Here is a 72,089-nt window from a genome sequence, read left to right on the forward strand (position 1 = left end):
CAACAATTATTTACATGAAGATACTAAGCATAATGATTTGAGATATTTTATTGAAAATTTTAATTCACGTATATCTATTATACTCTGCTTCTTGTGATATTGCACAAAAATTTGATAGTATTACTGGTTCAAAATTATTTGGAGTGGCTCTTCGGAACTTGTTTGCATCTCGAAATTGGAGATGGCTTTCGATTGATGTCGATCGGAGGTCAGTCGATTCTTTTCAGTGGCCAAGGATGTGCAGGACTCAATGGACATGCTGGTTAGTCTCAAAACCTTGCCTTAATTATGATTTATACTTTTCACTTGTTGTACCGCCAACTTTCCATGTTGTACCGCCAACTTTCCATTCAGAGTTTGGTTTGGCTGCATGCCCAATAGAGTGGAACCTGCACATTGATAATTCAATTGGATTACTGAGACTTCCAAAGATTTATGAGTCATGCTGGATGATATGTGGGTTTAGAGTGAGAAGACACCGTTAATCCCAACTTATTCGCGGTATCATTTTTGTCTATTTCTATCGAATTAAAATCTGACACGTGCAACAATTGAAACCTGACATGTTGGTGATCAATTCCAAATCCCATGAAATCTCCTCCCCACCTCTATCCTCGTCTCCATGCAAATATCACACACCTCTAATCGTATTTCATTTTTCACACACCTTTAATTGTATTTCATTTTCAATATATTTCGCTTGATTCTTTCCCTCTACATTCCCTACTCCTCCCAGCCAGAGTTCTCTGCACCTCTAGTTAATTGCTAGTTAATTGAAGATTCTAGAATCGATCTATTTTCGTCGTTTAAAGCATTAACCAGAGCATTGCATTTTCACCTCACCTTAAATGAGGTGTTGTTACCCTGGTGACATAGATAAAACTTACGTAGAGATAAAGCCATGTAGTATAAGATGTATTAATTAAATAAAAAGAAAATATAGTGATTGTCGAGGTAAGCTCCAAAGCAAATTTAAAGTTAAGTTTAACGATAAGTATTAAGACAAACAAATTAAATAAAATGAATTTCAGTGATCGTTTCAATAAGTTCCACAATGTATTTCCTTCGTTAAAAGGAAGCTTCATCGAGACTTCTTTGACCGACATGGCATGGAAGTTGTTTACCTTTTATATCTTGGAGAAGAGGATTCTTTTTGGTTAACAAGGAGGTGTCCTGCAATCTTTTACATGGGAAGATTCCAAAATTTTATAAACTATATAATTTATATATAATTTAACTATAAAATATATAAACTTTATTTATTAATACAAAGAGTGATCCATAATAGATTCCATTTAAGAAATATTAGCCATTTGTTTTTCCATACATACTATATGAATCACCAAGTTCTAATAATTTTTGAATTCAGGTTTTTGCGATCCACAATTTGCATCTACATCCGATGATGAACCACACTAGCTTATTCAAAGACGTCGGAAAAATTAGTGATTGGAAAGTAATAAAAATAGTGACTGGAAAGTAAGCGCTAAATAATATCTTGAAGAAGAGGATTCTTGTTGGTTAACAAGGAGGTGTCCTGCAATCTTTTACATAGGAAGATTCCGAAATTTTATAAACTATATAATTTATATATAATTTAACTATAAAATATATAAACTTTATGTATTAATACAAAGAGTGATCGATAATAGATTTCATTTAGGAAATATTAGCCATTTGTTTTTCCATACATACTATATGACTCACCAAGTTCTAATAATTTTTGAATTCAGGTTTTTGTGATCCACAATTTGCATCTACATCTCATGATGAACCACACTGCTTATTCAAACACGTCGGAAAAATTTTCTCCTTTGTGATTTCTAGCCAAAATATTTTTTTTAACCTATAATAAATTGGATATTAATTATATTTGTAATCTTTTGATATGTAAACCTTTAAAAGTTTTGGGGAACATTGAAATACAAAAGTGAACTTTTATGAAATTTGAATAAATGGATATTAATTTTTTTTATTATTATTATGATCAAAAGATTAGAATTTTGAAGAAACAATGAAATATATGAATAAGGTTTATGGGATTAAAGTCAAACATTATATTACAATTAGTGATGTTATTTTTTTTTTCATTGAGAATAAAGTTAATTATTATTATACTAAAGATAGTCTTTGTAATGATTATAGAGATATATTTTTTTTTGACATAGTTTTTAAATTGAAATTATCTTTGTAATGGTCCCTAAGTGCTATATTTATGCCTTAACAATGATATTTTTTTTAAGTTTAATTTCTATATACATAAGTTGTCTAGAACCTTTCATGGAAACATATTATTACAATTGTGTCTTTTGTGTCCTATATATACACCAAGGGGACCCCATTTTAGGATCACCATTTTTTTTCTTCTATATTGTATTTACTGTAAAATGATGTTTCTCTCCCTAGAATTGGAATGTAATTACGGGTTTCTTATCATTTTAAAGGAACAAGTCTCATACCATTTGGTATCAGAACAAACAAACATAGGGTTTTTCTACGTCAAATAATTCATCTTGGCATTTTTGTTAAAAAATATATTCTAGCAGGATTTAGATGTGGAACTTTGGACCATATTGGGAAGTAATCTCACTCAACATATGGTTAATTTCAAGATATCATTTCTTTATACTTTAGATATATGTTCTATGGATGTTTGTGTCCATGAATGCTCATGAAATTAGTTTAAAACATGTCAGTTTGTAATTTTCACTTAATTTTTTTTTTTGGAACTTTCAACATGTTGAAATTTGGACCATGTAAGGCTATATCTTGGGAAATTCCAACTTAAATTATAAGTGTTGGATTCACTATAATTTTTGAGATATACTCTTTCCAATTTAGGGTTTGCAATGGATCCTAAAATCATCTTCAAACAAGGGAACTTGACATTTTTTCTATAACCTATTTTTTATGTTACATCAAAATGTGAAATTTTTAGAGATATGAGGATATTTGAGGAATTGGAAATTTGGTAAGCTATACAAGATTTCTCTTGGTCATAATACAAAAATGAACAAGTCTTTGGAAAGTTACCATAATTTTAACTTGACATATCAAATTTTGATCAAACCTATGGAATCCCAAAGAAAAAGCAATAGAGTAGTACAAACAAAAATTTCGTATTTAGAAGGGCTCAAATATTGAATATATTTTAATAAAAACTTCAGCCATTTAGATATTCTACCAATTAAGGTTTTAAGGTACGTAACTTGCAGGTGACAAAATAATTGATTAGAAGATCAATTTTATTTTGGGTTATCCAAATTTTGGTAAAGAGGAGTACTATAATTATTATTATTACCCCACATTACCTCTGAGAAATATCCAAAATATACAACACCAGTTGAATCTCCTAAAGTTTCATTCATAACTCATGAAGAGATAAAAGATGTCAACTTTGGGGTAACCATGTTGGAAAGTCAGATGTCATAGTTGCAAGAAATAGATAAAAAATATGTTTATGAAAAAAGGAGGAAAATGAGGAAGAGGTGGATAAGAAGATGAAACAAATGGAAAAAATATTATAGAAAATGTAAATGGGAGGTTCCTTAAACTTGATAATGTCTATGAAGGAATTCATGAAAATAAAGTTAGTATTCAAGTTGAACAATTTGCCAATAACAATAATTTTGTCAATTGGATTCAACTATAATGGTGGAGCTACTGATGAATGGTTCCATGAAGGTGAAACCCTCCGAAGATTGAATTAAAGAAGTTTTATGAAACAAGTGCACCGAATAGAGAAATATTTTGAATTACATAATATTATCAATCACAAGAAAATGATTCAGATAGCAACTTTGAACTTTGAGATAAAGTCCTATTGATGTACAATGGCTGGTTAAAGGGAAACCACATTCTTCTCATTATACTTGAGACTTATTTATGTTAATTTTTACTAGGGCTATATTGTTTTTTCCTTACATAATTGCATTTCATCATTTACACATTGAATTCACCCCAAAACATTATAACATTATTCAAAAACATATGCAATTATATAGAAAGAAAAATATCATCATCAATGCAGTGAAACATAAAGGAATAATATAAGAAACACGTTCACACAGAGACGTTGAGATTGGTCGGAGACTAGGGAAAAACCCCATAAGGGGGAAACCCTTTCAAATTATTCTTATTATTACATAGTCATTGAATTCTTCAACAAATAGAGAGTAGAATTATCCATATCTTTAATCACTAAACTATCCAGCAAAATCAACTAAACAACATCGAAGAGATGAACCAAACAATGCAAATAATCAAAGCCTTGATTCATAAGCCCACAATCAACTATCATCAATTGTTAGAATTTGTGGTCAATTGTTCAAATCAAAACCTAGGTTCCAACCACAAGGGGAGAGAGATGTGTGTGCAGTTGGAACTCTCCTTTTTCACTCATAGGCTTATGTTTCTATGGCTGCAACCAAAAATATCTTATAGAATCCTTATGGCTGAGAACCAAAAACCCTAAACATCTGTGAGCTTCAAACCCTACTTTTTTAGACCAATACGAATTGATCTTTGTGAACTACTTCAAACCTATGCGAACTAAACCAAATAAATAAGAATGATGATGATTATTATGATCAACTGAGGGTAAATTATCTTTAATTTATATCCATCCATGGGTATCCAATTTCATTTTCGAACAACTTGTCCTTTTTGTGGACATGTTGGTTTCCATACTAAAATGTATTTTTCCTTAACCAAATTAAATTCTTCCAACGGCTACGAGGGGTATTTCTTGATTTGGAAGAATTTCTAAAGAGAGTAATTTATCCCTGAGTTACCAAAAATTAAAGATCTCCTAGTTAGAAAGAAATTACCGATTGCAACATATGTCCCATCAGAAATATCTTGTCAACATCAAATGTCATCTTTTCTCATCCCTTCTCTACTCATCTCTTCTCATATGATAGACACTCTTGAATCTAGAAGAAGAAGAATTTGACATTGGAAGGGAGCTTAATATACCACCCTCTCTCCATCGGGGAGCGACTGCTACCACGCATAATCACTTCCAGCGGGAAGCCAATGTTCGTATCGAGAATCTTTTCTAGCGATGAGCTAATGTTATGACACGAGAAAATCTTCCATCATGGAGCCAATGCTACAGAACTGATAAACTTTGTAAGTGAGGAGCTCAATTCCACCACCCGGAAAACCACAAAAAATAGGAGGAATGTTAGTTACCTTATGAGGGAAACATTGTGCCTTTCCAGTCCCTAGTGATAATAGGAGCGATGCTAATTACCATAAATTGTACAGATTGAGCCTATTCTATTATCTATTGATATTCCCAACTTGACCCTCAACAGCCAGTGGTAGAACACCTACATCTCTAACTCGAGAGGGATGTTACTTACCATAAATGGTAAGGACCACAACTAACTAAAGCATCCAACACCCATTGGCCATATGGGTGGGAAAGACAAATGATAACTAGCATATACTCTACATAAACTGAGATAAGGGAGTTACATCTTCCACCCTATGGGCAACATATGGGGTTGATTACCTATTGTCCCGAGATTCCTCAACCCTAGGAGTCCTACATCTCGATTTCATACTATAGGAGCTCAGATAAGGGTGCAGAGTCAGTTCAATGTCCTCGATCAGCCTAGACACTTACTCTGGAGGGTCAAATCCATTCATTCATGCTACTCTCTATAGATTAGAAACATATCAATGTGATCATATATAGTAATAGCTTAACCAACCCACCAAAGAATTCAATCACATTGCCTCATATATTACCAAGAGAAACCATACTCTGTTTTCTTGTTTATGTAGGAAATCAAATCAAATATTATGTTAGAACAAATATATGTCATTGAAGGATACCTTATTCATCGTTCCTCTCATGGAGGCAGTAACAAAAACACTGAGCTTGTCTCGTATAACAACATTGTCTCAGTCTATGAAGATATCTCTATCCCAACTATATACGATAATTTTTTCCAATCAGATCCCATCTTTTATTGTCACAAGAAAAACTTGCTCAAATCACTCTCCAAAGAGATTCTTCAATGAAATTTCCTCACAACTAATCATGCTAGTAACCTTGTACTCAACCTTAGTCATGCTTAAAGCTATGGAGTTATTTTTTTTTCTCATAAAAATTTCATGGTAGACCCCAAGCTAAAGAAACACGTAGATGTGCTAATTCTGTTAATAATTTTATCCATCCTAGTGAATATTGGTGTATCCGTGTAGACTCATATCTCAGGGAGGATCCTCATTTTCTTCATTGTCATAATCTTTAGTTTTTATTTGTTTTGGATTTTTGCATGCTTCATCAACCACAACATCTATACCTTCAATAATTTTCCCAAGTCTTTTATTATAATATTTATATCCTTTACTTCCAGAAGAGTAGCCAAGAAGAATACCTTCATCTGCTCTGCATTCAAGCTTACCAAGCTTTTCATCAGTCCTTTTGATGTAACATTTGCTTCCAAAAACTTTGAAGTATTTTACAGTAGGAGTCTTACCATACCAAAGTTCATGTGTAGTTTGAGTGTTATTTACTCGAACATTTTCTTGGTTGAGAATAGTGACAGTGGTGAATGCAGCTTCACCCCAAAAGGTTGTAGGAGTTCCAGATTCATCTAGCATAGTGTTGTGGCCAGCAACAACCCCCCTTCTTATTTAGTGTTATTCCTAATACTAAATAAGTGGGGACCCTTAGTTAAAAATTTAAGAAATCAAAGTAGTGCTTAAATTTCCTTTTCGAATAAAATAACGATCATAATCTTAGGAAACCCCCTTGAAAATCCAAAAAAATCTAAGTTTTATGATAAGGTAAAACACAAATCTTTCCTTAGGAAATATCACATTGCAAAACGATAATGGGATACCTCCTTATGAGCTGAATTTTAAACATTGTGAGATTGCGATGTGCGATAATGAAATATCGCATCGCATACAACAAAATTTACAACGAAACACTTTAATTTGCTGATATGCGATGACGCCAATCGCAAAATTGCATTTCAGAGAAAATAGGTTAACAAATATTGTCAAAGATAACAGTCCTGTGATCTGCGATATTGTGATCTCGCGATACAGCGACAGTGCGATAATGCAATATCACGAGTGACCAACTTTGTGTTGTTACAATTCTGTGATGTTATCATTTCACGATGCTGTGATCTACGATATTGCAAAACAAATCGCAAAATCACTTCATCGCAGATCTTTCAGGCACGTTATTCAAGAAAAGTATTTTCCATAAGCTGACACCCGGTTATGCGCTTTAATGATAATAAATGAATTAGTTCCCAGTTATTAATGGAATATGGGTTCGTGCTTATCAAAAAATCATCTCACGTGAGGTGGTATACTTGATGTGTCTGTGGCATTTAAAACTTTCGCATCACCCTTCCTTATCATTCATTTTCACTTCACTTGTGAATTGCAGGAACGGAGAACAGAGGCCAATACAAAGTAATACATAGGATAAAAAGGGAAATAAAAGCAAAGCCCCAAGCTCTAAAGAAAAGGAAATGGCGCCCTTGTATACAGACATGACCTGTATCAGAGATGCGGGAATTGCTACGTGGGAAGGCATGTATAATCTGCTTGAATAGGAGAATCCAAGAGTAATGGAAGTTGTTGCTACTACGGGCTCAAATAGTTCATCTGAGGCATCTATCACAGAGTTAACCTACTCATTCTTACACCGAATAGCAGCAAGACCCAAAATTCTCCCATACATGGACATGGTCAAGTGGATAATGGACAACGTTGATATAAGAAACAGACAGTTTAAGACTCAAACTCAAGAGTTAAAGGAAGTATTATTTTACAAATTTTGAACTTTATATCTACTGGAAAGAAAAAGTGCAAAAGGTTGAAAACGCATCAAGGAAATCGGGATCAAGAGACGGAGGCAGTTTCCGATGCGCAATTAGCGCCTAATGCTAATTACGCATCGCTGAGAAAGTTTTCTCGAAAAAGAAAGCTGCTAATTGCCCAATCACCTGCAAGCCCCGAAAATTGTAAGAAAGCAACGATACAGGCAGATTGGAATCATAAGGCCCAAGAAAAGGCAGAAGCAATCCAAGGGTTAACCAAGTTGAATTGGGATTATTACTGGGCATATTTGGTAAATCCACATAGCCAATGGATGACTCTTAAGTGTATCATCAATTCGGCCGAAAAGATGGCGCTAGTTCTTGTCGATTCTATTTTCTCAACTCAGCTAAAATCAGAAGTCGGCCAGCCGACTCTTTTCAAACAGATGCTGCATGCATGCGATTTCAAGGACCAAATACATAAGTAGTTTTAATTTTAGTTTTAATTTTGTTTTATTTTCCTAAAATGAGATTGGTCATTTAAACCGCATCCTACATTTTTTTAATAATTTATTTTTATAATTAGTTAGTAGTATTTAAATCCTTCTAATGCATTTAGAGAAGGGTCCTTAAATTTATCAAAAAACTTATCCCAAAAACATGCACTTCTGTACCCTCTGAGGAGGTTTTGATGAATGAATGGAACAAGATTTATTGATGTTTGCATTTGATATCTGCTACTAATGTCGCACTTTTGTACTCTTAGTGGATATTTGATCAAGAAGAGATAAATCATTATCACTTGAGGCTCATGAGTAGGACTAGTTATAAATGGTATTTCTATCTCTTAACTATTTCTGCCTTGTTTTAAAGTGATTTTCATGTTCAATTATTTATATATTGATGTATGAATGCCTGAGTTATCATTTGGCACTTTTGTACAGTGATAGCTATTTATTTATGCTTAGTGTATGAATAGCTTATTATGCAATATGTTTTTCGCAACTGTTTCGTCTAACTTTTTATATGAAGTGGTTCATCTTTATTGAATTCTTTTCTCATAGCAGCTGAATGATCTTTATTACCAGTTGTTATTTGAAATCATTTTATATCGCATGAAAGAAAGATTACACCCCGGGTTAGTGTAGATTTAGATATTTCTGCTTATTAGAATATAATTTCCATATTATTAGATTAGAATTAGAGTAGAAGTATTCCATTGAGAAACTGCTAGACCAGAAATATCAATCTTTCTTACACACACACTTAAATTGGGAAACTAGTCCCATATCCCCAGTCGGACCTACTATACCAAACGGAAAAGGAGCTGCTAACCAAGGTCCGGACTGGGCGGTTATCCCCCTTATTGTAGACCCGATTTTCGGGGCTTCAACAGATTTGGTGCTAGAAGGAGGGTTTGAACTGTGAATGGCAAGCAAATCTAAATCTAAATACCATTCTCAGAGTAAATCGCCCTCACCATCTCCCTTGACTTCTCCATTGCACTTAGAATCTTTAAATCTAGAGTCAGAAGTCATTGGAGCAACAGTTGCTGCTACAAACCCTGACATTTCAGAACAATCTACTATTGAACCTCCTGAAGTTGAATCTTTGATTCACAAACTTCCGTGATTTTCAATATCTCCTCAAAAATCTGATAAATCTCTAGGCAGCGTGACTTCGCAATATAACCCTGCTCATCCTCTTACCAGGTTAAAGAGCGAAAAGTTTGGTGTTCAGCCAATCGAATTACCTCTACCTACTAGGAAGAGAGCAAGGAAGTCTCCTAAAGGATCTAATAGCGGGAATTTTTCATCATCATCATCCATCTCAACCTCTTCACCACGAAGTCAACCATCCACTCCACTTTAGATCATCATCCATCAGCCTATTGCAACTTCCTCAACTCCTTCTCAACCATCTCGAGTTGTAGTATCCCCATCTTCTCAACCGTAGGGATCATCTTCTGCACTTTCCTCTGTTAGTAGTTTAGCAATGGCCCAAACTCCATGGAATAACCCAGGGGCAATCTTAATGCGTGCACCATTGAGTCAGTTAGTGGCCCTTCTTGAAGAATGGCTGCCTAAGTTTAATCCTGAGGTAGGCATGCTAGCGGAAGAACATATAGATAACTTTATGCTATCCATAAACCTCAATGGAGTTCTTAACAAAGGTGTTGCTGTTCGACTTTTTCCTTACTCTACAAGGAACAGCCGGATCATGGTATTTCTCATTACCATCTGGATCTATTACTAGTTGGGACATCTTCCAAGAACAAATTCTGACCAAGTTTGGTGATGACAGGTCTACAGCGACACTGATCAATGACTTGTCTAACCTTAGGGCCGAGTCAAGAGAACCTATCAAAGATTTCATTTTACATTTCAATAAAATCTTAAACAAAATACCTACTGCTTCTCAGCCTAGTGAAGAAGTGCAAAGTGAATGGTACATTACTGCTTTACCATCAAACTTAGCAATCCTTGTTCATATGGCTAACAAAAAAACCTTAGTTGAAAATATGAAAGAAGCAATAGTAGTAGAGAAACGTATTATGGCCCTAGAAAAGAAAAATGCGATAGAAGAATGAAAATCTAAGAAGGTCTCATTCAAAGAAGATCCCAAGAAAAAACAACTAAAAGATCCATTTGATTTAGAAGGATTACAAAAAGTTTTGAAGACCATGTCTAATGAGATGGTCGACATCAAGAAACAAGTGGCAGAAACTTCTTCTAAAAAGCCATACAGGCCTTTTAAAAGAAATCCTTCAACTGATTCCAGGCTCCCTAGCGCTATTTCAAATGCTGAATCAGAAGAAGAAGAAGAGGAAAATGCTACTGAAGAACAAACCAATGAAGGAGAAGTTGTAGAGTTACAAGGTATGTGGGATTTCATCCTCCCAAATGAAGAAGATCAAGAGGCATTCCTGGTTAGTACTCGCAACAGAAATCAACTTGATCCTCCTTTGCCTACACCTAAGCCAAAAATCACAAGCTCAATGACTAAGGATAAAGTCGTAGCCAAGAAAACATCACCTAAAGTGACCAAAACCAGCCCAGTCCAAACAGACACATCTACTCCATCTAAAATGCTAATCGTTTCGGATGAAATGGAGTATAATATCGTAGAAGACATGAAAAGACTAGGGCCAATTTTACTCTTTTTGAATTGAGCAAGTTAAAACACCAGCAGAAAGTACTTTTGAAAGAATTACATGCTGTTCCAGTTACACCTTTACCAGCTGTTGTAATCTCTCAAGCTTCCAATGATATGGGAAGACCTCCAACTAGTACGATGAATAAACTTGATCCAAACGATATCGCATTAATTGGAGGAAGATCGAGATCGCATACTCCCCCATTTCTCCTTATGAAATTTTCAATAAAAATGTGCATAATTGCTTAGTTGATTCTGGAGCTTCATCAAATATTTTACCAAGATCAATTTGTGCAAAATTGAACGTTCAACCACAGAAATCCATTGTACGCATAGTTTAGCTTGATTGATCGCAAGTCGAAGTGATTAACGAATTAAATCAGGTTACCATAAGGCTATCATCCAACCCAAAGGTATGTCAAGTTATTGAAATTTTGGTTGTTGATATTCCTGAATTTTATGGCTTAATTCTTAGCAGAGATTGGTCAGAAAAACTTCATGGATACTTTGCAACTGACTGGTCGCACATGTGGCTCCCAGTAACAGAACTCGATGGAGAAGACGAACCAGTAGCATATAATTCTAACATTATTGGCAACTATTTAGTAGATTCATTCCTAGGAAATTTTAATTCTCACACTTCACCTTACTTAGAACATTTTATTTTATCTCAAGTAGAAAATTTCTCTCAAACAGATAGTTCTAAATGCATTAGATAGTCTTGTAAATAAATCTTTGTTTTGGAAACTATTTTTGATGGTTCTAAGTCTAACGAAGGAGCAGGAGTAGGATGCATGTTAGTAAGCCCAGAGGGAGATAAAACCATGCTAACTTGTAGAGTCGAATTTGAGTGCACCAACAATACCGTAGAATACGAACCTCTAGTCCAACGGTTGTACAAAGAAATCAAATTAGACGTCAAATACCTGGAAGTTTTTGGAGATTCTAAAATTGTAACAAGACAGGTACATAATACTACACACTACTTATCAGGTCATTTAAAGCATTACCAATCTTTAGTTCAAGATCTGACTGAACATTTTATAGCATTTAACATTTCATAAATTCCCAGACTCCAGAATGCTAGCGCAGACCTCTTAGCCAACGTAGCTTCCAAGCTCATTCCTTCACAAGATTTTAGCCCTGACCGATTTTCAATTGAGTTAATTTTTAGACCATCTATCCCTGATAACATTACCAATTGGAGGATTTTCAACAACGATCCTGATATCGTGCGTTTTCTCACATTTGAAGGATCCTACACCAATCAAATAATTGACGAAGACCAACATGACCAACAATTGCAACAAGATAGTACTAATAATGCTATACCTAAATCGGTAGTCAAATTAGAAGACCTTTATGATTTGAAAGATCGATTCAAAAGATCTTCCAATTCAAAACTCCAAAGTTCAACTTTGAATTATGAATTAATAAATCTAGGAACTGATGCCAAACTGCATAATATCAACCTAGGCCTTGGCCTAGCCCCTGAAGAAAAATTAGCATATATCCGTCTCTTGAAACAATACAAAAGTGTTTTGCTTGCAATTACGATGAAATCAAGACATACAACACCTCCATCATCCAACATACTATCCCAATGATCGATAATGAAAAACATGTCCAACAAAAGTTGAGAAAGATCCATCAAAATTTAGAAAATCAGATCAAAACTGAACTCAATAAGTTATTGAAAGCCAAAATAATCTTTCCAATTAGACATTCTAAATGGGTCTCCAATATGGTACCTGTTAGAAAGAAAAATGGAGATATTGGAATCTTTATTGACTTTCGAAACCTTAAGAAGGCCTGCCAGAAGGATAATTTCCTTTGCCCCCCATGGAACAAATACTGCAGGTAGTTGCGGGCTCAAAATTAATGTCATTCTTGGATGGATTCTCAAGATACAACCAAGTGCTAGTACATCTCGATGATCAGTTAAAAACAACATTCAGAACTAAATGGGGCACATACGCATATCAAAAGATGCCATTTGGTTTGATAAACGCGGGCGCCACATTTCAGAGAGCCATGGACATTGCTTTCAAAGGGTTAGTTAATAAGTTAGTGGTAATCTATTTGGATGACATTACTGTTTATTCCAAGAAATGAAACAACCATCTCAGGGATTTAAAATAAATCTTCCAATGTTGCCTAAGGTATGGGATTTCTCTTAACTCGAAAAAATAGTTTTTTGCATTGAGTGAAGGAAAACTCCTAGGATTCATAGTGTCAAAATCTGGAATTCACATTGATCCTGACAGAATCAAGAATCATATCTCCTTTACAAGCCATGATTAAAAAGAATGGAAACTTTAAATGGGGCCAAGATGAACATGAGGCATTCAATCTGATCAAACAAGCTATTATAAATGCTCCATCTTTAGCAACTCCAAATTTTTCCGATCCTTTTATTTTGTATACATTTGCCTCAGATAGATCATATGCTGCGATACTCACTCAAGAAAATCAAGAAAAGGCGGAAGCCCCAATTGCTTTTTTCAGTTCCAATTTACAAGGTGCTGAATTGAATTATTCAGATGTGGAGAAACAAGCTTATGCTGTTTTTAAAGCAATTAAATATTTCAGACCTTTTTTACTCAAAACACATACCAAGATCATAGTACCATTCCTAGGGGTAAGAAATCTTCTAGTACAGAAGGATGTGGGTGAGAAAAGGGCCAATTGGGTTACTGCCTTACAAGAACACGACGTTGAAATCAAACCAACAAATATTGTAAAAGGTCAAGGCTTTTGCAAACTGGTGACAGGAGCATTGCTAATGCCCGAAAATCCATCTGAAGAGGTACAAGTGTACGAGGTAAGCCTAAACGATGTTGAGTCGTTATATGCTAATATTATTTATTATCTAAAGAATGGATATGCTCCTCCAAACCTCGATCATACCAAGAAAAGAGCCCTAAGGTTTGAAGCCAAACAATATCAACTCATGAATGACGTTCTTTTTAGAATAAATTATGATTCTGTTCTTCTTAGATGTCTTGAGAAATCTGAAGCTGAAAAAGTCTTGCAGGAACTCCACGATGGGCCAGTAGGCGGACACTACGTTGGAGACACCACTGCTCATAAGATCTTACGCACAGGTTATTACTGGCCCACATTATTCAAAGACGCACACAACTACGTATGGAAATGCCAAGTCTGTCATACTGCTACTGGCAGACAAAAGAAACCATCCTTCACACTGCAACCAGTTATCATCAAACAACCTTTCGATCAGTGGAGATTGGACATAATAGGTGAGATCATTCCTCACTCTTCTAAACAGCATAGATACATCCTTACAACGACCAGTTACTTTACTAAATGGGTAGAAGCAGTTCCACTCAAGACGGCTAATGCTGAAAACATCATTGAATTCATAGATTAGTTCATAATCACTAGGTTTGGATTGCCTTCCGCTTTAATGTTTGATAATGCATCATACTTCTATGGTAATGAAATGACTGAATTTTCACTCAAAAGGGGTTTCAAACTTAAATACTTGCCCAATTATTATCCATAAGGGAATGGGTTAGTTGAATCTACAAATAAGAACTTAATTAGAATCACTAAGGGAACCATTGACCAAAATCATAAAAGTTGGCATAAGTCTTTAATATATGCTTTATGGGCAGACCGAATAACGCAGAAAGCCTCCATTGGCACTTCTCCATTCAATTTAGTTTATGGGAAAGAAGTGATTCTTCTGACTCATTTAGCAATCCCCTCTTTGTCCTCAGTTCAGTACATTGATGAAGTACCAACTTCCTCCTTACAGCTAAGACAAATGGAAATAATCAAGTTAGAAGAACAATGAGAGCAGGCCAAAATAACTCACGCTCATCATCAAGCATTAGTGAAAGCCTCTTTTAATTCCAATATGATATCCAGAAAAGATTTTCAGATGGGAGATCTAGTTTTAAAATGGGACAAGGCTCATGAGGAAAAGGGAAAACATACAAAATTTCAAAGAATGTGGCTTGGTCCTTTTCAGATCATAGAAGTCATAGGTCCATCTACCTTCACGTTACAAGATTTAATAGGGAGAAAGGATTCTTTACCTGTTAATGGTCAGATTCTTAAGAAATATTTTCCATAGAAGAACATTCTTCTATTTTTTAGAGTAGTTGTTTTTCTTTTCATAATAAAACCAGTTGTGAATGGTTACAATAGGAATTTAATAAAAGACACCAATTCTCTTTCAAATCTTGATCTTTCGATTGTATAAATAGCAAATCTTTTGGAAAATTGATCTTTATTATTGAAAGATACAATTAAAAAGCTCTAGCCTAGATATTATACTAGTTTCAACTTCATAAAATTTGATGAAAACAACCTTTAGTGAGAAATTGTTTCATATCAGTACAATGAAAGGTATCAATAACAAAATAAAGATTCTCTGTAGAACAGCTATTTCCAAAAACTCTATTGTTGTCGTCCAGAGCTATCTTAAGGAAACAATGAATTCCTCCCTACTAAGGAAATCATAGCTTTTAGAGGAACAATCCAAGGATACATTTTATCTTAAAGAGTGAGAGGTCTCATTACGAGCCGACTTATCATGATCATAGATGTTATAACTTGCTGACTTTGCCAACACTACATACCACAACAGGGCAATGACTCAAGATTGTTGCAATCGAAAGGCAAGGGGTCTCATCACGAGCCAACTTGTTCAGCAAAGTTATAAATCAAGTGAATGTCTGTGTCATAAATTGGCTATCAAACCAAGACATTGTTCTTTAAGAATAAAAGAAAATCAACGCAATAAGTGTGGATGTGGATTCTTCTTTGGGAATTGTAGGTTTCTTTAAGAAGGATAGAGGATCATTGTTGGGTAACAGGTAACCCTGTCAAGGCTATAAATGCCTGCTAGTAGCAGAGGCTCTACCTACGAAAAATGATCATATTTAAAACTGGTTTACAGAGAAGACTTTGTTTTATCTTTACAGGCCAAGTAATGACTGATGTAAATACAAGGACTAGCTTGAGGCAACAAATAATCAAAGTTGAAAATAGTTGAAACAAAAAGTCATTGATAGGTTAAAGTATAATGTACTTTATCTTTCTATAATAAAGTTTAACTTTCTGGAAAATTTTCTGTTTTGGAAGTTTTAAAATTCAAAAAGCAGCAGAGATAACTGGTTCTTCCAAGTGAATCGCCAATTGTTGTGGCCAGCAACAACCCCCCTTCTTATTTAGTGTTATTCCTAATACTAAATAAGTGGGGACCCTTAGTTAAAAATTTAAAAAATCAAAGTAGTGCTTAAATTTCCTTTTCAAATGAAATTACCATCATAAGCTTAGGAAACCCCCTTGAAAATCCAAAAAAAATCTAATTTTTATGATAAGGTAAAATGCAAATATTTCCTTAGGAAATATCGCATCGCGAAAAGATATCGGGATACCTCCTTATGAGCTGAATTTTAAACATTGCGAGATTGCAATGTGTGATAATGAAATATCGCATCACATACAACACAATTTACAATGAAACACTTTAATTTGCTGAGATGCGATGACGCCGATCGCAAAATCGTATTTCACAGAAAACAGGTTAACAAAGATTGTCATACATAACATTCCTGCGATCTGCGATATTGCGATATTGTGATCTCGCGATATAGTGACAATGCGATAATGCGATATCACGAGCGACCAACTTTGCGATGTTACGATTCTGCGATGTTATGATTCTGCGATGTTATCATTTCGCGATGCTGCGATATTGCGAAGCAAATCACAAAATCGCTTCATCGTAGATCTTTCGGGCACACTATTCAAGAAAAGTATTTTCCATAAGCTGACACCTGGTTATGCACTTTAATGCTAATAAATGAATTAGTTGCCAGTTATTAATGGAATATGGGTTCATGCTTATCAAAAAATCAGCTCACGTAAGGTGGTATAATTGATGTGTCTGTGGCATTTAAAACTTTCCCATCACCCTTCCTTGTCATTCATTTTCACTTCACTTGTGAATTGCAGGAGTGGAGAACAGAGGCAAATACAAAGCAATACGCAGGATAAAATGGGAAAGAAAAGCAAAGCCTCGAACTCTGAAGAAAAGGAAATGGTGCCCTTGTATACAGACACGACCTGTAACAGAGACGTGGGAATTGCTACGTGGGAAGGCATGTATAATCTGCTTGAAGAGGAGAATCCAAGAGTAATGGAAGTTGCTACTACTGCAGGCTGAAATAGTTCATCTGAGGCATCTATCACAAAGTTAACTTGCTCATTCTTACACTGGATAGCAGCAAGACCCAAATATTCTCCCATACACAAACATGGTCAAGTGGATACTGGACAATGTTGATATCAGAAACACACAGTTTAAGACTCAAAGTCAAGAGTTCACGGAAGTATTATTTTTACAAATTTTGAACTTTATATCTGCTGGAAGGAAAAAGTGCAAAAGGCGAAAAAAGAATCAAGGAAATCCAGCTCAAGAAATGGAGGTAGCTTCCGATGTACGATTAGCGCCCAGTGCTAATCGTGCGTTGCTGAGAAAGATTTCTCGAAAAAGAAAGCTGCTAATTGCCCAGTCACCTGCAAGCCCCGAAAATCGCAAGAAAGCAATGCTACAAGCAGATTGGAAGTAGAAGGCCCAAGAAAAGGCAGAAGAAATCCAAGGGTTAACCAAGTTGAACTGGGATTATTACTGGGAATATTTGGTAAAGCCACATAGGCAATGGACGACTCTTAAGTGTATCATCAATTCGGCCGAAAAGATGGTGCCAGCTCTTGTCGATTCTGTTTTCTCAGATCAACTAAAATCGGAAGTCAACCAGCCAACTCTTCTCAAACAGATGCTGCATGCATGCGATTTCAAGGACCAAATGCAGAAGTAGTTTTAATTTTAGATTCAATTTTAGTTTTAATTTTGTTTTATTTTCTTGAAATGAGGACGGTCATTTAAACCGCATCCTACATTTTTGTAATAATTTATTTTTAGATTTAGTTAGTAGTATTTAAACCCTTCTCATGCATTTAGAGAAGGGTCCTCCAATTTATAAAAAAACTCATCCCCAGAACATGCACTTCTGTACCCTCTAAGGAGGTTTTGATGAATGAATTGAATAGGATTTATTGATGTTTGCATTTTATATCTGCTACTAATGTTGCACTTTTGTGCTCTTAGTGGATATTTTATCAAGAAGAGATAAATCGTTATCACTTGAAGCTCATGAGTAGGACTAGTTATAAATGGTATTTCTATCTCTTAACTATTTATTCCATGTGTTAAAGTAATTTTCATGTTCATTTATTTATATATTGATGTATGAATGCCTGAGTTATCATTTGGCACTTTTGTACGGTGATAGCTATTTATTTATGCTTAGTGTATGAATAGCTTATTATGCGATATGTTTTTCACAACTGTTTCGTCTAACCTTTTATACGAAGTGGTTCTATTAGGCCCCTATACTACTAGTGTAACCCCTTATTAATATTAGTATAACCCACTTATTATATTGTTGTACCCATGTAGTGCCCATATTGTTACTATTGTGCCTCATAGAAGCCCACTATTGTTATTATTGTGCCCTTACATTATTATTGTTATGTTGGCTCTGATTATGTTATGACCCCTTAGACTCCTATATATAGAAAGGAGGTCTTTTCATTTGTATCATCCAAGAATTGTTCATTTATGTAATGTAAAGGAGGTTTCCCCCTCGAAGAGGCTGAATTCTAAGGTGTTGATCTATTTTTTCTATCTTTTCTTGAGCTGGTCTCATAACATTTGGTATCAGAGCTTTGGATTCTAGGGTTTCGCTGCTCCAAACAGGTCATCGTGGAATTTTTTCCTATAACTTTTTTCTGTGACGTTTCAGATGTCGCAAAAAAAACCCATTTGCGAAGAAATAGTGTTAAACCTTGGGTCCGAATTTCAGAGACTTTCACGTGATATTTTCGGAGATATGATCTGAGGAAGTTGGTCTTTTTGCAGACTCTTGAATTACATTCAAAACAGGTGACCTGGGGAAAATCGTCATAACCTTCTCTCTGAGGATCGGATTGAAATTTCATAAGAAGGTACAGAAAGAGGACGGAATTTAGTTTCTTGTATGCATTTTTCAGATCCATAGGTTGAAAAATTGACACGTGGCACTTCATACAAGTTTGCTCTTCTGAAAAGGTCTATAATCAGGTCATCTTGGGAGATTGTGCATAACTCTTTTTTGGGGAATCCATTTTGGATCAGACTGGTGGCATTCAAAAGAGGACACAGAGAGCTACTACAGGTAGAAATTTTAGAACTTAAATATCCACAGGTACAGAGTTATAGTCGTTTCAAGGTCAAGCTCATAAAATCAAGAAAAAGCAAGATGAGGAAGTTTGATGGCAAGGATCCGGTAAGTTGGATACTTCAGATGGAGCAATATTTTGATCTACATGGTGTACAACTGTTACAAAAGTTATGTATTGCATCTTCATATTTAGAACCAGATCAATTTGTATGGTACAAAGGGCTTTGTTCTCGTAAAAAACTTGTTACGTGGTCAATTTTCACGGAGGAAATGATAGCACATTATGAGGATACAAAGAGAAACACCTTCTTTAGAGCAACACCACAACAATTGGAAAGAGTAAAAGGGCTTTTGTGACATGGTGGAAAGAAAAATTATGGAAACCAGGAAGCGTACCCCTCACAACTATAAAGATGGAAGTGTTGTTTCTCCTAGCCTTCCACAACCTACAAGGGTTACACCACAAGAATTGGAAGAAAAAAGAGAGAAAGGGCTTTGTTAAAATTGTGATAGCAAATGCACTAAAGGTCATAAGTGTGCTGAGAAGAAATTATTTTACATAGAATATGAAGAGGAGGAAGAAAAGGATCAAGAAACATCAAAAGAAGAAGATATACGCCAGGACCCCACCCCAGAGAAAGAAGAAATGAATCAGACCATATCTTGTAAAGCATTGGAAATAATTACCACTCCTCAAACTCTCAAGATAGAAGGACATATCAAGAAGAAAAATGTGCAAGAAGTGAATTATCACATCGAGAAAGAAGAAATGAATCCAACCATATCTTGTAATTCATTTTTCGAAATTACCACTCCTCAAACTATCAAGATAGAAGGACATATCAAGAAGAAAAATGTTCAAGAAGTGAAAGATCACATTCAACATCAAGAAATGAATCCAACCATATCTTGTAAAGGATTGGAAGAAATTACCACTCCTCAAAGCCTAGAGATAGAAGGACATATCAAGAAGAAAAAGGTTCAAGCAGTGAAAGATCACATCGAGCATCAACAACAAGTTCTCCAACTTTTAAAGGATAACACCACTTCGGTGCAAAATCAAATGAAACAACAGTTAGATAAACATTGTAGTGAAAAATGTTTTGATGTAGGTGATTGGTTATTTTTACTGCTACATCTCAAGCAAGCTATTTATGAGAAGGAAATGTTGGCAATACTACATGCACTTAAAAAATGACGACCTTACCGAATGGGAAGACTCTTCAAGGATGAGGATGTGGAAGCATTGTTTTGTGCTATTTATATTATCCAACCAGATTGGATAAATGATGCAAGGGATGAATGGAAGAAGGACGAAGAAGTATGGCCAATTATTCAAAACTTGCAAAAGATCCCAATTCAAACAATATTGCCATAAATTGAAGAGGAAGGAAAAATCATATTGGAACCTGGAGAAATCACAGAAACAAGAACGTGACAGCTACAAAATCGATCAATTTCAGAGCATCTCATCAAGTGGAAGAACTTGCCCGCTGAAGATTTCACATGTGAGGACAAGAATTTTATACAGAAGCATCAAGAACTACTCAAGCATTGAGGACAACGCTTTTTGAAGGAGAGGGGCATGTTAGGCCCCTATACTACTAGTGTAACCCCTTATTGTTATTAGTATAACCCACTTATTATATTGTTGTACCCATGTAGTGCCCATATTGTTACTATTTTGCCACATAGAAGCCCACTATTGTTATTATTGTGCCCTTACATTATTATTGTTATGTCCGCTCTGATTATGTTATGACCCATTAGACTCCTATATATAGAAAGGAGGTCTTTTCATTTGTATCATCCAAGAATTGTTCATTTATGTAATGTAAAGGAGGTTGCCCCCTCGAAGAGGCTGAATTCTAAGGTGTTGATCTATCTTTTCTATCTTTTCTTGAGCTGGTTTCATAACAGGTTCATCTTTATTGAATTCTTTTCTCATAGCAACTGAATGATCTTTATTACCATTTGTTATTTGAAATCATTTTAGATCGCATAAAAGAAAGATTACACCCTAGGTTAGTGTAGATTTAGATATTTTTGCTTATTAGAATATAATTTCCTTATTATTAGATTAGAATTACAGTAGAAGTATTCCATTGAGAAACTGTTATACTAGAAATATCAATTTTTCTCACACACACACTTAAATTGGGAAATTGGTCCCATATCCCCAGTCGAACCCACTATACCAAACGGAAAAGGAGCTGTCAACCAAGGTCCAGACCGGGTGGGTATCCCCCTTGTTGTAGACCTGATTTTCGTGGCTTCAACACATAGCACAAGACATTTTTTGAATAGTTCTGTTCATCCTTCCTACCACTCCATTTTGTTGAGGAGTCCTTGTGGTGGAGAACTGCCATTTTATTCCATGTTGTTCACAATAGTCAAAGAATTCATCTGAGTTAAAGTCCCCTCCTCGATCAGATCTGAGGCATTTGATTTTTCAATCTGATTCATTTTCAACCAAATATTTGAAGGCTTTGAAGGCTTTGAACTTTTCAAATGCTTCATCTTTATGCTTTAGAAGACCTCTCTAACACATTCTGGAGAAATCATCAATGAACAATATAAAGTATTCTTCTCCGTGAGGTGACTTTTTCCTTGATGGTCCACATAAATTAGTATGAACAAGTTCAAGAGGCTTACTAGTTGATCCTTCCTTTTTGATGAAGTGAGATCTGGTTTGCTTACCGAATTGACATGATTTTCATATAGTATTTTCAGGAATGTTGATATCTGGAAGATCACGAATAGCCCAGAATCTGCATGCTTTTCTTATTTGAGAAAATCTTAGATGTCCCAATCTTCTGTGCCATAGCCAGTTTTCATCATTTTTGCTTAGATAGATCTGTTGTTGTCCTCTCTTGAGTATGTATAGGTTGTTTAGAGTTCTTGTACCTTTGATCACAGTTTCTCCTGTATCAAGATCATGAACAACACATCCATTTGATCGAAACACTACATTTCCTTAATCACACATTTGACTCACACTCAACAAGTTATGCTTTAAGCCATCAACATACACATCATTCCCAACTTTAACTTTTTCTTTCAAGAAAACAGAGCCTTTACCTTTCATGACAACAGGATTTTCGTTACCAAATGAGACACTCTTTTCCTTTTCTAAGGCATTATATGAGTGTAGATTTTCTTTGTCACCTGCCATGTGTTTTGAGCAACAACTGTCGATGTGCCAATAGTTTTCTTTCCTTCTGCATAAAATGCTATACCAAATCTTTCTGTTTTCAGTTATTTCTTTCTCCATAATTTTGATTTTGATGGAGTTTGCTCATTTTGAGATATTTGCCAAAATTTACTCCTGCATTCAAATTCTTCATGGCCAAAGTTGTTACAGATTGAGCATTGTATTTCATTTTCAAGAAGAGAAAAGTTAATATAGGAAATTTTCTTCATCCCTGTCACATTCCTTTCATTTCATGTTTCTATAGTCATGATGGTTTTGTAAGAAACACACTGAGTATCTTTGTTTCCAAAATTATGACATGAGAAACATTGACCATTAAAGAAGTTCCTGCGATTATCGAATCTACTGACCTGGTGATTGTAGTTTATATTGATATTCATCTTTGAAGCAAATTGAGTACGATTTACCTGAGGTTGGTTACGGCTTCTATTCATCCTTGAAGTAAATTGAGCATGATTTACCTGGTGATCTGCTTTATGCCTTTGCTAATGATTGTCAAATTGTCCACTGCTCTTTGCTGCATCAAGATAGCTTTTAGTGGAGGTTGACGACTTCTGTGATTGAGATGCTTCTTTAGTATATCCAAGTCCTGTCTTTATCCGAGGAGAAAGTTTCACTTTGATAAGTTCATTTAAGGTTTCTGATCCTTTAGCAAATCTAAGATTGAGAGCTTTTGTTTTCTCAAGATCCTTTCTTAGACACACAATTTCACATTCTAGTTTTTCATTGTGTTTTTCTCTTTCAGCAAGTTGGTATGCTAAGGTGTCTATAATTGTATTCTTTTCTTCTAAAAAGATTTTGAGTTTAGATATTTCTTCATAAAGGTCATCTTCATCTAAATCATCCAAGAAATCATCATCCTCATAAGCCATCAAAAGTCTATAGTCATTAATATTTTCATCTTCGTCACTATTTGATAAACCATTGCTTTCTTCATGAGTATAGTAGCTCTTTTTAGTTACACTTTGTTTCTTATTCCATTTTGCAGATTCCTCCCCTTGATCATTTTTATCTTTATGAGGACATTTGGCAGCATAATGACCGACTCTACCATAGGCAAAACATTTGAAAGTTAGTTTACCACTGAATTTCTGAAACCCCATTGAAGCTTCTTCACAAAGTTTACTTCGTCTTCTTCTTCTAAAATATGTCTTGATTCATTGAGTTCTTCTTTTTCTTTTTGTGAAGCTTTAAATCTAGCTTCTCTCATATCTGATGGGCCTCCTTTTCTCATCTCAAAGGTAGCTAAGATTCCATGAAGCTGTGTCATATTAATAGTCTGTAGATCCTGCTTTTCTTCTATGGCAGATACTTTTGATTCAAATTTAGCAGACAAGGATCTTAAAACTTTTTCAACTAAAGTAACTTCCTTTATCTCTTCACCCAAATTCTTCATGCAATTGAAAACCTCATCTATACGTAATAAGTAACTAGCTATACTTTTATCATTGTGCATCTTGAGAGTTTCATATTGAAATCTGAGAGTTTGCAGTTTAGCAAGTTTTACCTGACAGTCTCCTTCGTAGCTTAGAATGATTTTGTCCCATATTTCTTTGGCTGATTGAGCTGTATAACATTGACAACTCTGATTGTGACAGACTTCCCAATAATGTATTGACAACCTTGGCATTGGTTTCATATTGCCTTTTACTTATTGTATTTGTAGGAATTGTTGATGGAAATGTATATCCTTCTTCCATGATTTCCCATACATCTGTTCCAAGTGATTGAAGATAGGTTGTGGTTCTTACATTCCAATAAAAAAGTTTCTCCCATCAAAGATTGGTGGTCTGATGGATCCCCCACTTTCTTGATTACTCATGATGCTGGATCTTCCTTCAAGCAATCAAGCTTCTTCTGAAGGACCTGCTTTGATACTAATTGTTGGAAATAATACTGAGAGGGGGGGTGAATCAGTATTATCAGATCAATAATTTAATTTTCAAAACTTATTTTTATACGCTACTTCAGTTTAGCGAACTAGCGTGTATACACAACTGTACTTAATGCAACTAGCGTATATGCAGAGATCTTTTGATTTACCCAAATTATCATGCATTGAACTTTAACCAGTATATCAGGAATTCATTGTACAGTGCAGTAAAAACATAATAAAGCAACACCCATGAACACCAAGATATAAGGTGGAAACCCAATGTGGGTGAAAACCATCTGTTATTGTCGTCTCTGTCTTCTTTTAACAATAAGAAAATTCTTTTTACAAATTTTGTACTGGTGCAGTCTTATACCAATATGCAGGCTTCTACCTACAGAAGGCTACAACCCTATCTCATTCTCCAGCTTCTACTGGAAGGGAGCTACAACCCCTTACCTCTTGTACTAGCTGATATGTTTACTAGTACGTAGGTGCCGACCTAGAAAAAGGCTACAACCTTCTCTTTTCTTCCAAGGACCATGTTTCATAAATTTTTAGACTGGATCAATCAATAACATCATTCAATCAATAAATATATTTGCATCCACCAATCTCCTTTTGAACCAACCACAACCGAATCAATCAATCACTTTGACAACCCATCACTCTGATCACTCAGAATGTTATCACCAGAATACAGTAACAAGAATCCAGAACACTGCAACAGCAAACAGAAGCAACTGAAACATATTTTATAAGGTATACGCTACTTCCATGTGTCGAACCTGTGTGCATATGCGCTTTCCTCAAATCGAACCGGCATACAGATCTGGAAATCAAATTTATGTTGTATACGCTGCTTTGATATGCAGAACCAACGTGTATATGCTTCTTTTCTAATGTGAACCTACGTATAGATCTGTAAATGATGATTTAAACCTTACAACTATTCCAGACTTCAGTCATACCCAGATCATCTTATTTACATACTACAACATGCACCAGTTATTCAAACATATGATCAAATCACATAAAGATAGTTCACTTCAAGCCTCAAGATCCTGATACATTATTAGATCTTATCCTTCATCAAACGCTAAGGTTCATCCTTGGATCAGATCAAGCACAACACCATAATCCAATAACTTGCATTTTAGATCTCACACTTCATCAGTTATTGGATACTTGCACCCCTTGGCCTAAAGATCTTCTCCTCCTTTTATACTTTTAGGCCTTTCTCAATGCCATGGACCAAAACCACTTAGGACCAATACGTTGGACCAAATACCTGGGGTCAATACCTCAGACCAGATACCTTGGACCAATACCATGGATCAAAATACCATGGACCAAATACTTTGGACCAAAAACTTAGTTTTCCAAGGTATATGCACTTTTCCTTTTCTGAAAGTGCATGTGTACGTATACGCGACTTGTATACAGTGAACCTTTGTGTATACATAGCTTGGTCAATGGTGAACCTGCGTACACCTTTCTTTCTTCATTTTGTGAAGACTGATATGCAATTCTTTTCTGTTTACCTGCTATACTGTGATCTTTCATCTGAGTGTGTTGCCATCTGAACTGAATCCTTGAAGCTACCCTACATTTCATCACATTTGTAAACACTGCTATCGTGAGTTGTTCTACTACAAGTGGGTTGCCAACAAGTACAACACATACATCATAATGCCAACATTCATCTCAAGTATAGAGGCCAACTCCCTCTCATGCTTGATCATAAAAGGCTCACTACTTTTCAAGAATAGATAGTCAACATATAAAACCATAAATCAAGGTATACCTTGGACCACTTTTCAAGTTCGAATTGGCACATCTTCCTAGGCTTCACTAGTTAACTATTAATTTGGACATCCCAAGCTCAAGGATATTGCATCAAACAGGACAATGCTTTCTTCTCATAGAACTCTCCATCATCTACTCCATATTTGTAGGTCTACCAACTCTTGGTTTTCTTCTGGTCTTGTGTATAGAATTTTTGATTTTGTATCCTTCATGCTCAATTTCACCCACATACATTCTTCTATGCAGTTGGGAGGCTTATAATCACACCCTTAAGCATTTCTCCTAGCGATGTTCAAAATGTAGCAATGAATGACATCTTTGACTTGATCCTTAGTCAAATATTTCAATTTGCAATAATATCATATATTCTCGAGTTATTTGTCTATACATGTGTGTGATGTGGCCTATCATTGATTTATTTTCAGTTAATTTGAGTGAGATGGCTTTTAGTGAGAAGTGGACTAGTTGATGGAAAAAATTAGCTATATAGTGGAGTTAACTCTACTGTCTGTTAGTTAGCTAATCTCTAGTTCAAGAATAAATATACTAATGAGCTTAGTGGAGTTGTGACATTATGTTAACTCGACTTTCTCTCATTGAACTAGTTGCAACTACTAAAAATTTCCCTAGTATGTCATGCAATTCGATTTTTCTATTGAGATTGAATGAAGGCATAAATTTTATTCATTATGGTACCTAGGTTTTTGTGGGTATAGGTTGAGAAGTAGACAAAGAAATTATCTTGAGAATTTCAAAAGGAAGTATGAGAAATTCCTATTTTTGGGGGGAAAAATTACAATAGAAAACAAGTTCTCTTAGGATTTTTATTTTCCTAGGTGTTCGGCAAGACTTAAGAGAGAGTTGATCAGTATTGCAGGGAGCTTCGAGCTTGAAGTAGATTCTATGTAATAGATCATATTTCGTATTTGGTTTAATAATATAAAGAGGGGTTTTTCAAAGTTGGGTTCCCTAGATAAATTTTATGTTCTATGTCTGATTTTGTTTCTATTCATTGTTTTCTTTATATAGTTTTTTGGTAGAGAAATCTTATGTCTTTTGTGATTAGTTTTCTCTCATTAGTAGTTGCAAGGTTTGAAGGATTTTCTACATGGCATTAGAGCTAAAAACAATATCGAGATTGAGTTCATTGGTCATATTGAAATCATATTGGAGAGAATATCAGTTAGTGCAAGAATTCTACAAGTGTAGGAATCATGTCATCCTATGGCTTGAGGATAGAGCATGCCCTAGAAGGGACTTCAAACATTTTTGAATGGAAGGACATAATGGAGGTTGTGTTAGATGATAATGGGGTTTTGGAATACATGAAGATCGATATTCCTAAACCTCATGCATCAGATGCACACAATTGACTCAATAGAAGAAGGATATTGCGAAAGCTAAGAGGATTATCCTAGAAGGATTTTGAGACCATATTGATCCAAACTTGCATGGGAAGGATTCAACATTCCAGATGTGGAAGGCCATTACTATTCATTTTGAAAGCAATAGTGATGCGATAAAATTTGCTTTGAATGATAAATTAAGGAACATTTGAATGGGAAAGAATGAGCTCACTGTTACATATCTATTTAGGTTTCCTCAAGTGAGGGATGAACTTGGAGCTGTTAGAGAGAGATTTCCACCAACATATCCCGTGAGCCTTCCTTTTGGGCTCCGTAATTGTTGGCATAGCTTCCATGATGCAATGAATGGTAGAGATAAGCTCCCTGATTGGGAGAGACTGTGGTCAGATCTTGGGTGGGAAGCGATAAGGAGAACACAAGGGATGGAGTCTTAGATAGGATAAAAGATGAGGGGAAATTTTCTTTAGCTGGAAAAGGGAAGAAAACCAAGGGAAATATCGCCCAAGGAAAAACCGAGTCTAGTCAGAATGGAGGCAAGGAAAGAAGGATGTTATAAAGAAAGTGTCTTCATTGTCATGAGTTTCGAAATTATGCAAAAAAATGTCAAAACATGAAATCTAACAAGCATGTTATAATATCAGTATGAGTACAAGTAGTCTCTTCTCAGTTTGAATTGGGTTTATCCTTGATAGCTTGAAGTGAAATCTCACTATGAGGTAATGTGCAATATAGTGACTCAGAGCTTCATTCCACATTACAAGGAACACAAATCTCTTAATAATCTTGGAGGAGGAAGACATGAAATTCCGTATTGAGCTTGGAGATGATGGAAAATAATTGAACAAAGGAGTTGTTATAGGGATATTTAAGAGGTATTTCGGTTCCCTTCTCCATCTGAAGATTGTGACGTATGTTTTAAGATTGAAGAAAAATATTGTCTCAGTAGCAACCATTAAAGACAAAGGGTATGGTGTTGTATTCATCAAAGGGAAGGCCTACCTCAATCATTCTACCTTGAGACAATTCAAAAATATTTGGGTCAAGATTGAGAGCTTATACACATTAGAAGTTGATGCATGTGAAGCTTTGAGCAACAAGGAAGAGAGTTCCCAGAGTAGAGATGTGGTGGTTGAGTGAGAGTAGGATAGAGATCTTAAGATGGAGTCTCAAATATTATCTCAGTTTCAGTCTAATCTAGTTGGTAGTTGGGTTGATCAGCGGGAAAATGATGAGGAACATAGCCCAGGGTGAGTGGAGGAAACCACTCAGTAAAATACTTCTAGTATATGAAAAGTTCCAGCCAAGTGGGAAAAGGATTTGGTTAAGGGATCTCAGAAGAGAGTTGATTCCCCAACACCAAGATGCATAAAACTAGATATGTAGGGTACATGACTCTTTCTAATTTAGAGGGAGTAGCCGAAGCAATAGAGAACTTGGTAAATCTGAAGGAAGATCTAGGTGGACAAGGTTCTTCTAAGAAAACCTTCCCCGCTAAAAGGGAGTGTTGAAAATGTAGAAAGGAATGGCTTCCTTGACTTGTTCCTTAGTCAAAGATGCCAATTTGAATTCGATCTTATAGATTCTTGAGTTAGTTGTTAGTTAACAAGTGTGATGTGGCCTATCACTAGGTTATTGTCAATTAATTTGAGTTATATGGATTTTAGTGAGTTGTGGACTAGTTGATAGCTAAAATTAGATATATAGCTGAGATAACTCTAGTTTATGTCAGTTAACTCATATCTAGTTCAATAATAGAGATACTTATGAGTTTAGTTGAGTAGTTTACTTTCTGTTAACTCAACTTACTCTCTGTTAACTAGTTGTAACTGCTAAAATTAGCCTGAGTAGGTCATGCAATTTGAATTGCCTATTGAGATTGAATGAAGGCACACATTGTATTTATGATGGTACAAAAGATTTTTTGGGCAGATCTTGAGAAAAAATAAGATCAATTATATTGGCAATTTTGAAAGGAAATAAGGGAAATTACTTTTTTTAGAGGAAAATTCGCATTAGGAAATAATATCTCTTAATGGGTCTTATTTTCCTAGCTCTCGGGCAAGTCGTGAGAGAGAGTTGATCTGTATTGTAGGGAGCTTCAGGCTTGAAGAAAACTCTACATAATAAATCATATTTCAAAGTTGATTTGATAGAAGCAAGAAGGGATTTTCCTAGTTGTGTTCCCAACATAAATTTTGTGATCTATATGTGATTGTGTTTTTATTCATTGTTTTCTTTCTGCAATTTTTTTGTATAAAAACCTTGTGTATTTTGAGATGACTCTTCTCTCATTAGCAGTTGTAAGGTTTCAAGGATTTTCTAGAATTAATTATGACTTGGACTAGTGTATTTTTTAAGCATGTATTGCAACTACCTACAAACAAATTATTAAAAACACAAAATAAACAATCGTGAGAACATAAAACATAAAACATATATACATAGATATTTTTCCCTAGACACAAAAACTGGAACTACCAGATTGATTTTTCATTATATTCCTTTTAATTTTACAGTACATATATATACATGTTGAGGCATTCATAAACCCCAATCCATTAACCCTGGATTCGAACATAATTGTAGTCCCTTAACCAGATCTACAAGATACCATGGGAAGAAAACCATCACGTTGAAAACCTTGTGCAAAACCCATGCACAAAACCATAGGTATGTCTGCCCATCTAATGTATGGTCGAAAAAAATAAATATTCTTGGGGCACTGTCGTGGACCCCATAGAGGGGGCTATTACCCTCCACAAATCCCTTGACAGGGGGGGCTATCTCCCCCCCATGGCTGCCCCACTATGCCCAGTGTAATGAAGGGGTGTCTACCCCCCCCCCCGTAATCCCTCCGATATGCGCGTGGGGATATTCATGGAAACAATATAACACACACCAACAACTAGGAGAAAGTTTCTCTGCACAAATCAAAACTTGCCAAAATTTCTTGAACAACATCAGATGCTTATTCTTTCCCAATATCGTTCTTTCAACAGTCAAGTGCCTTATTTTCAAATAATAATAGTTGTAAAAATCTCATGAAGAGTGTCTCTCTCTAAATGAGAAGCCTCTTCAATCATCATCGTTCATGAAATCAAGTTGTCTATCATAATGTTGTCATGGTAAAACAAAGTTTTTAGTTCACAAATTATATCAGGTTGTCAGACATATATCACAAGAAGTCATCATTAGTTTCTTCATGATACCATATGAACATGCCATCAAACATTCATCAAGGGTTAGTGTCATATAAGTTTATCTTCATACTTAAAGGATCATAATCACAACATCAAGTCAAGGCATCCAATTTTACCGCTTTTCATATTTACTAAGCTTAAAAAAACCTTACCAAGATCAATAAGGGTATTATTATTATTATCACACTTTTATTATGCTTATCACAAGCATTAACAATAGTATTGAGTTAACATATCTCAAATTCAATGTCTATAGTTAACTTTAGTGAATCCACCATGTATTTCCAAATATCAAGGGAATGTATATATCACATGTACAATAAATAAAACTTACTTTCATATGAATGCATGAGCCATTTATGAAGGTGATTTTATTTTCATGTCTTAGGGCTTAACAAACCATCCAACATTTTAGCTTAGTCACAACACCAAAACAATAAACTATAGATATCTTAAAGTATTCAGATACCTATGCAACTTGTAGCTCATACTTGCATATCATTATTTTTGGATGCTACTTTGAAAAATTTCAAAGTTTTTCCTTAGGAACTTCTTTCCTTTTCAAGCAAAAACCCTTCACTTCCTACAATAGCTCTCTTTTCTCAAATATTAGATGATCCTCAAGAAGGATCTGGTTTTCACACCTCATCTAGAGGTTAGAAGTATTCATATACTTAAATATTCATGCAGGAAGTGTAAGAAGAAAAATAAATCTAATAAGAAAATAACATAAATATAAATGGGACTTATATTTCACTAGAAGTGATCATCTCCCTCTTGAACCAACCTTCAACAATCATTACTATCTATTTTCCATGTAGCATTATTTCTTTTAATATATTTCAATTAACTTCATCAACAACTAAGCTTAATTGAGATTGTCCCATCTAGGGTTACATAAATCCTTTCACAAGTGATAAAATATCTTCACAATGATCATGCTAGGGTTCCTAGATTTCATAACTCAAATATTTGGCATAATCCATGGTTTCTTCCAAACCCTAAGCTCATAATATTCATCAAACCCTAATAAATATATTACCTATCGTTTCCTTCAAACCCTATCCTTCCTTTAGGTATACTCCCTATTTCGTTGGTTCCATTCATGGTGTCTTCATAGGGGTAATCTTGAATGACTTTTCTTCATCCCAACTCTGATACCATGCTAATTTTTCTTAGGGCTATACCTTTCATTGCTTTATATAATTGCATTTCATTGTTTACACATTGAAATCACCTCAAAACATTATAACATTATTCAAAAACATATGCAATTATATAGAAAGAACAATATTATCAACAAATGAGTGGATCGTAAAGTAATAACAGAAGAAAAGCATTCACACATAGAGACACAAGGATTGGTCGAAGACCAAGGGAAAAATCCACAAGGGGGAAACCCCTTTCAAATTCTTCTTCTAATTAGATTTTCATTGAATGTTCTAGAAAAGGGAGAGTACAATTATCTATATCTCTAGCAGTAAGACTATCCAACAAATTAACTAAACAACATCTATGAGATGAACCCAATAATTCTAATAAGAAAAACCTTGATTCATAAACTACAGTCAACTGTCATCAATTGTCAGAATCTTGGGTCAATTATGGTCAATTTTCAAAATCAAACCCTATGTTCCCACTACATGGAAAGAGAGATGTGCATGTGGCTGAAACCCCCCAATAGTAGTCATAGGCTTTCATGCCCACAGTTGCATCTGAAAATATTCTATAACATCCCTACAACCGAGAACAAAAACACTAATCCCACGTGTGGGCTACAGACCTTGCAATTGCATACTTGTACAAACCAATCTCCACAAACCACTTTAGACCCGTGCAAGCCAAACCAAGAAAGTAGAATGATGATGATGATGATCAAATGACGGTCACTATTCTTGTATTTATAGTCATCCATGGGTGTCCGATTTCCTTTTGGGCTGACTTATCCTTGTTGTTCACATGTGGGTTTCCATATTAAAATATATTTTTCTTTAACCAAATTAAACACTTCCAAGGGCTAGGAGGGGTATTCCTTGATGAGGAAAACTGTCCAAAGGATAGAATTTATCATGAGTTGCCAAAAATTAACAATTTACAAGAGACAAGGAATCACAATATGGAGAGCATTGTGAATAAGACAATTTTAGAAAATTGAAAAGAATCAAGATTTGGTGATATTGAAGATTGTAATTCAGAATTTGAAATTTTGTCCACTTGAACACATAACATAAGAAATGAATATTTATTAAAATATTAAATGGGTGGATTAAAAGAGGTCATTAAACATGATGTTTTTTGAAACATCCAAAGATTGTTATGGAATCTATTCAATTTTCTTATCATATTCAAATAATAAGGCTACAGAAAAGTCTACCCTAAGAGCATAGACAGAAGGAAAATATTTGTTTTGGCTTCATAATACAACCTAACCTCAACCTAATAGAATATAATAGAAGTAAATGGAAGAAATAATATAAAAAAGTACTATTCATTGGTTGTAACGACAAATGGTAAAAAAATGCATAAATTTCAAGAAAAAAAATTGTTAACATTAGAAAATAATAATGAAGAGGAAATAGATGAATGTATATAACGAAGTGAGGAAGAACTTTTGAACTTAAAAGAGAAGGAAATATAGATGGAAATTATGCACAACATTGATTCACATAGGTGTGAGATATACTTTCATGGATTAATAGGTTTTTTAACTCCAATGAGATCATGAAGAATGATGGTTACATTAAAAACAAAAGATTCATAGTTCTTGTTGACTCTGGTAGTACCCATAACTTTTTAATAAAACATTGGTGGAGCACCTCAATTATTTTGTATATCCAGTGAAAAAATCTCAAGTTTTAGTTGTCATTGGAGGAAGTATTGATTATGTAGGAAATTGCCACAACATTAAAATTACTATGGGGGGAATACATATTGTAAAGTTCAATGTATGCCATTCCGACTACAGGCATAAATTTTGTTTAAGGAATTCAATGATTTAGAAATTTTGGTACAATTTCTCCAAACTATAATGAATTATTCATGACATTTGAATTGGGAGTTCAATATGATATGAAAGGGTTAAAATCTAAACCTTTTTAAGGTATCAAATCTCATAGAATCAAAAAAATCCTATAAAGGACAGTAATGGAGTTATTGCTAGATTGTATTATATGGAAATTAAGAAGGAAGATGAAAATATTCTCGAGAAATTAAAAGACACATTGAAAATGAACTATAGGGTATTCTAGTTAACTCCTTAAATTTGTACATCCATCTCGAGATCATGAACATAAAACTGAATTAATACTTGGAATGAGTCATAATAAAACTATATATACATATTCTCATCAATAGAAAGGGGAGATTGAGAAAATGGTACAAGACATGGTAGGTTTAGGTGTTATTCAACATACTAGTAGTTCATTTCCAGCTCTTATATTTATTGTGAGGAAAAAGTATAGTTCTTGGAGAAGGTGTGTTGATTATAGAGATCTAAACAAAATCACCACTGAGCATAAATTTTCTATCCAAGTATTAATGGGATATCATAAGAGATTCATGTAGTGGTTTGGTTTACAAAGCATGATCTTTGATTGGGATACCATCAAATCATATGAAGGAAATAAGAGATTCCCAAAACAACTTTTGGAAAACATGAAGGGCAATATGAATCCTTTCTCATGTCTTTTGCGTTGACTAAAAATTCTTCTACTTTTCAAAACCATCTTATTTTCTTTGATGATATTTTCATCTATATAAAACCATGTGAATATAACATTAAACATGTGGATAAAGTTCTGCAATTTCTTGATAACATACAAGTATAGGTTAAAAGATCCAAATTTTCCTTGGGAAATAAGAGGTAGAGTATTTGAGTCATATTGTTTCGAAATAAGGAATTAAGGTTGACCCTTAGAAGATCCACGCTATTACAAAATGGCCTCTTCCTTGGACCATCAAGAGTCTTAGAGGGTCTTTGAGACTTCAGGATATTACCAAAAATGTGTTAAGAAGAATGCATGCATTGTAGGCCCACACACACCTCTATTGAATAAAAAAACATTTGTATCAAATGATGACTCAAATTTGGCATTCTCTCTATTAAAGGTTGTCATGACATTGACACCACTATTAGAAACACCTAATTTTGGGAAAACATTCATAGTTGAATGTCATCCAACAACACAACGAATCAGAGAAATATTGACACAAGAAGGGAGAAAATTAATTTATGAATTTAGACAATTCAAAGGAAAAAATTTAGTGAAATAATCATATGAAAAAGAAATGGAAGAAATTCCACTTGTAACAAAAGAATAAAAATATCTAATTTGGAGACGCTCTAAAGTCAATACATATTATGATAGTCTAAAGTGCAGTCTAGAGCAAATGCTATCACCAAAAGAGAAAAAAATATGGGTAGCAAAATTGCAAGGGTTTGATTTTGAAACAATATACAAGAAGGGGAAGGACAATATGGAAAAAAATATGTTTCTAGAATAGAAGACACCTCAATCATATATTCTTTACACCTTATATCCCAGTAAAGCTAGAATAAGGCTGCTATCAATAACAAAATGACAATGGTACTATAAAAACATGTTATATAAATGACGGAATGAACTTCATGGAACATTGGGAGTAGAAAGGAGATATACCTTGGTATAACGTTAGGATATTTTTATTCGCTTAATAAAATTTGAAAGATGATATATTAAGGGAGTCCCATGAATATCTAATGGTAGGACGTGCATATAATCAAGTCGAAGAATATGAATTTAGAAGAACCTACTTGGAAAATGAGCATTGTGAAGAAGCCCCTCAAATACAAACTTTTATGGAAAAACTTTTTTAAATGAGAAGGGCTTCATTATGGTCCTTGGGCCCTGTATTAAGTCCCTAATAAGCATCCATTATTAGTTTAATTTTTATATTATGAGGTCAACTAGAACATTTCAAGGTCCTATTTTATTATAATTTTACCTTTTATCTCCTATATATATTAAGGAGACATAGTCCGACAAACAAAAAAATTGTTTCTTGTACATTATATTCATTGTAAAAGGAGGTTTCCCCATTGATTGTAATAATTAGTATCTTATCAATTTTAAAGTGAAAGGTTCATAGCAATCTTTAGTTTTGATGTCTAATTTAAAATTGCTTTTGATTTATTAAGAGCTCAATTTCTTATATACAATAAATTGAAAAATACAGAAAAGTTTCTTTCAAATAATTGTATTGGAGATTATCTTAATTAATATAAATTTTTTTAAGTAATTATGACAAGTGAATCTAATTATTATTTATTTAACTAAGTTGAATTTAAATCAGGGCCAATTATATATTAACTATGTATTGGATACAATTTCTATTTATCCGCAATAACTATTAATCCACAATAATATGTTATTATCAAAATTTTACAAAATTCATCAAACTTAAATTAAAAGATAATTTAATTCCCAAAATAACTTCAAACCTCTAGCTACAAAAGATATTCATTTATAGAACATTATAATAGGAATTCAATTAATAACTAAATTACAATGAAAATTTTCCATTAAAACTTTCTCATTACCAATGAACAGTTAAATTAAATATATTTCATTAACTCCACTTTTCACAAAACTAAAATTATCCACTGAAACAACCAACTCTGTTCCTTAGAGTGTGCATTGAATATCTTCACTCATTTATGCATTGGGTACCTGAGATGACCTTTTAGTACAAATTCAGTTCATATGAATAACCGTGTAAATGAATAACTCGGTGCAGATGAATCTAGCTGACATTGTTCATAGGATCACATGACCTTTGATTTTCAGAAATTAGAGATTGTGGAAACGGTAAAGAAGTTGAAACCTCCGAGTCCTCTGGTGGAGTTCTCTCCAACCTGATGGCACGTGGAAGAATCACTTGACTTGAATCAGTTATCTCCATATCTACAGGCATCGCGTTACAGTTTGACTCTGTGGCCTCAGCAACTGGAGCGCCTCTGGCATTTCTGTTTGGGCTAAAGAGATTCAGAGAATGTCTACACATAGGGCAGGAAGTGTGCGAGAAGAGCCATTTATCAATGCATTCCATGTGGAAGCCATGGTTGCAGTTGGGCAACACTCGCACCTTTTCTCCTTTCCCGAATTCGGTCAGGCAGATGGAGCAATCACCGGTGAAGCCCTTAGAGGCAGATGTGTAAACAACAACAGGCAGTGTTTTGATGGCTGCCCTCCTCAATCCAGTCTTGACCAGCCGAATAGATTCCTCATCGAAAGAGTCGGTTCTCATTTCACTACTGTAGAAACGGGTGCATGTGAACACCCAATTGATAGCGAGCCCGCAGATGAGAGCACAGAGCAGAGCTGCAAGAATGACACTTATGTCGGAATCTGCCGTTCCGTCGTTGACATACCGCCAAGTGTGCTCATCTCCCATTGGGGGAGGTGCTGGACTAGAAACCATCAGCTTCCTACCCACTGACAACTGGAAGATTAAAACGCTCATTTTTCTGGATTCGACTTTAAATCCTTAACGAAGCTCTCTGCTCCCTGGAAATTGATGACTAAATAGTGCTGGGCACTGGGCAGTACACAACAGAGCTTAACTGTAATTGCATCAAAATGATCACTACTTCTCTAGACTGTAGTTTGAGCAGGAGGAAAAAGATGATAGGCCTGTCCGGGCGGCTTCATCTATATTTAAACGCGAGTTTACAGTTGGCATGATGCCCTTTCAATGTTTAATATACTGCACTTGCAATTGCTTTTCTTCCTAGGTATCAATCTTTATCAGAGCATCAAATATGATTATATTCAAATCTAATATAATATCTGATGGATTTGATGATGATTCGGCGTGCTACTGTTAGATTGTTATCGTTGCTCAACTCTATCACTTAAAGATCTCCTTACGTCCTTTCGGAAAGTAATGTGAATTTCTGTATCTTTCCCACTAATCCGGAAGTGCATATCGTAATGAGAAAATGGAATTTTGTCACTAAATGGGAGCATAGCACAGTAGCTGGTTTGGCGTGCACATATGATTGTCGCGATTGGCAGGTAGAGTCCCCACCGTGTTGGATGGCGTGCTTGGTGCGTAAGCAGTCCCCTCACCATCAGCGATGCCTTTACCATCCATATAGATGGCTTGCTTACACTGGAGATCTATTTTGGGAAGATTTATGTAACTTGTTGCGTGGCGGTTAATGCGTAGGGATGGTATATGCTCACTTTTTAGATTTAAGCAAGTAGATTATTTATAAGTGGGTATATACGGTATTATATATGTTTATTTTGGATTTAAGCCAATAGATTATTTAACTGTGGGTATATACAATCCCTATTGATAATAGTGGATTCATACTCACATTCATTTTGAGATATGTAGACAAAAGAAGGAACCATGGTAAAGTTGTTTTTATGATGGAGGGACTTGGGGTGTACTAAGATCAGTGGTGCCGTATTTGTGGGAATAAGTTAGTATATATTATTTTCAATACAGATCTAACATGATTCGAGAGGGAGGCATAATTTAAATGTTTTGTGTAGTTATTTTTTTTTTGTGTTGTTTTTTTTTTAATAAATTTATTTTGGCTAACATGAGCAAAATTTCTACTTTATGATGGACATGCATGTTTACACATCTCACTGTGCTGGGCTATAGAATTAGCCTCTCAGCTCAATGCTGTGGATTGTTTGTTTTTATGGTAATCTGAGACTAATCACCCACTCAAGGTATTATTATGTGTATGAATGTTTTGGCAATAAATGATATAGATTAATCATGGGAACATGGGACAAAACCAAAAAGTTAAGGTAATCTTATGAGTTTGAAACTTTATTTGTTAGAAGGAAAATGCTTAAAATGGTATCAACATTGGTCTATGTTTGATTTCCCCAAGTTATTTCGAAGGGGATACCAGCTTTGGTCTAGGTTTGATTCCCCTAAGTTATTTGGAAGGGGAGTTCAAAAGGAAGTTTTTGTTGTAATAGCAAATTTGAAATTGGTATGAGCCTCGGTCTAGGCTTGATTCCCCCAAATTATATTGAAAGAATGAAATAAAGAAATTATTTTAACATTCACAAGGCTAAAGATAGCTTATGGTACAGATTGTTTCTTCATCTAATTGATGTATTGGGCCATTTTCTTGTGAATCCTCACAATAAACAGTCCCAACTTCTCGACAGATTATCCCAAGAACTAGCTGCTATAATATCTACATAACTTTTTCCATTATCTTTGAAAAAAATTGGAAAAATATTACTAAAAAAAATTAACCAACATCCTAAAACATGAAACTAACTACCAATTTAGTAATCTGTTACAGGGTTACAAATTTATAAATACATGAGAGTTTTACGGTGTTAATCAACCTCAACGGATGGATCTATCAATAAGGCTGAGCATGACACAGTAACGAGGGGACGGATGTTTTCCTCCATTAAAGAGGTGGAATAGTGAAGGGCTCATTTTGTTTTATTTGAATCTAGAATAATCGATAACTGGTGAGAGTTATCCTGAACAGACCCAGGATCAAATCTAACTGGCTGCCACTATAAACCTAGGCTACGTGCAACAACCTGCAAGCCGCCACTGGTGAGAGTTATCCTAAACAGACTCAGGATCAAATCTAACTGACTGCCACTATAAACCTAGGCTACGTGTAACAACCTGCAAGCCGCACAATAGTAGGAAACTTATGCCTCAACAAGAGCCAAGACGTCCTCTATGGGGTCACTACTCTTCTAGCCAATACACAATAGGTCAAATACATACTCAATGAGATTTGAACCCTCATCTCGTGAGTTTCACCCAGCGAAACTCACCACTAAACCCCATATCACTGTATAAGGGCTCATTTTTTTTTTTTTTTAACCACATGGTGAATCGGTAACTGCGAGGCCTAATCTATAGGAGACCCAGGATCAAACCTCATAGCTGCCACTATAACACCAAGAGCATAACCAACCACTTGCAAGTCAAGTATACTAAGTTTCTATTTTTTTTAGGTAACCATCACCATTTGAGTCGTATTCAAGTTGACGTTTCCATAGATATGCACCCATCAAACTTAATTTTCAACCCGTGAGGTGTAAAATTTGCTTTGTCATATGGGAAATGTGATAGCCTTTTGTCGAAGATATTTTAATGTTTGTAGTTGAATGAGATTGGATGGCTTCATCCAACCTTTCAATTTAAAATATTTTGAGCAGAGCGTAAATTTTGGTTGGTATACAACTTTGATTGGAATCTTGAAGGTCATATGCAGAGATTATATTTCCATTAATACATTTTATTATGGATTTTTGGATAGAGATTTATCATTTTATTTAAACATTTTTAGTTCAAATGTTATGGATAAAGTGTAGATTTTATTTTATGTTGCATGTAATGTCGATTTTACATTTTGATTAATGCGTTTTATCTATGATATAGATTATTAAATAAGGAACGGTTAATATTTAAACTCTTAGATACAATTTTATTATTTTATTTAAAAGTTTAAGTTAAAGGGTTTTGAGTATAGAGCAAATTTATATAAATACAAAATTTCCTATAAGATTGAATCGTTTTGCATAATTCAAATTAAAGTGTTTGAATTATTTTATTCAAATATAAGTTAAAATATTTAATATAAAAGATAAATTTTATATAAAATATTTGGATATGAATTTTTAGATATTAGTATAATGATATTTTAATTTTATATTTATAAGTGTTTAGAGAGATCAAATATTTGAAAATGCAAACTTTTTTGTGAATGCAAAATTTGAGAGATTTACACCTTAGTAGATTTGATCCTCTAGATTTTTAATAGATCTAGTGTTAAAATGAATCTATGTTGGTTTTGGAACAACACAATAATAAAATGTTTTAACTATAATAATTTTTTAATTTCTCTCATTTTGTATAATATATAAAATTATATTTTTGTTAATAATCTGTTTTTCTCCATAATTATTTTGATATTAATACTTATTTAATATGTTACATGTCAACTCTGCAATAAACATTGAAGCAATTACAAATCTTTATCATACCTTGAATTAAAAAGAACTTTTAATATAACAAGAGCACACTCTCTATATATATGTGTGAGATGTGTGATGCATGTGAGATATTAATTTTTTTTACTCAACATGCATTTTGAAATATTTGATTTATAACTCACATATTTAAATTCAAAAGAGTGAAGGGAACTCTACTTGAATGGTTCATGAGGCACAATACTTGTTAAGGTTTTGCAAATGGGGTAGTAACACATATTTCATTAAATATGGAAGTATTCAGTGGATCTAGAATTTAGAACTTTAACTAAATATAGGTTTTTCAAAATGAGGAATTAGAAAGTCACTTAATCCACTAATTTTAATGTAGATATTCACCATTTTTGTGTAAAAATTATCATGATAAACTTTATAAAACAAATTTATATAAACTTGCTAAAAAAATATTTCACATTTTAATCTTGGATTCCTTACATTATCTATTTTAATATTTTTTATGGTTTATAGTAAAAAATAAGTTTGTTAAGGTTATTTTATGAAAATAATGATGCATATGTTACTATTATTAATCCATTTAATTATAATCTGATATAGTAAATATCATGTATGTGAAAAGTCATGATTATTACTAAGGCAGTGTTGGCACAATTTAAAAGTCTATCACCTTTGCAACACTTGTTATATTATGATTGAAGATTAAAAAACCCTCAAAGCATCGAGTTTATACTCGTATTAGAATTAAATTTCAATATATTTGTGACGGTACCAACCTTTTTTATTGTTTAACTAAACAAAATTATGATGATATTGAAACACTTCTTTTATTGCTTTTTCAGCATAACAATAAAATTCGAAATAACTTTTAATAATATCTTTTTATCTCCTTATTTACCATAGTTGGTCTTAGTGGATGATAATCATCATTATCACCATCATAATTACATACTATTGTAGATAGTTTGCACCATTTTAGAGTTGAGGAGAAAAATAAATTTATGATCAAATTAAATGTTGAATGTGAGTAGTAGCATAATTTATTTTTATTTATTAGTTGTACGCTTATGTCAATAAAGAAGTTGATTGAGGCTCGCTTTATGAATAATAGATTAATATGCAAGATATATATTAAGTATAAAGTTATTTAATGACAAATGAAATTTTTGGTAATGTGTCCAATATATACTATTATTTAGAACTTTAACTAGATTATATTTTTTCGAAATGAGGAATTAGAAAGCCACTTAGTTCACTAATTTTTATATAGATATTTACCATTTTTTGTGTAAAAATTATCATGATAAACTTTATAAAACAAATTTATATAAACTTGAAAAAGAAAATATTTCACATATTAATATTGGATTCCTTACATTATCTATTTTAATATTTTTATGGTTTATATAAAAAAGATAAGTTTGTTAAGGTTATTTTATGAAAATAATGATGTGTGTGTAACTATTATTAACCGATAATCCGATATAGTAAATATCATGTATATGTTGATTTACGATTATTACTAAAACAATGTTGGCACAATTTAAAATTCAAAATAACTTTTAGTAATATCTTTTTACCTTCTTATATACCATAGTTGGTCTTAGTGGATGATAATCATTATTATCACCATCATCATTACATACTATTGTAAGAAGTTTGCACCATTTTAGAGTTAGGAGAAAATATTTTTTTAGGATCAAATAAAATGTTGAATATAATTTATTTTTATTTATTATTTGTACTTTTATGTAAGAAACGAAGTTGGTTGAGGCTTACTTAATGAATAATATATTAATATGCAAGCTATATATTAAGTATAAAGTTATTCAATGACAAATGATCATAGTAATGTGTCCAATATATACCATCATAGATCCATTTTAAGTGCAGATGTAGGGATCAAATTTCAAGTGCAAACACATTTAGAGTGAAAGATACAATGTGCTATTTTTAATTGTTGAAACTACATTTTTGAAAGCTAAATAGAGTATATATAAGAACAAATAATAATTTTAACCATAAGAATTTTTTTTTATATATATAGATATATATGAAGTTGATATTGACATAAATTAGTTAACATAAATCTTCAATAGTTACTTTTGAAAATTATAAGATTTAAACCTCTGATTCACACATTTTTTTTTACTTCTAATTACTTTACAAAATATTCTTTTTTTATATTTTTCTATTTAGAACATAATTTTTATTTTAAACGGGCACAGACGAATAGACAAACTTACACATCCCCCCATATTGGGCTGTAAAATGAGCCTCTCGTTTCAATTACTAATCATTTTAATGATCAAAATCAATCATGAATTAGAATAGTAACAAAGTAGTACAATTTGATTATTTTCAAATACAACAAGAAAGAGAGAAAAATGATTAAGATATTTATTACACATGTTTAGTTTTTATCCCTGTAATGTTTAAGGATAATATATTGAAAAGAACATATTAACATTCATCTAAAACTTAAATTCCTTACATTATTTCTATTACCATTAACATTTATATTTATGTATTAAATATGACCATGAATACTAGATTGTGTAAAAAAAATCTTACCTATAAAGTTATTTAACAATATATTAATATTGTTTTTCTTACTATTATTGACCATTTTAAATTGACACTAACTACTTTTCCTAAGTTGAGTACAAATTAATTATACTAGTATAATGTTGGCACCACTTCAAAATCTATAAGTAGAAATATTTTATAATTGTAGTTGTGTTGTTCAATGATCAAAATATTTTTTTTATAAATTAACATACAACAAAATAGGGAATTTGATTATATCAATTATAATAAGGAAAATTAAGGAAAACTCACCTCAAACATTATATCAAGCATCTAGCATTTATTCATTAAGAGTTTAAATGGTTTATATTAAATATAATACTAATTAGGTACCCCACTGTTGTTTTAATATAACAAGTTTAGAAGATGTTTTTAGGTGCATTATTGAATTTTATTATGCATATTTGATATGGTGAGAAGTCATGTTGGTCAAATAAAGCTTTGAAAACTTAAATATTTTATGGCATTGTCATGTAATTTGTATAACACATGATTACATTGAACTATTAAATAATATAAAACTCCAAAAAAAATATGAAGATAATATTTATACAACAAATATGGGAAAATGTGTCTGAATGTATATTAATAGATCCTCCAAGTAGATCCTCCAAGTATATTATTAAGATAATCGCTCAAGTAGATCAAGAATGGCTTCTACACCATATTTATTTATCTTGGTCTTCTTGCAATGTTCTTTCTTTGGCATCCATGCCCACACTATGGTATTAATTGGAATAGAGCCAAGTTCTTTGTCATCAGGATTTGGTACCCAATATTGCTCTAAAAATTTTCCATTGTATTTCCCTGACATAGGCTTCCACCAGTCAACCTTTACATGAAGATTCTCACTTTCATTATCCCTAAAGATATTTGAGATGGATTTTGCCATCCAAATCATCTCACCTGCATCCTCATTTCCTGATCTAACTAGCAACAACATCTTTCCTTTCTCAACATCAATCATCGGATTGAATGTTGGCTTTGGCTTGTTGCATTTGGGTCCAACATATATTGGTTCATCTATCGCATTATCAAAATCTCCATCCATAATACTTGAGATTACTTGGAGTGCATTACGATCAACATCAACAATGTGCCTTGTCTTGGGCCAGAAATCCTCAGAAGATGAATCATTTCCATCTATTATTCTATGATCATTATAGATTCCATCTAATGTATCAAGAACTTTTTCCCAATACACCACTTTATTTTTCCATTCCTCTGTAACAATTGGTGAATCCTCATTCCCAATAGTGTCTTTCCACATTTTTATGTATGATGTTATCCCTTCCTTTAGTTCTTTTAAATAGACATCATTCTGTTTGGAAGCTAAGAAAGATGGCTTCCCTATGGGAATTATAGGTCGACCTTCATCATCTATATTCCATAACTCAACTGGTTCTGACCACTGAGAGTCTCTAATTGATTCTTTATACCTTAGTACTGGAACATCATTGAGTATAAGAAATTGGAAGTATTGAACATTAAGATGTCCAACTAGTGCATTTTTTCCCTCCTTAATGTATCCACTAAGGAAACTTTTGAAGTCATAGACCTTGTCAATAAGTGTAGGTGGAAACACTCTATTTTCTTCAATTATGCGATATGTATCCATCATTTCAGGTAAAGAATAAATATCTTTACTTTTTAGGTTGGAAGACATTCTTCCATAGGTTCCATCTATGTCTTCATGGGTGTGCCCCACAGGCAAGAACCCAACCTCAATAGTGATGAAGACACCAAGTGCAGTTAAAAGTGATAGAAACATGAAAAGATAGCGATTCTTATTATCACTTGCTGCATTGTCCAACTGTAACAACAAATGTGGAGGAAGAGGTTTAAAATCAACATTTTGACTTTTTGAACTTCCATGAGATATAAAATCATCCTTGTACCCTTGACATTTTGGGTAAATAGAGGTGTCAAGTAATGCATTTGTAAGTGGGTTTCTTGAAATTCCACTTTCATAAAGTAGATCACCATACATATCCATTTGTGGGTCTTCAAGGTCCCTTAAGCACTTTGCAAGGGATGTAATAGTAAATTGTGATCCCATATGGACAAATGGTAAGGAGAAATGACCAAAACCTCCCGCCTTATGCCCATGTGTAAGCATACCTGTCAATGACAAACCCAAATTTGTTCCTACAACAGATTTTGATTTGACACGTAGCCTTGGGATTGATGTCTTTGTTTTGTCCATTTTATCATGGATAATGCTCAAATACTCCTTTGGAAACCGCTCTGACATAATTCTATGGGCATAGTAGCAATATCTTCCACACATAACAATCTTGTTATGTTTCGTCAACCTACCTCGTGCCTTTTCTTCCAACTCTTTTGTAGTTGCTGACTTCATTTGTGCTTTCAACACAATACATTCACTGCATTTACTGAAGTTGGTGTTCTTTGAAAATGCCACATCTCGAAACTTAGTATTCCAGATCTTGCTCATTGTTGGTTGTGATATTGATGGGTAATTGAGCTTTTGAAGAGCCTCATTGATCTCTTTTAACAAAGAATTTTGTGTGTAAGTCGAAGGAAGCAGTCTTAAAGGAGCAGATGTTCCATCTTCTTCAACTTGACGTGTTTGATTTGGTGAAAAATCTGAATTATCCATTACAATTTTGTGCAATATTTCTATAGCTGCCACTGTGTGAGCTCGTGCTTTGCATGTGTTGGTGTTACCATGAATAGCTTTGATCTGTCCATGTTGGAAATAATGTTGGTAGTTATAGAATGTGCTTTGAGGAATTTTATGTATCTTATACCATGCTTTCTTACAAATAATATTCCCATTAAATCTCATGTCCTTTACATTTCTAGCAATAGGTGGTAGGCCATGGCCATGGCCATGGCCGCTTGACATCACTGTGTTTGACATGAGTGAATTCAAGACAAATTCTCTAATACCATTTGTATTTATTTGTCTCATACCCCTTCTAGCACCTTCAATGGCCTTCCTATCGACATGTTGAAGACAATCTTTTCTACAACATACATCTGCTGCCAAAAGTCGAATTTCTTTCTCTTCATCTATTTTTGTTTGACATTTTGCAGTTTTTTTTGTAGCCATAACTCGTTTAATCCTTTTATATGGCCTTGTTACATTCATATCAATTGAGTTTCTATCTTTTTCATTACAAAGGTACCCATCCCATTTGTTTAAGGGATTTGTGTCCTCTATAACATCCCATATCACCATTTCTTTGGTTGGTTCCTTGAACTTTTCCTTGACCCTTAATATCACACCTTTGTTGTCCACCAACTTATTTATTGGCCATCTAACCAAACAATGTATAGACTTATCTCCAATTTTGCATATCTCACAATTTCCATCTATCTCTTCTAGAAAAACACCAAAATCCATTTCACCTAGTGTTTCACCCTCAACAATGTCATCCTCGTGGACATGAACTAGCATTCCTTTGGCAATGCACATGCGTGTTCCCATGCATTCATGTGTAAGAGAAACCTTTGCACATATGAATTTAACCCTATCTTGGGGAATATTTATGGCATGATCATGACAGTGAGGCTCCAAATCTGATTCTGGCCAAATTTCATAAGATTCTAATGCACCCCCAAGTGTATGCTCAAACCCTGTTGGATGTGGTAGAGGAACATTATGTTTTAACACCTTTTCAATTTTAACCACTATGCATCCTTTCTTTACCATCTTTCCATGCACTTTATGCCCAAGCTCTGTATTGAATATGGAGCCCTCGCCCACCTTCACTCCATGTTGTAGAAGATTTACCTTGTCTCCAATAGAAAATGTAGAAGAAACATTTGTACCTATAAACAAATGTAAATAATGTTAGTATTTACTCAAAAAAAGAACATTTATTATAGTATCAAAAATATATAACACATGCTTCAATATTTTGATTTACCTATGTGGTGTCTCAAATCCACAATCTTCCATGGATGTATGTCCCCTTCATTAACATCATCATCAATCAAATGTGGTTGAATGAGATCAATTATCAAAATTGCAACATAACCAACATTAACCTTTTTTCCAACATAATAAGTTCCAGACTCTGCAGATTCAACCCTTGCTAGCCCAATGACTTGATCATTAATAAGGAGATCAACATAGTCCCCTTTTGCCAAAATTATATTTTCCATTGTAGCTTGCATCAATTCTGTAACAACAATTACATCGTAACTTGTAATTAAAAGAATGAACTGTGTAAAGTGTGACTTTATATTTCCCCAAAAACACACAACTTCCGAAAAAGTAATATAAATGCAAAAATAAAAATATTATGGTTGTCATGTTGTACGTAATGAAACATTGTTTCCTCAAATGAAAGCTAACAATCAATATCATTCCTTCTACTACAAACATAAGCATATTGCTAGAAGCAACATTACATGGTCAAATAAATCTAGCACATGCTAGATTTCCTTCTAGCACAAACACAAACACATTGCCAATAACAATATTCTAAGGCGAAGGAAATCCACAACATGCTAAATTTTCTTCTAACGTAAATAGAAGCATATTACTCACAAAAACATTTCAAAGTAAAAGAAATCTTACACATTCTAGAGTTTATTGTAGCACAAACACAATCACATTGCCAAAAATAACATTGCAGTGTAGAAGATATCTAGCATACGATTGATTTACTTCTAGTACAAACAAAAGCACATTGGCAACAATAACATTGTAGGGCAAACAAAAGCCAACAAAATCCAACAACTTCTATCACAAACACAATCACATTTCCAACAACAATGTCGCAAGGTAAAATCAATTTAACGCATGCTAGCTTTACATGTAGCATAAATACAAGCATACTACCAATAACAACATTTTATGTCAGAAGAAATCTAGTGCATGCTATATTTCCTTCTAACACAAACAAAAGCACATTACCAAGGTGAAAGAGATCTAACACGTGTTATATTTCCTTCTATAATAAACAACCAAATTGAAAACAACAACATTGCATAGCAAAAGAAATCTAACACAACTTCTAGCCCAAACACAAGCACAACTTTTCCAATAACATTGCCAAAGTGATGGAAATCTAACACTTGCTAGATTTCCTTTTATCATAAACAACCAAATTGACAACAACATTATTGCAAAGCAAAAGAAATCTAGCATAGTTTCTAGCCCAAACACAAACACATTTCCAATAAAAACATTGCAAGGTGAAAGAAATTTAACGCATATTAGCTTTACATGTGGCACAAATACAATCATACTACCAACAACAACATTGTATCCCAAAAGAAATCTATTGGGTGTTATGTTTATTTTTAAAACAAATCAACAAAGTGTAATGATGATTATTTGTTGTGAAGACCCATATGAAAAGTGGCGTAATGCTAATAAGACCAATGCAGCTACTGCAGGATACCCACTCACCTTTCCCTTTATCCTACAAAAAAACTCTGAGGTGTGAAATCCTTTTTTTGTCGAGTGTTTGCTTGTAAGAGGAGAAAGTAATGAATAATTCTTCCTGCTAGAATATATTTATTTGGGGAAAACAGGGTGAAAAACATGAAGCCTCATCACTTCAAAATTTGTGTTTCCTTGGGGGGGTGGTTGTTCCTCTAATGGTTGATTTCCCGTACTAATTAATGTTTCCTTTAGCTGACACATTTTTCCTTCCACTAGGTTGTCAACAGGAAGCTTATAATAGGAGAATATTCATCTATTGTGCTCCTTCCAAATTTCCCAAAGGATGAAACCTCGAATGAAATTTCAGGTAAGGTTCACCACCTCGTTTTTTGTATAATGCACCCGTCATTTCTTTATTGTTTATTGTATGCTCTCTCGACTTTGGTTTCTTTATCTAAATATTGAGGCTAATTAGTCCCATAGTGCCTCCATATAGTTACAGGTGTTGAGTAAATGATTAAGCCTCTCTTTTGTGTTTTTGGAGAGGAAACACGAAGAGGAACCTATAAATCCTCTCTTTATAACTTTGTCTTGAGTTAGGACCTTCTGGTGTAAAATCAATGACATGAAAATTTAAATTTATGGCCAATGTGGCACCATCCAGTTTTTTCCACGATGGATCATTTGTACCAGTATATCCCTCACTAAGATAAGCTTTGACTTCCTTGAGATTGAACTCCACATCTTCTTTTTTCCCCCATTTGAGTTGGTCTTGTTCATTATTGAACATAATTCTTAATTTTCTTAGTTCCTCTGTTAGATACTGAATAGCTAAGTCATTCTGGGTTGGTCGTTGAAAGATATTAAAATTCCATCGCCTCCATTTGTTATTTTCTAGTCCTTGATCCTAGAATTGGTAGAATTCTCTATACTCTTATATTTATGTGCTTAGTTTGAAGGGATGTCATTCCTCCCTGCATAACTTAGCTTGTTTCTACCACACATCATCCCAAAATAGGGCCTCCTTTCCATTTCCGATTTCCCAGAATAGTGTTTTTGCATTATACCTCTTTTATTCCATGCTAAATTCCAAATTGCCAACCCCTGAGTGGAACTTGATAACCAAACTAACTTTTTTGTATGGAAATTAGGTGCATATTTTGATTTCCAAAGCCTTTCCCAAGGTGATGACCCCCCTTTTAACCATCTCCACCATAAGTTTGCTCCATTTTCTTTGTTGGTTACCTCTGGATCTTGAAGACCTAGCCCACCTGCATCTTTTGGTTTGCACTCTATTTAAGGCCACTAGCGCCCATTTTCGTTTCACCTCTACCCCTCGCCACAAGAAGTTCCTTTGGATGTCCCAGATCTTTTGGGAGAAGGGAGGATAGATAAGATATACCTTGGAATAGCTTGTAGCACTGTGTTTGTTAGAATCAGATGACCACCCAGGTTTAGGGCTTTGACATTCCATTGTTTCACCCTATCCTCAAGGCTTGATACAATTTTTTCCTAATTGGAGTTCTTCTAGGCTTGCACCATTAGAGGGACCTCAAGGTACTTTGATGGGAGGGATTTAAACATATATGCCCTGGTTTTTTACCTCTGCATGGTGTAAATATCTTGAAAATATGCTTTTAGATACTCTTTCAGAGATATTACTACATCGCAGTAATCCATTTGTATCTATTTTGCAAAATATTAAGCATTATATTTTGCTTAAACGAAATATATTGTGGGAACTTTCTATACAAATTGATGAGCATTTTGCACAGCACGGCTGAAAGAGAAGCCCTTATGATCCTAACCTATACTGCAAAGATCAAGGGGGGATATTGTGATCATCATTGTGTATGTCGATGACTTAGTAATCACAGGCAGTTATGAGAAGAGAATTTTGGCAAGATTTGAAAAGGTCCTTTGACATGACCGATCTTGGTCTATTGCATTAGTGTCTTGGTTTGGAGGTGTGACAAACACATCACCGGATATTTGTATATAAAAGAAAATATGCCAAGACACTTATTGAGAAATCCCATATGAATGGTTGTAAGCCCATGCAAACTCCCATGGAACCAGACCTAGTAGGAACCGCACCTCTTATCATTCAAGTGACACGTAAGTTACAATGTGGCACACAAATAAGTAAAGTAACATGGAACTGGCACTTGCCCCCATTAACCCAACGCATTCAAAAACATCTGGAGGTGTTGAAAACCATGGAATTCACCTTAGTTCAGTGGTTTTCAAATGTGTTGGTGGATAGGGTGGAAAATAAAGGGGTAGATAATGTCCATTTGCTCACCGACGTGATGTGCAAGTTTTCAGAGGGCTAGCTAAAGGAGGAAAGCCAAAGGTTGGCAGAGAGAGATCACTCCACGCCATTAAGGCAGGTTGATAGAGAAGGGGTGGGCCCGAATCAGGACAGTGATCTACCAGTTCATACGAACAAATAATCCTTCATTATGGACATACTTAGGAAACGAGAAGGGGTATGTGTTTGCAATACAAGGATAGAGTGATGGTTAATCATGGGAAGGAGAGGATTTCCCCCATAATAGATTGTTAGTGTGATCATCTCATTAATAGGAGATGTAGCAAGAGGAGTGGGAAGGTACGAAATCAAGAGGGGAAACATACAAGAGCAAGGTTAGGGTGATTATGATTTTGAACAAACCGCTGGCAAGGGAAAATGAGAGGAAGGACGTCCACAAGTACACACGAATGAACAACAACATCGCTAGTAGGTCAGAGTTACTAAAAATTGAGAGGGAAAGTACTCAAATATCGGCGAGGCAAGTCTCATCTGGGGTGTCATCTTTAAATCATAGCTAGGGAGCAAGCTTCATCGACATAAGGCAAAACACTGAAAGGTGGTGTAATTGTGAGTTGGTGATAGTAATTTCTATGAGGGAAATTCAGTTATCAGGGAGTGCAATGAGTAAGAGCTAAAGTGATGCTAGTAGGCCAAGAGGTAGTTCCCACGGATGCTCAGGGCTTTGAGTTTTGCAAACAGACATGCATGGAGGAAGCAGCGGAGGTTGTTGCTAAACAGTCACACAAAAGGGAAGGATATAGTGGAAATCTGGGAGAGTGAGGTTCGAAGACATTGTAGGGCTATCTTTGATGGTAGAATAGAGGAGGAAGGAGATTGGATCATCAACACAGGGAAATCCAAAACATAGATGACTGTGTACCAAAAGACCTTGGAGACCGCTTGGCATGTCAAGACTCTGGTGGAAAAGCTGCAAGCAGAGGCAGCAGAGTAGAGGAAAAAGAGGCAACTCGAGCTAGAAATCGAGTTAAAATCTATAGACCAACGCCTAAAAGGAATTGAAAAGGCTCTCAAGGGTTTGGTTAACATAGAGAAATTGCATGTTGGCAGAATTGGGGATCTTAACAAAATGTTCTCAATCTATCTAAATTATATCGATAATGTGGATATATCGATGGGTGTAGAGATAGGAGATTTCGCCCGTTTGAGGAAGTATCGAGTTCGAGAGGCTTGCGCTGCAGGCGGATGTCCACTGGCAACCCTAGAGGCTCCAGCGACAACCCTTGTGGAGGACCCAACAATGGGGCCAACGACGATAACAACTCCAAGCAAATAATATTGTGTTAGTTGATCATGGCATCGACCAATCTTTTGTTTAGTTTTGTGTTATGTTTATATAGGTAGTATTGTAGTTATTTTGTCAAGTTTAGGTTTGAAGATCAGATCTATATAGCTATTCAGATAGGCAGACCTACATATAGTAGTAGTGGGAAGGGGAACTTTTTTGAACTATATAAGGGAAAGTAAAGACAAAAAAATCATATGGCATGTCTGGTTAAATCTGTGACAAAGAGAATCTTCTTCTACAACTGGTTTGGTAAACCAACTACTATTTTTGTATTGTATGTTTATTTAGTAATATATTGAAACTTTACTAACTTACAAAAAAGTTATCTTATTATTTTTCCCTTTAATATATTGTCTATTAAAAATATATGCTACATATTAAAAGATATTAAACTCTTAGAAACTTAATCTTTCTTATAAATATAAAATATTTGATATGATAAACATAAAATTTTATGTAAAAAAATTAAAAAATATATATTGTGTATTAAAATATATTGAATTCTTCGATATATTTTTTACCACTGGATGATGTGGAAAGAAATTTGATGAGGAATTTGATACCATATAAACTTAAAATTTTAATTACTAAGTCAACTATATGGGGTTATCGGGTTATCTTCCTTTTCAGTATGTTCTGTTCAAGCAGACATGTTTTGTATGAAAAAAATCTAATTTAAAAATAATTAAATTTTATTACTGAGTCAACTATATGGGGCCTATCTTACCTTTCAGCTGTTTTTTATTAAAAAATATAAAAAATTTACAAGAATATTTGTTTACGAGGTGTTTGGAGAAATTTGATCTCTCTTTCAAGGCCCAACAAGGTTCAAATGGATTTGCTCTAATGCAAGTGAGGACTAGCTTCATTTCGAGATAAGGTTTCCAAGGTGTGAATATGCGAGGAGCGTTTACCATTCCACCATAGTTGTTGTTTTCGCAGAGGAAGATGTTTCTCTACTCCTTTACTGTTTCCATTCTCATCCTCTTTTTAAGTGTTATAAGTAAAACCAGACAAACATAACAATAAAACTAACTGGGTATAGTGGCACATAGAGTGAATTCCAAACAAATGCCCATATTTCAACTCTTTTTGTGCCTTTGTGTAAGAAAGGTTGAATTTTTATTTTGTATGAGCACAATGATGACTCGGAACTCTGTCTTGTGTGTCAGTGTCTGATCTATGGAAAAAGATAAATATAGATTTTAATCACTCTTGAATAGACTGTAAATTTTTTTTGGCATTGCATGATGTTGAAAATAGTTAGGTGGATTAGTTCAGATCTTAAGAAGATATCGAGTTTAATGGCACAACTGACACCATGAAAGAATCTTTGGAACAAGTGGTGGAGTAGATTGTGCTTGAGCAAAGGGTTGCAACAATGTATATGAATTTGGAAAAGGCCCCCATGTAATGGTGGGTAAGCACATCAAATCAAGTTTCACTCATGGCATGATATGATAGAGGTACTTAATGATAAAGGCCTACCAGAAATTGGGGCTCCACTAGGTAATGACATTTTGGAATCCAGTTCTGTCAACCAGCCCCTACAATTCGGTGGTACTTCCAATCCAATGGGATACATGTATTACTGCGAAGTCATTAGGAGATATAGGAGGTTCCTATTTAACTATGGGTTCATAATTTTATGCAAACCTTAGAGCCATTTCCAAAGAAGTGATATCTTGAGGTAAAAATGCAGTGGCAGACAACTAGCTAGGTTGAATTATGAGAAAGGTTCTACAACACATTATATAACTCTACAAGGAGGAGGCAAAGATTGCAAGTTTGATAGAGTTCATTTGGTGTTTCCAATAAATGGACCACCCACAAAGTCTAATAATAGGATCCCCAAAGGAGTACCCCTTAAAGGAACTTTGCCATCTGTGGTATAAAGAAACTGATTTCCTTTTGAAACTATTGATAATGTGGTAGGTGGTATTTCTCTGGAAATGAAAAGTATTGATCTCCTTGTTGTTTTGCAAGTTGTTGATAGTGTATGGGAAGATGGTGAAAATAGTGGGGAATAAGATAGATCTGCATTCTATTTAAAGGATCATTTTTCAGCAAGGAATGTGTTGTAATGTAATTAAATCTGCATGTTGTTCCGAATATTTCTGAGCAGTAGAGTTATTTGGCCTACCCTGAGCTAAAATAAATCACATATGGATCTTTACAGCTCCCAATATCAACAGGAAAAAGTTAAGGGTTCTTGCAATCATCTGAAGAAAATGATTTTGTTTAAAGCACATTCTGTCAGTAAATCAAAGACCTTCAGGACAATGATTTTGTGAAAAAATAAGACAGTTACAATTTTTGTAATAAAGGAAGTGGCCTTCTAAAATTTTGACCTATGATTGAACTTGGTTGTGATCCTACATTGATTTGCCTTACATTAATCTTGTATCAGGAAACATGATTGACATGACATCCTAGTGACGACTGAAAATCATTAATTACTATGAGCTTGCAGCTACAAGTGGAAACAAGAATCAACAAAGGAACAACAATTCTAGGCCAAAATCAAACCTCTCAAGGATCTGTCAGTAAAGGAAATTGTGGCACCTTTGATAAGAAGTAAACCTCACCTAAAGCCTTCAATCATGAAGGTCATCTAGAAGAAGTGCATAGCACTCTGACCAATTCTCTATCAATCCTTGTGAGAAATAGAAGCAAGCATACAAGCAAAATAAGCAAAAGAACATGATATCTTGATTGCATTAAATCAGGATTTTGTGAAGAATGGTTCTACATATATGAATGCCCGATGAGAAATTCTCCTTCCCATCATGAATTGGGTAATTTGCTGCAATGAAGGATGATACAACTAGGACTATGATGACTCAGACCTTTTCTGAAGTTATTGCCTCATCTGACTTCAAGAAAGGCTTAAGAGGGAGCCATAAAATCTTCAATGACTGTTCTTGTCTGATGATTCCTGATGAAAGGCATGTCTTGATAACTGAAGTTGATATAAGCTGCATGATTATGATTGGATAATAACAGCACATGGACCATATGATTAAGAGAAGGTTGCATATAGCTCAATGCTTATGTTTTAAGTAAGCTTACCTTTCAAACATTCTGAGGGAGATGTGATGTTATAATATGATGTCTAATGACTCTTGTTACTTAAGAAGCAGTATGATTGACCGACTTTCATGCATACATGAATAACAGAGTGCTGATAGCTTGATGGATATACTCCGAACAAGAATTATTTTCCAATGTTCAGAGGAATATATGATCTGACAGATAATCATTCCCCAAATTATCTTACTTCCAAACTTTCAAACTAAGTGCACTTGTCAGTGCCTACTCAATACTATTGTTACTGCCACCCACTGATGCTTAGCAATAAAGGAAGGATCACAGTTTTAGGTTGGACCATTTAGCCAAGTTTATAGCTAAGCTGGCAGTTTCATACTTCACTTTAGACTATCTTTGACATATATGATATAACTCACCAAGTCCATTTTTATGTCACTACTACAACAATCCATGAAATGTGCATGCAAGATCTAATATCAATTCTTAACTTGGCTTCCATAGTAATGTTCCACATTTGAATGGAATTCCCAAAAGATTGCATTCTGTTTATATAATGCTTCATGCATCTTTAGTAAAAGCTAAAGGCTAGATGCCAAAGTTGTTTTTCAGATGTTGCTTATGAATGCATAGCAAATTCCATACACTTAAAGGAAAAATACAAAGAAACATACACTTAAAGGAAAAATACAAAAACATAACTTTTCAATATTTCTCCATTTTATGAACAATGCTGCTCAGTGTTCCTTGAACAGAGTTTATATTGTTATAATCCTTGTGCAATTCAGTACTAGTTTGGAGAATTGATGGCTATTTAATATTTGTACAGGTCATGCTCGGAGGCTATTTTGCTTTGAAAAGAGTTGAATATCCATCTACAGATTTATTGTATCCATTTCCATTTGGAATCAATAAACCATTAAAAAGTTTTTTCACAGCCTTTGGAAGTAATACATACCCTATTGATATTCATTTTTATCTCTAGTATATCAGCATTATTTATGGAGGAACAGAAAAAGGGACTGATGTAGTATGGTCGGATGTGTGCCAGCATTTGCTTAATTATAATTTATCATTTATATTCCCAGAATGACAGTCTGCAACTTGGTAAAACCCTGAAGTTGGACCAATGAACAATTCGAGATACATATATGAATAGAGGATACATATATTTGGCCTAGATAACATATATTCTGCCTCAGCAAAAACACTGGAGTTCACTCACTGCAACCTTGCACAACCTTTTTTTATTATAGCATTTGGAAATTTGGCAATGAAAATATGTCAATGGGGAGGTTCCAGTTTCACCAACTTAATGAATACATATAGATCATGAGAATATACAAGGCATGACAAACCTTCACATGCCAACAAGGATGATAATAATCTGAACTCTGTTCTAGGAACACTGAGCATCATTGTTCATAAAATTCCATTTCTCACCTCAGCCCAAGCAAAAAACTGAATCATCACTGTGGTGTATGCTTGTGCTGAAAAAGCCGCAACTGCACATAAATATGCACCCTAAATAGATGTGTTAATACCTTCCTTTCATCCAAAGAAGGTGGGTTAGCCCTCAAAGTTGTTTTGAGATTGCATGACGAGAAGGCTGGTACTTTTCATCTGAATTCAGGATCATTCAGCCTAGTTGGAATGGAGAAATATTGAAGAGGTATAGGAATGAGTTTGGCTATTGGGTTTTGATGTTTAGAACAATCAGATGATATGTTTTTTCCAAAACATAAGTAGAAGCAGGCCTGTCTAGGAGAATGTTTTTAATAAATTCACAAGGTATTTTTTCTATCCATTAGGAAGCACATCCTCTGGTGCTCGAGAATAAATAATAGCACATTCAGTTGGATAAGAAGGTCTAATTTACAGAACCTCACCCAAAATCTCACTCAATTCTACTAGTATCATTTCCATGATTTAAATAATGAATGGAGGAGTCTACATGCTTCATTTGGAATATGATAAGTCTACTAGTTCACCTTGGAACCCAAGTTCCATTCTGTTAAAAACATTAAGAAGTAAATTATGTAAGTGCTTCATTGTTGAGCATGGAAGAGATAATTTTATCTCCGTCATGTGAAGAAAAAAAGACCCCAGCTAAGGAATTAAACTAAAAATAAATCAAGAATCAGTTGGCCATAGATGGAGATCAGGTCTTCAACAAAAAAATCCAACGAGCAGGCATGGGAAGGAGTCGACCCCCAAGCAATAAGAGGGCGGGCCTTGGATCCAAGCCATGGAGGAAACGTTGGGAGAGGTCCCAACTCCCAAGCTAGGGTGGAACCCTCAAAGCCTTGGGTTCCAATAATATTTCAATTATTTTATGGAAAATAGAAAGGAGTGAACCTGCTAATGATTTATAGTTTTGTTAACTCACAAGGTTTCTAGTTAATTCATACAAGGAATTACAAATGTTGAGGTTTTTGGTTTATATTTTTATTCTTTAAAGGAATGGAATGTGGTCATTTTGGTGAAATGTTATCATTTCAAAAAGATAGGGATTCTTACTGTTTAGAAGCTAAGTAACGGGACAACATTAGGCATTTGCTGTGCCATTTGTAGTGTCAGAGCCAAAGCTCTTTTTAGAGCATTGTCATATAAAGGGAGATTGTAGCCAACAAATGTTATAGTGAGTGAGGAGGAGAATACGCTAGAGAGGAAAGATAATTATTTCTCTATTTATTTTTGATGGTGGCTAAAAATTTGGCTATTTTACAAAGACAAGATTGATAAAGCAAGATATAGAGGTGAGATAGAGGAACTTCAGACTAAGGACACCATATACTCAAAAGGTATGAATATAGGATAGGAAGCTTCCTAAGATGAGGAACATAGTACCAGATTCTGAAATGAATTAGTCTCAGAGTAGACATTAAGAATACTTCTCGGAAGAGGAGGTGGCACGAAGGAAGAAATTTAGACTAGAAAGGAGCAGAACTAGAAGGAGAAAACAGCTAAGTGAAGAGCTATAAGGGATATTGAGGAGAAATCCTAGTAGGCAACAAGTCATTAAGTTTATTTAATTTTGGAAAGAAAGCTAATAACTGCAAATAGTAGCAAATGTGGATGGCATAATTATAGCCAAGAAGAGATGTAAATAATTAGTAGAATTATCAGCGGAAGTGGCAAAAGAAACCTTACATAAAGAGACGTTGTTGAAGGAGAAAACCGAGTTGCGGTTGGAGAGTGAAGGGGACAAAGGAGGTCCTTAAGAGAAGAGAACCAGAGGATTTCTCAAGACAAGAAAAAGGTGCCAAAAAATCCAAATAGGTACAAGGAGTGCTCAAGGGGTTCCAAAGGAGGGAACCAAGGGAATATCAATAGTCCAGGGAATGGAGAAGTAGGTTGGGCGTTTAGGTAACAAGAAATGGAGACATATTCTTACAAGGCTTGACTATATCTCACAGTGGGAAAATGGAATAGCCCAAGAACGAAGGAAAAGAGATGGCTATTCATGGCCATAATTGAGGTTCAAAGGGAAGCCACAATGGAGGAGAGTAGGATGCCAAGAGAAATGACATGGGAAGGAAATTAAATCAAAAGGATTTTAATAAGGAGATGTTTGAGATGAAGGAGGGACTCATTTTAGTGAAAATGTTGTTGGAATGAGAAGATGAAAGGCAAAAATGGAACTTGAGGAGAAGCATCAAGTTACTTATAGGAAAAAAGAGTTTTAAGATGAAACTCCCTAAATACAAAAAGCTTGGGAGGAATATAAAGAACTTGCTGAGTACACAACTGAGAGAAGAAGAGATCAGAGAAGTTGAGCCTAAGGATGAAGTAGTTTGTTGTTTTGAACAAGACCAATGAACAACCCTTAGAGGGGTAGAAGATGCAGAAGAGAGATTGACTAAAAGTCTCATGGATTGTATGAAATGTCCAAACTAGTGGAGTGAGCAGTAGAAAGAGGATGCTGATGAGATATTAATGAAATGTCTAAGGGAATGTGAAGAATTTGTTGTGGAAGGTCAGTAAGAAGAGATGATAGAAGAAACACTTGAGGAGGCTAGATGGCCTTGTATCTTTAAAGTGGGTGATATTTATGTGAATTCACACTGAAGGCATGGACATGATGTCCAGAAAAGGGAACACGGTACAAATACAACCTTTAAAAACCATAGGAAAGCAAAGAGGAATATTTTAAACAATTGTCAGTGATAGCCATGGTAGTGGATGAGAACAATGATGCCAAGGGAAAAGAAAAGATATCAAAAGATATTATAAAAGGGAGTGGCGATGATGATAAGGATAAATAAATTAGGCTGGCAGAAAGCCTCATGGACCATGGGAAATGTCCAGAAAAATTAATGATTCCAAGAGAATCAATAGAGGATCAAGATGCTCATGTTTTTAAAACTTATATGTTTTGCTCATGTGTAGGTCATGAAGGCCACGAGGGAAGAAAATCTTTACAAACTATCATAAAAGAAGTGGAGAATATGGCGTTTCACTTAAGAGGCAGAGGAAACAATAAAATTCCAAGAGGAGCATCTCAGTAATTATATGAGATATATATTGGAACAGGTTTAATTGAAGTGCTTATGGAACATGTTGTAGAAATCAAGTTGCCAGAAAAAATGCAATTAGAATTTGAGGGAGGAGAATGGATAACAGAGGATGAAACTAAAACTTTATTTCAAATTTGTTTTGCACATTTATATGAAGAATTTAGTTCCGTAGAAGGAAGTATATTTGATTTAAATATGTACATCCAACATGCTAAGGTAGAATTGGTAGAAAATGTAGCTGATAAATGTGACCAACAACCCTTGGATGAAGGGTATGAAACCCTCAGGAAAAAGGAAGACCATGAGCAAAGATGAAATCTATAAGAGAATTTAGATCAACTTAGAAACCTAAGTATAAAGATTTCAAATGAGGTTGTAAAGCCTTATAATTTCAAATTTGATATTTTTGGTGTATGTCTGAGGAATGACCAAAACAGGATGTTATCTACAGTTATCATAAGTAAGGGGGGCGGGGGTGAAGATGTACATTCCCAAGGCATGGGGAAATAACATAGTTTAGAATCTATCATGAAGGAATGTGTTCCTGTACCCAAGGTTGGGAATATCAATCATGAGAATGAGTGGTAGACAATTATTAGGAATATGATAAGTCTACTAGTTCATCTTAGGAACTAGTTCATCATTATTTGTCATTTTTTTGCATATTGGCCATCCAACCAATGTGAGAATAACGAATTCTTAGGCGCATTTTGGTTTTCGACTGACAGATTGCTTCTGCCTCAGCAAAAACACTGGAGTTCACTCACTGCAACCTTGCACAACCTTTTTTTATTATAGCATTTGGAAATTTGGCAATGAAAATATGTCAATGGGGAGGTTCCAGTTTCACTAACTTAATGAATACATATAGATCATGAGAATATACAAGGCATGACAAACCTTCACATGCCAACAAGGATGATAATAATCTGAACTCTGTTCTAGGAACACTGAGCATCATTGTTCATAAAATTCCATTTCTCACCTCAGCCCAAGCAAAAAACTGAATCATCACTGTGGTGTATGCTTGTGCTGAAAAAGCCGCAACTGCACATAAATATGCACCCTAAATAGATGTGTTAATACCTTCCTTTCATCCAAAGAAGGTGGGTTAGCCCTCAAAGTTGTTTTGAGATTGCATGACAAGAAGGCTGGTACTTTTCCTCTGAATTCAGGATCATTCAGCCTAGTTGGAATGGAGAAATATTGAAGAGGTATAGGAATGAGTTTGGCTATTGGGTTTTGATGTTTAGAACAATCAGATGATATGTTTTTTCCAAAACATAAGTAGAAGCAGGCCTGTCTGGGAGAATGTTTTTAATAAATTCACAAGGTATTATTTCTATCCATTAGGAAGCACATCCTCTGGTGCTCGAGAATAAATAATAGCACATTCAGTTGGATAAGAAGGTCTAATTTACAGAACCTCACCCAAAATCTCACTCAATTCTACTAGTATCATTTCCATGATTTAAATAATGAATGGAGGAGTCTTAATACTCCCAATCACTTTACATAAAAGCGACTAAAATGGTCAAAGGATAATATCACATGACTCTTATCAATGTACTTAACACAAAGAAACAAGTAATCAAATTCCATTAACATGCACTTAACGTTACATATGCCCAGAAGCAGAGGAAATAACTAAGCTAGAATCCGATCCAAGAAAATGCAACGTTTTATCATCCTATGCTTAGTAGATATGTGTTTAAAGTCTGCAAAATCAAAAAGATATAATCTAAAGGTAGCCCCAAAAATCTGAACAGGCAACAGGATATGATAATAATTTATCCAAAGAGACATTTTTTAATAAAACCAACAGAAAGCCTAAACACATACCTGTTTTAGGAAAAAACTATGGAAGATCGGCCTCACAGAAAAAAAACGGAATTAAATGCAGAGCTTATAAAAATGTCTTGGCCGTCCGAAAGGGTTGTTGACAGATGCGCCTCACCTGTTAATGCTACAGGATACCCCCGACCATATTGGATATAATGTGTGCATCCGCTTCTCAAAGCACACGGATCACGGATTGTCAAAGCACACGGATCACTGATTATCTGTCTGTTCAAAAGTTTCCCGCGTTGAATCACGGATTATCTTATGTTTCGTGTGAATTTGGGCAAGCTTGGAAGTCGGGTTGCAAACTGTTACAGGTGTCCTTATTTTTCTGCAAGAAACAGTCTAATGTGAAGGTGAATATGCTAAATGTGGTATTGGATGGCAATGATGCTAATGAGAAGTTGGAAAATTGGAAAGTGAACATATCCAATGCATTAAAACAATTTGTGGTAGGGTTAATGAATAACACATAATGAAACAAAAAAATTATAAATAGTAATGGAAATGAACTAAATTTAAAGTAAAAATTCTATCTAATTAATGTAAGAGTGCTACAACTATAATCAACAAATGTTAAGATAAGTTGTAAGAAAAAATTGCTAAACTAAAAAACCTTAAAAGAAAGCTAAACTAAGCGCTGAAATCAAATATCACTTCAATTAACAAACATGTTGTTTGTAACTTTGAAGATAACAAAGTTACAAAAAAATCTTGGAATCTGAACCTCGGGTATTATTCACATGTTATCCTCACATTATCATCCTACATTATCCATTAGCTCATCTAGATAGGGGGTTCAAGGACTCTCACTCCATGGTTGGGGACTATAGTCCATCAAGTCTAGGTCAAATTTCGGGCTAATTGTATCATGGACATGTCAAGGTCAACCAGCACTAATGCAATGTATTAGTTGTTGGCACATCGACCTATCAAAATGTCGCAATATTGGGTAGTAAACAATAGTTAGTAGGACACTAGCCACCAACAAGAAACCTTGATGTTGCCGATGAGCACCACTAGGCCAACCATTCATCTTAGAGGCACTGGGAGATGGTTTTGTACCATGTGCACTGTCTGTATTATTACTAAACCAACCAAAACCACTCGTACGCCCTGGGATGATAATGGTGTTTCTCCTTAGATGATGTCCAATGCCCCAAACAAAGCCATCCTTGTCTAGGGGCAAAATTATCCTCACATTAATACCCATACAACATCTATATTCCTTTGGTTTATAATGATGGCAAATAGTGCTCCCCATCACCTAAATGTGCAAAAAGCCCCAACTAACCTACATGCCATGTCAAGCTCAATGTCCTCGATATTACCATATCATCCTACATTATCCATTAGCTCATGTAGATAGGGGGTTCAAGGACTCTCACTCCATGGTTGGGGACTATAGTCCATCAAGTCTAGGTCGAAGTTCGAGCTAACTGTATCAAGGACACCTCAAGGTCAACCAACACTAATGCAATGTATTAGTTGTTGGTACATCGATCTATCAAAATGTCAAACATGTCCTCGATATTAGCATATCATCCTACATTCTCCATAATTTAGCTCATGGAGATAGAGGGTTCAAGGACTCTCACTCCATGGTTGGGGACTATAGTCCATCGAGAGGTCAAATTTCAGGCTAACTGTATGAAGGACACCTTAACAAGGTCAACCTACACTAATGCAATGTATTAGTTGTTGGTTCATCGACCTATCAAAATGTCACAATATTGGGTAGTAGACATTAGTAAGTAGGACACTAGCCACCAACAAGAAACCTTGATGTTGGCGATGAGCACCACTAGGCCAACCGTTCACCTTAGAGGCACTGGGAGGTGTTTTTGTACCATGTGCACAGTCTGTATTATTACTAAACCAACCAAAACCACTCGTATGCCCTGGGATGATAATGGTGTTTCTCCTTAGATGATGTCCAAGGCCCCAAACATACCCATCCTTGTCCAGGGGCAAAATTATCCTCACATTATCATCCTACATTATCCATTAGCTCATCTAGATAGGGGGTTCAAGGACTCTCACTCCATGGTTGGGGACTATAGTCCATCAAGTCTAGGTCAAATTTCGGGCTAATTGTATCATGGACATGTCAAGGTCAACCAGCACTAATGCAATGTATTAGTTGTTGGCACATCGACCTATCAAAATGTCGCAATATTGGGTAGTAAACAATAGTAAGTAGGACACTAGCCACCAACAAGAAACCTTGATGTTGCCGATGAGCACCACTAGGCCAACCATTCATCTTAGAGGCACTGGGAGGTGGTTTTGTACCATGTGCACTGTCTGTATTATTACTAAACCAACCAAAACCACTCGTACGCCCTGGGATGATAATGGTGTTTCTCCTTAGATGATGTCCAATGGCCCAAACAAAGCCATCCTTGTCTAGGGGCAAAATTATCCTCACATTAATACCCATACAACATCTATATTCCTTTGGTTTATAATGATGGCAAATAGTGCTCCCCATCACCTAAATGTGCAAAAAGCCCCAACTAACCTACATGCCATGTTAAGCTCAATGTCCTCGATATTACCATATCATCCTACATTATCCATTAGCTCATGTAGATAGGGGGTTCAAGGACTCTCACTCCATGGTTGGGGACTATAGTTCATCAAGTCTAGGTCGAAGTTCGAGCTAACTGTATCAAGGACACCTCAAGGTCAACCAACACTAATGCAATGTATTAGTTGTTGGTACATCGATCTATCAAAATGTCAAACATGTCCTCGATATTAGCATATCATCCTACATTCTCCATAATTTAGCTCATGGAGATAGAGGGTTCAAGGACTCTCACTCCATGGTTGGGGACTATAGTCCATCGAGAGGTCAAATTTCAGGCTAACTGTATGAAGGACACCTTAACAAGGTCAACCTACACTAATGCAATGTATTAGTTGTTGGTTCATCGACCTATCAAAATGTCACAATATTGGGTAGTAGACATTAGTAAGTAGGACACTAGCCACCAACAAGAAACCTTGATGTTGGCGATGAGCACCACTAGGCCAACCGTTCACCTTAGAGGCACTGGGAGGTGTTTTTGTACCATGTGCACAGTCTGTATTATTACTAAACCAACCAAAACCACTCGTATGCCCTGGGATGATAATGGTGTTTCTCCTTAGATGATGTCCAAGGCCCCAAACATACCCATCCTTGTCCAGGGGCAAAATTATCCTCACATTATCATCCTACATTATCCATTAGCTCATCTAGATAGGGGGTTCAAGGACTCTAACTCCATGGTTGGGGACTATAGTCCATCAAGTCTAGGTCAAATTTCGGGCTAATTGTATCATGGACATGTCAAGGTCAACCAGCACTAATGCAATGTATTAGTTGTTGGCACATCGACCTATCAAAATGTCGCAATATTGGGTAGTAAACAATAGTAAGTAGGACACTAGCCACCAACAAGAAACCTTGATGTTGCCGATGAGCACCACTAGGCCAACCATTCATCTTAGAGGCACTGGGAGGTGGTTTTGTACCATGTGCACTGTCTGTATTATTACTAAACCAACCAAAACCACTCGTACGCCCTGGGATGATAATGGTGTTTCTCCTTAGATGATGTCCAATGCCCCAAACAAAGCCATCCTTGTCTAGGGGCAAAATTATCCTCACATTAATACCCATACAACATCTATATTCCTTTGGTTTATAATGATGGCAAATAGTGCTCCCCATCACCTAAATGTGCAAAAAGCCCCAACTAACCTACATGCCATGTCAAGCTCAATGTCCTCGATATTACCATATCATCCTACATTATCCATTAGCTCATGTAGATAGGGGGTTCAAGGACTCTCACTCCATGGTTGGGGACTATAGTCATCAAGTCTAGGTCGAAGTTCGAGCTAACTGTATCAAGGACACCTCAAGGTCAACCAACACTAATGCAATGTATTAGTTGTTGGTACATCGATCTATCAAAATGTCAAACATGTCCTCGATATTAGCATATCATCCTACATTCTCCATAATTTAGCTCATGGAGATAGAGGGTTCAAGGACTCTCACTCCATGGTTGGGGACTATAGTCCATCGAGAGGTCAAATTTCAGGCTAACTGTATGAAGGACACCTTAACAAGGTCAACCTACACTAATGCAATGTATTAGTTGTTGGTTCATCGACCTATCAAAATGTCACAATATTGGGTAGTAGACATTAGTAAGTAGGACACTAGCCACCAACAAGAAACCTTGATGTTGGCGATGAGCACCACTAGGCCAACCGTTCACCTTAGAGGCACTGGGAGGTGTTTTTGTACCATGTGCACAGTCTGTATTATTACTAAACCAACCAAAACCACTCGTATGCCCTGGGATGATAATGGTGTTTCTCCTTAGATGATGTCCAAGGCCCCAAACATACCCATCCTTGTCCAGGGGCAAAATTATCCTCACATTATCATCCTACATTATCCATTAGCTCATCTAGATAGGGGGTTCAAGGACTCTCACTCCATGGTTGGGGACTATAGTCCATCAAGTCTAGGTCAAATTTCGGGCTAATTGTATCATGGACATGTCAAGGTCAACCAACACTAATGCAATGTATTAGTTGTTGGCACATCGACCTATCAAAATGTCGCAATATTGGGTAGTAAACAATAGTAAGTAGGACACTAGCCACCAACAAGAAACCTTGATGTTGCCGATGAGCACCACTAGGCCAACCATTCATCTTAGAGGCACTGGGAGGTGGTTTTGTACCATGTGCACTGTCTGTATTATTACTAAACCAACCAAAACCACTCGTACGCCCTGGGATGATAATGGTGTTTCTCCTTAGATGATGTCCAATGCCCCAAACAAAGCCATCCTTGTCTAGGGGCAAAATTATCCTCACATTAATACCCATACAACATCTATATTCCTTTGGTTTATAATGATGGCAAATAGTGCTCCCCATCACCTAAATGTGCAAAAAGCCCCAACTAACCTACATGCCATGTCAAGCTCAATGTCCTCGATATTACCATATCATCCTACATTATCCATTAGCTCATGTAGATAGGGGGTTCAAGGACTCTCACTCCATGGTTGGGGACTATAGTCCATCAAGTCTAGGTCGAAGTTCGAGCTAACTGTATCAAGGACACCTCAAGGTCAACCAACACTAATGCAATGTATTAGTTGTTGGTACATCGACCTATCAAAATGTCAAACATGTCCTCGATATTAGCATATCATCCTACATTATCCATAATTTAGCTCATGGAGATAGAGGGTTCAAGGACTCTCACTCCATGGTTGGGGACTATAGTCCATCGAGAGGTCAAATTTCAGGCTAACTGTATGAAGGACACCTTAACAAGGTCAACCAACACTAATGCAATGTATTAGTTGTTGGTTCATCGACCTATCAAAATGTCACAATATTGGGTAGTAGACATTAGTAAGTAGGACACTAGCCACCAACAAGAAACCTTCATGTTGGCGATGAGCACCACTAGGCCAACCGTTCATCTTAGAGGCACTGGGAGGTGTTTTTGTACCATGTGCACAGTCTGTATTATTACTAAACCAACCAAAACCACTCGTACGCCCTGGGATGATAATGGTGTTTCTCCTTAGATGATGTCCAAGGCCCCAAACAAAGCCATCCTTGTCTAGGGGCAAAATTATTCTCACATTAACACCCATACAACATCTATATTACTTTGGTCTAGGCTAACTATATGAAAGACACCTTAACAAGGTCAACCTACACTAATTCAATGTATTAGTTGTTGGTACATCGACCTATCAAAATGTCACAATATTAGGTAGTAGACATTAGTAAGTAGGACACTAGCCACCAACAAGAAAACTTGATGTTGGCGATGAGCACCACTAGGCCAACCATTCACCTTAGAGGCACTCGGAGGTGGTTTTGTACCATGTGCATAGTCTATATTATTACTAAACCAACCAAAACCAGTCGTAGGCCCTAGGATGATAATCAGGTATTATTACATGCCATGTCAAGCTTGTCCTCGATATTAGCATATCGTCCTACATTATCCATTAGCTCATCTAGATAGGGGGTTCAAGGACTCTCCATGGTTGGGGACTATAGTCCATCAAGTCTAGGTCAAATTTCGGGCTAACTGTATCAAGGACACCTCAAGGTCAACCAACACTAATGCAATGTATTAGTTGTTGTTTCATCGACCTATCAAAATGTCAAACATGTCCTCGATATTAGCATATCATCCTACATTATCCATAATTTAGCTCATGGAGATAGAGGGTTCAAGGACTCTCACTCCATGGTTGGGGACTATAGTCCATCGAGAGGTCAAATTTCAGGCTAACTGTATGAAGGACACCTTAACAAGGTCAACCTACACTAATGCAATGTATTAGTTGTTGGCACATCGACCTATCAAAATGTCGCAATATGGGGTAGTAAACAATAGTAAGTAGGACACTAGCCACCAACAAGAAACCTTGATGTTGGCGATGAGCACCACTAGGCCAACCGTTCATCTCAGAGGCACTGGGAGGTGTTTTTGTATCATGTGCACAGTCTGTATTATTACTAAACCAACCAAAACCACTCGTACGCCCTGGGATGATAATGGTGTTTCTCCTTAGATGATGTCCAAGGCCCCAAACAACGCCATCCTTGTCCAGGGGCAAAATTATCCTCACATTAATACCCATACAACATCTATATTCCTTTGGTTTATAATGATGGCAAATAGTGCTCCCCATCACCTAAATGTGCAAAAAGCCCCAACTAACCTACATGCCATGTCAAGCTCAATGTCCTCGATATTAGCATATCATCCTACATTATCCATTAGCTCATCTAGATAGGGGGTTCAAGGACTCTCACTCCATGGTTGGGGACTATAGTCCACCAAGTCTAGGTCAAATTTCGGGCTAACTGTATCAAGGACACCTCAAGGTCAACCAACACTAATGCAATGTATTAGTTGTTGGCACATCGATCTATCAAAATGTCACAATATTAGGTAGTAGACATTAGTAAGTAGGACACTAGCCACCAACAAGAAACCTTGATGTTGGCGATGAGCACCACTAGGCCAATCGTTCACCTTAGGGGCACTGGGAGGTGGTTTTGTACCATGTGCACAGTCTGTACTATTACTAAACCAACCTAAACCACTCGTATGCCCTGGGATAATAATGGTGTTTCTCCTTAGATGATGTCCAAGGCCCCAAACATACCCATCCTTGTCTAGGGGCAAAATTATCCTCACATTAACACCCATACAACATCTATATTACTTTGGTTTATAATAATGGCAAATAGTGCTCCCCATCACCTAAATGTGCAAAAAGCCCCAACTAACCTATATGCCATGTCAAACTTGTCCTCAATATTAGCATATTAACTAGATTTATTATTTCTTTGTGACTCAAGGTAAAAAGTGGAAATACAAAGTATTTAATAAATGAGAGAAAATATTATTTCAAGGGTGTTACCAAACCTATTACTTGAGGTTTTATATAAGACAAGTATATATTGCTAGAAAAAAAGAGATAAGGAGTAATTAATAAATTCTTAAATTCCTTATTTGAAATAAAGAAAAAACTCTACTTTTAGCTTTTTTAATAACCACTAAATTTTTTATTTGAACTAGTTTCTTATGTGAAATAAAGAAAAATCTCTAATTTTTTCCTTTTAGTAATTTCTAAATTGATTATTTGATATTAAAAAATAAAAAATAAAAAATGGAAATTTTACTTACAATTCCATTCCAAATACCAACCTGCATCTACTGCACTATTTTGTCAGCAAATACATGCACGATTTTGTGAGTAAATGTTAGTAAGAATAAAGTTGCTCATAATAAACTAACCGTTGACCCCTCCACATCATCTGATCTGATTAGATCATCACTCAGTATAAACAGATATTGATCCCGCCACAACTGCACTGTTAAACTTACTTCCATGCACGATTGTCTGATTTTCAGAAGAACAACTGTTGAAATTTACAAGTGCAGTTCAGAATATCCTCTTCTGCAAGCTAGAGTTCATGCAAAATACAGGTACTCCTCATTGTACTCACTTTTTTAAACTGCCATGTCAATCTGAGTGTACTGATTTGAACTTTGGTCTAGGACAGATTTCATTAATATAATATGACTGTAGGTTACCAACCTTATAAACAGTCCTCAGGAATCCCTCCCGCCATGAAAAATTAACAAAACATAGCAGAACCAATCGTATGTTATAAAAGAAAAATTGAAGCTACTGTTTAAGTTGCTTAGAAGTTCTTTCATTTCCTTACAATATACCGATCTAGATCTCTTTCCAGTTTTTTAAGAAATGCATCATACATTACTTCATGGGTCAAAGTGTTAAATCATAGAACACAGAGTTACAACAATCAAACAACATGATTACAATGAAATCCTTGTCTTGAAAATGCTAGCATACAAGCACAAAACCGAATCATCTCTATGGTGTACGCTTGTGCTGAAGAAGCCACAAATGCACATAAAGGATTATCTAGGCCAAATATATGTATCCTCTATTCAAAGGAATTTGAATATGTCAATCACTTATTTTTTCTGTGTGATTTTTCCATGGAACTTTGGACTGCAACCCTCCATATTTTGGACCTTGTTCCAATGTATCATATTGACCATTTCCTTTTCTTATGTGAGAAAAACATGGGTAATTGTAAATCCTTTCCTATCTTCATCGCTTGGGGTGTCTATAAGGTTCAGAATAAACATATCTTTGAAAGCAGAGATCTCTGACATCCTGCCTCATATTATGGGTTTCTTCTCTGTATTTCAAGCCTTTGAATCCTCCTCGTAGTCACTCCTTATGCTTCCCTCATAGTCCTCTATCTATGAATGTAGGTTTCTTTGATGATGCATATCATTTAGGTGTATGTGGAGGGGGTGCCATCAGTTTCCTCCCTAGAAATGGGTCTTATCATATTTGGTTGAATATTGGTTCAGAGTCTAATACCAAGGCAGAGGTTTCTGTAGTTTGGGCCCTTTTATATATTGAAACATCATTGAACATTCTCTCCTGTCAGATTTATGGAGATTCCAAGTGTGTGATGGACTGGATAATGGAGAAGGGGAATTTTAAGGTTCTTTCCCTCAAGCACTAGATATAACATATTTAAATTCTAAAGGGTCTCTTTCATAATCTATTATTCTAGCTTCAGAATTTGCTCACAGCTGTAATGGCTTTGTCCTGGTCCAAGGATGATTCAGAGATCTGAAATGGATCCATGCTTGAAATTAGGTTCATAACTAAGGCTGAAAATATATCCCTTGGTCCTTGAAATAATCCAGTATGACTATAGCTAATGAATGCCCTTCAATTTACTTAGGATTATGCTTTAGACTTGATGATACAAATAGTAAAGTTCAGGAATTGAAGACAGCACTGAGCAGAGTTGAAGGATCTCGAATTGTTCAAAGTATTATCTAGGCCAAATATATGTATCCTCTATTCATATATGTATCTCGAATTGTTCATTGGTCCAACTTCAGGGTTTTACCAAGTTGCAGACTGTCATTCTGGGAATATAAATGATAAATTATAACTAAGCAAATGCTGGCACACATCCGACCATACTACATCAGTCCCTTTTTCTGTTCCTCCATAAATAATGCTGATATACTAGAGATAAAAATGAATATCAATAGGGTATGTATTACTTCCAAAGGCTGTGAAAAAACTTTTTAATGGTTTATTGATTCCAAATGGAAATGGATACAATAAATCTGTAGATGGATATTCAACTCTTTTCAAAGCAAAATAGCCTCCGAGCATGACCTGTACAAATATTAAATAGCCATCAATTCTCCAAACTAGTACTGAATTGCACAAGGATTATAACAATATAAACTCTGTTCAAGGAACACTGAGCAGCATTGTTCATAAAATGCCATTTCTCACTTCAGCACATGCTCATAGTGTAACTTGAGAAAATGCTCATAGTGCGCTTGAGAAAAAAATTGGAAAAAATCGGTGAGCAGAGTGTAACTTCTGATTAATTGTGAGTCCAACTTGTGCTGGCTGAATAATCTTGATCAACCTTGAATTTTACTACAGCCTAGCTTGAAAAACTCTCTTCTGATTTGATTCAAGTCAAACCTGCAATTCAAAGAGTTTAATTCGTTATTCTCACATTGTTTGGATGGCCAATATGCAAAAAAATGACAAATAATGACGTGGTCTCTCAACAAGAATATGGGCTTTAATGCCTCACGGGTCACAAGTATAGTGTTGTTGTGGCCCAGTTTGCAACTCTGAGATATCAGAACATAAGGAGAATAGTATAGGGATTCTTCTCAATGCATGTCCTTTCCTTGTAAGACCTTGATAGGGGTATATAGATTATTGACAATAGAATGCATATTTGTCTGTATAGTTGTTTATTATG

The 72,089-nt window shown here is 35.1% G+C and overlaps 1 pseudogene; it reads right to left on the reverse strand.

The window, feature by feature from the left end:
- Positions 1 to 36,305: 36,305 nt before the first annotated feature.
- Positions 36,306 to 37,333, reverse strand: LOC149235175 (RING-H2 finger protein ATL72 pseudogene; annotated as a pseudogene).
- Between the last annotated feature and the right edge of the window lie 34,756 nt (positions 37,334 to 72,089).

This window comes from Pinus tabuliformis, chromosome 8, assembly GCF_031772625.1.
Source record: "Pinus tabuliformis cultivar Carrire ecotype Pingquan chromosome 8, CPIR1, whole genome shotgun sequence".
Taxonomy (NCBI): Eukaryota; Viridiplantae; Streptophyta; class Pinopsida; order Pinales; family Pinaceae; genus Pinus; species Pinus tabuliformis.